A 51,438-nucleotide genomic window follows, 5' to 3' on the forward strand; every position below is an offset into this window, starting at 1 on the left:
TTAGATGTGCTTTTTCTTTACATTTCTCCCTCATTCTGGGTATAGAAACAAATTCAACTAGGACAGTGTTGCAAGACTTCAATACATTTTTCTTTAATAATTTTCACCATTAAATCTGACAACTGTGCTCCAAGAAAACAAAATAACTCTTCAGCTCTATATGGAGTGTTTAATACTCACAAATTAAACTCACAATGAAGTGTGAATGTAAAGGTTTGGTCTGGTGGTTTTACTTAACTATATCTCTGTACAGAATGACAGTGGAGGTGTAGCAAGAAACACAACACACGAATGTCAAGTCCAAAGTTCCCATGATCAGACTTTATTTTGCATTTCATCTATATATAGAATATATTCATTTTAATGTGCTTGAAACATCCATAAATTACAACAGAACAAGGTCAAGATGGGAGGTCTTCATGGCTCTGGAAAGGTTGTTTTCAGGTTTAGTTGTCATTATTTTCTGTGAACATGTTATGCATCTGCCTGTGCTAATGAAAGACTGTCTACAGCTACATTCACATTCACAGAACACTTTACAAGAAAAGAAGCAAAAAGTGAAGTGATCAGCTTCACCTCTGTCCGTGTCTTTCTGTTATCTTTCACACTGTATCAGAAACTGCACTGGACTGACAAACTGAAGGATTGAGCGGCCGGATCGTTTGATTCCTAAAGATTTTCTTTTCGCTGTAGTCTCGGCCTCCACTTCATCCTGTTAATTCAGTGTACATTATGCACATTGTCTCTCACACATTTGCACACACAAAACACACACACACACACACACACACACACACACACACACACACACACACACACACACACACACACACACACACACACACACACACACACACACACAACATACATTCAAACAGCTCTACTTTAAAGATTACAGAGATTACACAGGAATTACATGATCAAAGTCATTGAACCTGCATCCCCCCCCCCCCCCCACACACACACACACACACACACTCCTTGTTGCATGTGTACACTTACTAGCTTTGAAAGAGAGGGAGGGTGTGACTCAGTGTATGAGTGGTTGTGTGTGCCCTCTCTTTTCTCAGAGACCTGCAGGTTAATCTCCCCTCAGGCTGCACTGCCAAAGCGGCGCACTCTGCTGGCTGGGACAAGAACAGCACGAAAGGAATACAACAAAACACTCTGGAAAAAATCATGTTGTTTCGCTCAGGATTATTATCTGCTGTTAAAATGCATGTTGGAGGTAATGCATGGGTCGTAAACAGGTTGCAGTAGAACAAGTTGTTCCATTCTCAGCAGATATTTACTGTTGCCCAGAAACAAGTGAACTCGTGCTGTTTTCAGCGCAGTATGTGGTCAAGATATGCCAACAGCAACATGTATTGGCTGCTGTAACAGTCAGCACATGTCAATTGTAAATGTATATTGAGTTTACAGACACTATAACTCTAAAGAGACTGAGAAAGAAGTTGGGAACCACTATAGATTGAGGATCTGGTGAGAGAGGGATGAGGAGAAATGAGACACAATAGTTTCAAATAAATAAATGGACATATTATTTGCAATATATTCCAAACCAGTTTAATTGAATGACTTTGATTTGGTACCATTTTATTGTTTACGAGTTAAACATCAAATCTGTTACAGAAGCCTTGAAGATTGTAAATCTGAACTTGAATGGTTTTGGGATGATTGTAGTTAAAGGAAAATTACAGAAAGACAACAGGTAAACAGAAAAAACACACTCATTTAGTCCATATGTGTTCATGTTGCTGAATTCAGCCATTTGAGTTTAATACAAATGAATAAATAAAACAAACAAGCAAGTTTTTGATTCATCTGTTCACAGCCACTAGCTATATTTAATCAGTAGTAAAAATCACATTGTTTTAAATGTTCACCAGCCAAAGAATTAGGGAACCACAGAGTAAAATGTCTTAGTAGAGCTCTTGGTATAAATTTAGAAAGCAGTGTAGAATTGATAGATGATGTGTTAACGGTTCAGCGGAGGGAGCAGCTGCAGAAAGTCAGTATTTTTTTTTTTTTAAATGTCACATATCTATATGCAGGTTGTCTTAACAAAAAGCCAGACTTAGCAGTATTTGGAGTGTTGGTGCAGCTCTGTTACACCATCCATCCTACTTACTACAGCTTCCGGCTGTGGGAGTCCTTGTATTAGTAGACTTTCTTTAAAATCACAGCCACAATAGCTAACACTGCCAGATTCAACATGCTGTGGTGATGCATTAACATTTCATTTAAGTGAAAGGAACATTTGTATTGAATTTATACATATGTCAGTTTCCACTTCGAGCCTTTCACCCAAACTTTGACATCATCTGAAACTGGCTGCAGAGGGAATAAAGTTAAAAGGTCAAAGACCCACTTGACTCTTGGCATTGAGCTCAACATGCAGAGGAAAGCTTCTATTAGAGCCTGGAGCCATATCTAAAGTAATAACCAAGCGTGCATATTACCATTATTCTCCATTTTAACAGTGCCAAATGCTTAAATACATGTGAAACCCAGCAGACACACTTGAGAGACATCATGTATCCAAACAAACAGCCAAACAAAACCCAGAGGTGACTGATTCATTTATTCATTTAAAGCCATAAAAGTCAGATTTTTACTGCCTGTTGCATCTCATGTAGCAACAGGACTGAGAAGCTGCAGGAGCTTGAAAGAAGAAAAAACGTAGAGGAAGAGGAGGAAAAAGAAATGATGAAAATCTGAAGGTACATTTTGCTCTTTCCTCCCATCTGTGCATTACAAAAAACTGGATGGGAAATAGTCAAAAGACTTTTAGCTTTCGTGTGATCTTCAGGAGCACTTCAGAAACTCTTGAAAAGAGAAGTTAATGAACATCGATCCACGCGCGCGCGCGCGCGCGCGCACACACACACACACACACAAACACACACACAGACACTGATCCAACAGCTGCTCAACTTAAGTTTTAGAGATCAATTTTATAGCTTCGGTTAACCACGGCTGATGGCTGTAGAGCTGATCGTTTATTAAAAATACTGTTGATCATTCACCGTTAATTGATAGCCTGGAAGAAAAGAAACCGCCTTAGCAGACCGTCTTTTATTGCTGATGAACTACTTTATGTAGATTTTTCTCCTCTTGTTTCAATATATTGAAATAAAAAAAAATATTGGAGAGACTTTTGGTTGTTTTTGTAATTTAAAAAAACGTCAAATAACAGAGAAGACGTTATTTTTCATTTTTCGCAAAACCAGACAAATAGGAAAAAGCCATAGTATCAAAACGCCCACAGTAGTTGTTTTTAATTATTACTGCCTCGTCCAGGCCTCAGGATTATATCTGTCCAATATGTTGGTGAGGACTGTCCGTTGGCAGCAGATTGGCCTTTTCTTTAGTTTTACGCAGCAGCTGACACGTGTCTGACCCGGATTGAACTTGTGAGTTGACTTCAGGAGTAATTACAGCAACAACGAAACGCTGTAATAGTGGACACAAAGCGGCGCTGATACCCGTTGGCTGCTGCTTCTGACAGTAGCTGTGTCACTGCTGCATTCAGGGACTGCTTTTCTGAATGCTTCCTGGAGAGAGACGCAGGGTCCTTGAAGTAACAGTCCTACGGCTCTGGAGGGTGGAGGGTGTCACCCAGGGTCGGGAATAATTAATCTAATATATGCACTTGACAGGACCTGAATGTATTTTAAATTATATTTGTTTAAGTCCCTAATATGAAGCTTGGAAAAGTAGGGCATGATTCCAGATTTCTTGTGTGACCTTCATCCAGTCTGGACTCTTCCTCCCTGACTGTCCAGTTAACAGCGACCACCTGTTCCCTGCCTCCTCTCCTCACCTCACGCACTGCATGGCGAGAAATTAATTTGCAGCAAATCTTGAAGGCTTAAACAAGGCAGTGACGCCCCGGCCCCTCCCCTCCGCAAACCGACAAGTAAATCCCCACAATTAGCAGATCCATATTAGCATATTAACCTGTGCTTCCTTCCGAGGCGCTGCTTTATGTAGGTCACACAACATTTTCTTAATTGCTTTTGCTGCTGATGGAAGACAAACATGTTCTGGGCCGTTTGTTATGGTTGCCTTCATTATGTCAGACGTTATTTTGGTTTGGAAAGGTGCAGATTTACACACTACACACACACACACACACGCTGATCGAGGCTACGGGATCGAGTTAACGGACGCTCATGGCCATATGAGGTCGGTGTCTGACCGGAGCTGATTAAAACCCAAACAGACTCATAAACAAGGCCAACACATGTGCACATACACTGGAAACAGACAGCATTGTGATTTTTTAAATTGTGCTTTTCCCTTTAACTGCTCCAATTGCATACTGATTCAATCTATTCTAAGGTGTCCTTCCATTATAAATACAGAGAAATTAAAACTTTATATGTAGCTCGCCAAATGTTCAAGTGGAATAAACATCCAAGCCTATAGGCCATTTCCAACTCAGCATGGATCCCTACATCCACTAAATGCACCATCACTTGCTCTAAGTGTTAGAATCTGACACAATATACTTAAAGTAGTCTTAAAGCCTATAAGGGGATTACTGCTTACACTGGCAGCAACAGACCAAATGACTGCAGGCTATATAGTGATCTATTATGAATAAGTTGTGGCCCACTATTAAACCATTTAAACCAATCAGGTCTGATCCAGGAGGAGAGCAAGCAGAGAGGGCTGATATCCCACTCTGTAAGGCAGGGGATGTTTTCTTTTTCATATGAACTTTGTATTTTTGGAAAACTGAAACACAATATGAGGGAATAGAACTTGAACTGGAGTTGCTTTTTCAGACTGCACCATGAGAAACAATATATTTTGTGTCTTCAAATTTGCTAAAAACTGACAAATTTATTCTTTTAAAAATACATTTTTTTAAGAATTCAAAAGAATCAAGTGTCAGTTTTTTTTAAGTCATAAATAAATGGAAGTGTTTCCAAATTGAACTGAAGTTGGAGTTTAATTCAGTCAAGGCCCATGCCTTGATTATTTTGGATTTTCTCATGATGAATTTGTACAAATGTTGCTGCAGAATTACAACCTTTGGTCACATTATTAGTGACTGAGTCTATAAATTATGCCATCACAAGCACATGGCCCTCAGAGCTCAAGCCCTAATCTTGCCCCTCACCATGCTGTCTTACTTGCTGACACTTGCTCCAGAAATATGACAACAGGGATGCTGCTCTATAGGAGCAGCGGTCCGTCCAGAAGCCTTGGGGCTGATCTAAATTCTCGCCTCTGGGCTGTACTGTGCGGGGTTTCGGTGCCTTTCCCTGCCTCGTCAGGCGGCAGATGGACTGGCTCCTGTCCGGAGATCAGTGCGCATCTGGTGCGGCGCTCCCAGCCCCCGGTAAAGCGGGGCCACTCGTCGGCGTTAAGCCCTATTAGGACTGTCTACCGTGCAACTGGTGCCTCGGGTTGGCGGCGACGGTGGCTGCACAGCCTGCATGCACATATATCTACCAAAAAGCTCCTGACATGTGAATCGTGGGCTCAGTGATGTGTCAGGTCAATGTAATGCAATATTTTAAGGTTAACCTTTAATTTGCATAAGTTCTGAATGTAGCAAACGTATTTTATATGTTTTAAAGTCATTAAAAACACATTAGACAACCAGGTTTTTACATTTCACGCCAGATTGTTTGAGCATGAGCGTTTATCTCTTTTACGAAACCTACAGATCTACAGTCTATTTCTCTCTTTCCATCTAAATCTATATGATAGAGGAAACACTCTGAAGGCCTCTATGCCTTCAGAGTGATTTACTGCCCCCACTTTGATCAAGTTCCCCCTATCACTTTTACATATTAAAAAAAAAAACAAAAACAAGATTAAATCAAACCTCTCCTGGTGTGATTTTATGACTACCACTTTTTCTTCACGTTTGTTGCCCAAAATAAGACAAAATCAGGACATCCTGATCATATGATCATATTTAGAAACACTTAAGGGAACCTTAATTGACACCAAAGCTCTCTCTCCTGCTCTCTCTGCCCGGTGGCCTTCCCATTCATCCCTCCTCCTCCTCTCCCCTTGCCTCCCCCATCCACCTCCCTCCCTCCCTCTCTCCCTCTCTGTCTTTCGTTTTTTTTTTTTTTTTCTTAAATACCTGGCGTGCGACAACCGGCCTTCACCGGTCTCGTCGTGCAGAGGTTTCACGTCGAGCCTCGAGGCAAAACAATCGGTATCGGTTAATTAAAATATAAAAGGCCTTGAGAACTTTTTAAAAGAGGCTATTTGAGGCTGCCCCTGCACCGCCTGGGTCTCCGCCTGGAACGTTTGTGTTTCTTAGGAGGACGTCACAGATATGACTGCGAGACTATAGGCCAAATAGTGTTGATCAAGAGACAGAGGAAGATCTTGTAGAATATTTAAGCTTGTTGGGGGGTAATTTCTTTTAGCCATGGATAAAGAGGAAACTGTATTTTCAGTTGGAGAAATGGCACCATACATGTGAAGAAAAATCAATAAGAACTGCTATTAAAAAGCAAAGATGTCAAAATTCTCTGAAACATTATTATTATTATTATTATTATTATTACTATTATTATTATTATTATTATTATGCAGCCGATTAGGACAGAGACAGAGACGCATGCAGTAACAGATGGGAGGGAAAATAGTTGCTTAATTAAATTGCAGAGTCAATTTCGGCGTCCCGGCGTCAGCTCGGTCACAGTCTGCACTTTAATAATATCAAGGAGTCGCTTTGGTTACAGTTACAGCTGAGTAGGAGGGGGAAAAAAACATCCAAAACAAGGCTGATAAGTGCTGAGGCTATCTGTGCTCTGGGTTACAGCCACTGCTCCCTCTCTCTCTGTTGGTTGGTTTGTTTTGAATGGCAGTAAATCTGACAGACAGAATAACTCTCCTCCTTCAGTTTCCTCTCCTTTCTTTCCCTTTGCTTCTCTTCAGGCTGTGGCCACAAGCTTTGGCTTCTGCTGTTTTTTCTTATTATTATTTCTGCAGCTTCCCATGTGGCCTAAGGGCAAATCATCTCTAGATGCTGTGTTTCTGTACATTTAGACTCACTACAGACTGAGTTCAGACACAAGCCCTGTTACACCTGTTACTATTGTGCTGCTTTGTTACCCTAAAAACGATTAGATTAGGAAAAAGCAGAAAATTCACCAGATCATGCAATTTTTTTATTATTGCCCAATAAGCTTTTGAAATAGATGTAAACAAAAGCATCCTCCTCTGCCATTTTTTTTTTTACACCATTACGGCTCTGTTCAGCAGGGCAGGACCACCCCGGGGCGCGTGCTCAGGTGAGTTACAGAGAGAGGAAAGACAGAGAGAGAGAGAGAGAGAGAGAGAGAGAGAGAGAGAGAGAGAGAGAGAGAGAGAGAGAGAGAGAGAGAGAGGTCACGAGACTGACCGACTGACCGAAAAAATATCCCAGTTATTTTATATAATAATAATAATAATGATAATAACAACAACAATAATAATAATAATAATAATAATAATAATATAGGAATGAGCACACTGATAACAACAAAAGAAACCCTGGCCATCATCCATTCTTCGATCCAACGCCTCACACATATACAAAGCTGATATCAGAGGAGAAAAGGTCTCGAGTCGGTTATGCACAAAGGCAACACTCACTGTAACCCCCTCCCCCAAAGACAGGAAAAAAGAAAAAATGAAATAATCAAAAGCTGTTTACCATGCAATACTTAAAACAACAAAATGGAAAAAAGAAAATCGGAGCTGTCGATTAAATTGAGTCCATTTGCACAATAAAAATAGAAATAAAATAACTAAAGCCAGATTCATTTGAATTACTGTTAGATACTGCAAACTGGACTGTATTCTTTTATAAACTGTCCAACAGATTGTGTATAATCGAATCCTTTCTTCTTACATCGAATGAATATGTACTGAAAATGCGATACTTTCTTTTTGAAATCTACGTATTGAAACAATCTGAAAACAGAAAGAAAGAAAATTCATCTAAACACACGTGCTGCATGCAGAAAGCATCGAAAACCCGTTTCAGAATCAAAGCCCTCTCTCTAAATTCATTACAAGAAACTAAAGAAAATCCTATTCATTTTTAAGAATTCCGTTGGTAATTATCGAAATTACGTTTCAAATATTTCAAAGCAAACTTACATTTCTGTCGAAAATCCGCACATTTTTTGTAAAAACGACTTCAGCCGATGTGAATAAAAATAATAAGACGACGAAAGCGAGCAGGAGACCTTGTGAAAATACAAACGAGTCAAAAAGGAAAATGTCCACAAAAAGCGTCGAAAATGTTGAAAGAAGCACTTGGTTCCTTATTAAAGCGAAGATACAATATTTATTCCGTGTCTCCTGGGATGCTCCGCTCCGTCTATTGTCCTCCCATTCCTCAGTGCTGATGCTTAATTTTCAAAACTTCTATATTACCAAGGGACCTACGACATCAGCCGAGAAATACCCTGCAAGTACAAAATCCGTGCGCCAGCCCCGTCCGTGCAGAGGGGAGACGCTCGCGTTCCGCCAGCTTTCTACCGTTACCGAGAGCGCGCGAGGGGGGACTTTTCCATTTCTCTTGCTTTTTGGGGATTTTAAGGCATTTTTATTATTATTCGATCGGGCCAGAGAGGAGAGGAAAAAAACGGGTTACTTTGGAGAAAGCACAATGTCAGCGACCTTCCCCGGACTTGTCCACGACGCAGAGGTAGGCTCATTTATTTACTTAACAACAATGAATTTATCCAACTATAGCAGGAACAGCAGAATTAATAGAGTTTGCTTTAAAAGCATTTCGAGGTCTGCTCTGAGGAGCTGGGATAGAACGTATCGCATGGATAAAAAATAATATGCATGAAAGGAGAAATGCTTCTGAGTGGAGCTGCCGGTAAAACCGGGGCTTTTTATTAGTGTGTGGAAGCAAATCAGGCTCGGAAACAGTGTGATTAGAACATTTTAGGGCGGAACACTCTCCGCTGTGTCTCACTCTGCTTACCTCCCATCCAGTGTGAGCGAGAGAGCTGGGACAGTAAATTTGCCAGCAGCTCGGTAATAATAATAATATATAACAGCACGCTTTTAAAAACGCTGCGAGCAGAGTGACAGGCATGCCAAAGGGAGGAAAAAAAATACCGATGGCTCCTGTTGCCTCGTTTCGTTCCCCTCCCGGGCGTGTGGAAATGACATCTCCTTCAGGTGGTTTTAAGTGGAAAAACGCTTTGAGTGTGTGAGTTGTGTTTTTGAGTGTGTTTGGGAGGCAGAGAGAGGAGACACCGGCTGATACTAAATGACACGGCTCATATATTTCCCCGTCTCTTTATTATCTTGTAGATACGTCACGACGGATCAAACAGCTACCGGCTCATGCAGCTCGGCTGTCTGGAGTCCGTGGCCAACTCCTCGGTCGCCTACTCCTCCTCCTCCCCGCTCACCTACCCGGCTCCAGCGGGGACGGAGTTCGCCTCGCCCTATTTCTCGGCCAACCACCAGTACACTCCCCTGCACCACCAGTCCTTCCACTACGAGTTCCAACATTCTCACCCGGCCGTGGCCCCGGAGGCCTACGGGCTGAACTCGCTGCACTCGGGTCAGTATTACCAGCAGATCCACCACGGGGAGCCCGCTGACTTCATCAACCTGCACAACGCGCGCTCGGCCCTCAAGTCCTCGTGCCTGGACGAGCAGCAGCGGCGCGAGCTGGGCTGCCTCGACGCTTACCGGCGCCATGACCTGTCGCTGATGACGTCACACAGCTCGCAGGCCTACGGCGTCGGTATGCACCATCCGGACCAGAGGCTGCTGCCCGCCGCCGGCCTCGGCCTCCCTCCGGCCGCGGCGGACGACCTGCAGGTACCGGCGGCTTCCTTCTCTCCCCCATCCTACTCCCCAGGCCTCCCCCAGCCTCCCTCCGTTTATTACCGCTGCGGGTACAGGTGGTGCTAGCAGCACAATAGGCCGGAGCAGAACTGTTAGCTGTCACAGACACACTGCCCCAGTCTCCTGCCCCACTGGCCTACTATTGAGAAAGTTTCCCCCCTATTGTTGCAGCCACGCAGCAAATAGAAAAATATTGAACAGAAACACAGCGCCAGATGTCTGTCTGTCTGTCTGCTCCATGGTCTGTTGTCTCTAGAGCTGTATGTGGCTGTAGGTTAGCTCTGTCCATGCACTGGCCTACTTTGGGTTAAATCACACTGGATATCATCTTGAGATAATTTGGTTGCCAAAGCAAACGTGACTGTACACCAGACTGAGTAAATGTCAGCTCCAGCCGGCCCAGTCCTCTTTCTAAAGGTTAATTGACTGGCAGTCTATACAATCCTATTGTCAAATCCGCCCTTTATTTTCCCACAAACACACGTGACCCATATTTTACATAATTCTTTTCGGTGTAAAGAAATGGTCGAGATGAAAACAGAGTCGCACGGTTCTTGAGTGTGCGTGTGTGTGACTAACTGAGTGTGTGTGTCCGGCTGTCTGCTGGAGCAAAGAAAAGCCGCTGGTTGCTCTATTCTCCGGTAAAGGGCGGATTAACGGATCGTGGTTCAGGGCACAATGGGCAGCTCGAGCACCATAAAGCACCGTAGTTTATCCAATTACCGACTTAACGTCAATCAACTTTGTTACTTATGCAGCGACATCTGAGCTGGTTAAGACGCGGCTCTAGTTAAACACAATTTAACACAGTGACACATAATTTCAGTCACGTTAACTGTTTAACTCATCTTGATAAAGTGTGGCTTTTATCTATATTTTCTGATGTCACTATTGCTGCCAAATGTTTTTACTAAATGCACCAATAATAATAAGTCATGCTGTTTTTACATTTTAAAAATATGTAATGTTATTTTTTAATAAGCATATTTTTAATTTACTTGTAAATATAGCTTTATTATTAATTTATGTATTTCACCTTATTTAAAGGGTGTGTCAATGAAGCATAAGGGTAAAGATGTAAAATAAAAAAATACTTTTGTTATTTTTATTTTACATTTCTGTCACAGTTGACTTTTTTTTTTAAAATGTAATATTTCTGCAACGACAACAAAATTCAAGTATATACAATTTATTGTGCTCACTCACTGGTAACATTAATAGTAAATCATATATTTTTTTATTGTTATATTTTTCATTACATTTTAAAAAATTACAACTAAACATATTTTCTGTTTACTATATTTTTTATCGTAGCCTATTAGATTGACTTTATTTAAAGGGTGTGGGAATATAATCTGGGATGGTGACGTAAAATAAAAATAAGAGGAGTTATTTTTATCTTTAAAGTTGCTGCATCCATTGACTATTTATATTTTTTGATTTGTGATGTGATTCAACGAGTTCAACTTCATGATGATGACAGTTATGTACAGTTTACTCTATTTAACAGTATGATGTTGTAATTATGACTGATTGCAGAATTAAGAACGCCTTGCTAAATTTTTTTGGTTTAATTTATTTAGCTTAATTTTCTTTTTATTTGATATTGATGGTGATGTTGTTGATTGTTATTTTTTAGTAGATTTCTTTATCTGCCCATGGTGTATATTTGAATGTTTGAGGCAGCAGTCAGAGTAAATATTAGCATTGTGTGGGGGACATATAGAGCAGGTTGGAGCTTTTATTGAGGAGAAGAAAGAAAGGCTCGTGAACCTGAGCTTGCACGCGGCGGATGTATGAACGGAACAGATGCGCGCCGGTCTCGTGCAGCCCGGTCGCATCTTTGAGTCCGTTAAAGAGATTTTCATGGTGAACAAAAGCAGCTGCCACACCTTTCCCCGTCACTAAGCTAATTCATGCAAGACCTCTGCGTTTTGTATATTGATTTTATAATCACTTTAGCTCCGCAATAGAAGAAAAGAAACAGAGCAGGAGCTGGTTAAGAAAGAGCCGCAACAAGCTCCTTTTTCCAGTTGATTTTAATCAGGCGCTGCTGCCTGGGCCAGGCCTCGAGGCTCACACGGGGGATTAAGTGTTTTCTGAATAAAAAGCGCGTGTTCTCCTTTCTTGATGACATTGGTGATAGTGTGATCTGCACCAAAATGGCTTCCATACATGCAGCCCTGCATGTATGTTGCAGGACACAGTGATCCGCCAACAGGTTGCTGCTGCTGCTGCAACACTCCGGACACTTGGTGCTCATTTGTGAGTCTGGATGAGTTGTGCTGTCCTCAGTTATAGCCTGAAGCCTCTCAAATTAAGCTCGTTTCTGGGTGAGCCGTGAGCTGCATGATTTATTTTACTGTGCCCTCAATTTTACTCAAAGCCTGCTAAGTGATGTACACTTTCTAACAAAAAGGCTTCCACCACTAGAAAATTGCTCAGAGGGCATCCAGTGCAGGAGGGCCGGTGCTTGGACTTCAGGTGTCTTTTTTCTAACGTTGTTACTGCTGAACTTTACAAAGCTTCCAGGATGTTGTGGTGTCAAACATGTGGGCAGGGGCTCTCCAAAGAGATCGCTAGAGAAATGATTCATGATGGAAAGTATTAATATGCTTATATCTGTCGTCTTGATGATGATGCGTTAAGGTTTACATGGACACAGTGGAACTTCGTGTTGCGCGCAATTAGTCCTTTCATTTTATTCACCCCACGTTTTCGTTATTCTGATAGTGTCACCTTAGTGTGTGCTGGTGAAGAATGACTGCACCCACAAACAGAACAAACCCAAACAAACCATATTCCTTTCCTGTATGTGTCGTCTGGTAGCTGGTAAACTGTGCTGCAGCATTGTTTAAAAAACAGAAACTGCTCGTCCTAATGAGTGCGTGTCTCCACAGGGCTCCGTGGAAGCGCAGTGTGGGCTCGTGCTTAACGGCCAAGGGGGCGTCATCCGGAGAGGTAAGGCCCCGTTTCTTCTCTGTTGTTGCACCGGAGGCCGTGAACGCTCACGGCTCGACACGACAAGACAGCGAGCAGACAGACAAACAGGCGGAACACTCCTCTCTTGTCTGCTGTCAACGTGTTACAGCAGGAACGGCAAGATTTTCTCGCCTATTTAAACACTAACACACTGTACAAGCGCACAGACAGAGCTCCCCACTCCCACTGTCACTCACTCCTAGAGCAGTCACACTAAACTCTGCGAGTTGTGTGGAGACAATTAAAATGGCATGAATTAATATGGCACTGAAGTGACTGTGCAGGTCTGACACGATAAAACCACTTAAATGTGTATTTGACACATCCACAGCCTGTCATATACAAGCCTACCTGACAATGCACTCCTTCTTTTTGATGCAGTCACACTTTATTTGTGGTTCACTTTTCGTACAAACGCAGTGGAACACAAAGTGCTTCACAGAACAAAAGGAATATTTACAAAAAAGAGTGAAATCTATATTTTCAAAGTGCAATCGAACACGTTATTTTGAGATATAATCACGTTTGATTTTAGATAATAAATTCATTATTATCGCCTTACATTTTCTGTCAAAACAATAAAATTTAAGAAATAAACTAAGTGCAGTATGATAGAGTAAAAAAGCAATAATAATAATAATAATAATAATAATAATAATAATAATAATAATAATAACACCAGAAGTATATTATTTTGAATAGAAAAAGGTTGGGGTTAATATAACAAACCAATCTAACATTAAAGTAGCTAATTATATATTAAAATCTGCATAGATTTAATTTAGTTTAATTGTTTGATTAAATACACACGGATATAATAATTTTACTGATTATTCACCATGTAATAAGCTGCTTTTGAGAAAATTCTGACATTAAACATTGCTATTTGAGTGTGTTTATGGAGTAATGATGTACTTGCTGTTTATTACGACCCTGTGTTTGAATGAGAGCCGCTGTCTGAGGCTGCTGAGGCGGCTCAGGGCGGCTCTTCAAGGGAGGATGGATGGGCTCAGCCTGCAGCAGGGCTCCGCAGGCCGGCAGGCTTCCTCCGGCTTCCTTCGGCTCAAGCGCGCTGTGGATCTGCTCTTTTCTGCATCAAAGCTTGCTGCTGTTTTTAGCGGGACTGTGTGTAATTTTCCACACAGAGAGGAAGGCTATGTCTCGGGTTTAATTTTTCATCAACTCTGCCTAGGTGTTGGGGCTTTTCTCTCGGATTGACGCGGGAATCCCTTCGCTATCACTTTCGGTTAATGGTGCGCCGTATTTGGCCCTGAGCTCAGCCGCTGCAACCATCACAACCAATAATCTTTGCTTTACCTCCCGCTCCCGTATCGATAGCTTCTCTCGCCTCGGGCGCACGCTTTGATATGCTAATGCCGAGCGGGGCCCCGGATTCAGCCGAGATCATATTAATGTTGTTCTTTCTGACTGCGGCTTTGGCGGCATGAATATTCACATAACCTTTTTCAAAAGAAAATCACTCAAGAAATGCGGATCCTACTTAGGAGGAGTCGTCTGTGTTTTTAATCACCCTGCTCTCCCTCTTCCAGTTCAGCTCCAGCAGCAGCCGCACTGATCAAGCAGATCTGTCAGACGCGCGCCCCCGCTACTACACCCGGCGCACGCACATCTCTCTATTCTGTCAAGACATTGGCGGGCTTTTTGGAGCTATAAACATTGTTGTTAAAATATGAGGAGAATGGCATTTGGCCCTTGTCTCTTTTTCTTTAATTTTCGTGGCAAACTCGTAAAAGGCGCTTGATTCCGCGTGTGATCCCGCCCGCCGCTCGCGCCGCAGCCCGAGGCTACTCTCCGTTGCTTAAATACCGTTATCGCCTCTGGGCCCGCGCGCTCCACTGACTGCACTACCGGCAATAGCTCTTTTCGATTGCCCTTGGCAACATAAAATACAAACTACTTTGAATCAAAACATTTTTAGGGGAATTAATATGATGTGAACCCGCGGCTTTCACAGACGCGCGTCCCTGTCAGGGTGCGTGAGTCTGACAGACAGCTTTGCCCGGTTTGTGTCACATACAGACAGCCGGACTTGACGCGCGCACGCGCACGCGCACACGCACACGCAGGGGTTTAACCAATAGTATCAATCGATTCCCTTGACCTGCTCCGGTCCGTCTGACAGGCTGAGAGGAACACGGTCCGTCCGGAGGGAACAAAGCGGTGCCCGCCGGACTACAGCCGGCTTTTGTTTCCTCTCCGTCCCGGTGTTAGAGCTGCTGTGTGCGCAGAGCCGCTGTCCACGCTGCTGGACCTGGATGACAGCTCTGACTGCTTCCTGCGGCCACGAAATAATGCCAATCTAGCACATTTCTGCTGATTGTGAATAATAGATTCTGAAAGAAAAAAAGTAGGTTACAGCTTGTCATATGTAGGCCTTAGTTGGTGGCCAAAGTGATGCCCCAAAAAGACTGGTGTGTGCACTCACTCTTCTGTCGTTCAGTTCGGCCTAAATACCGTCTTTTTCCTTCATTTCATCATATCCAGCACGGCATAATAACAAAGCGACACACCCTGCTGTTAGATTTGATAATGAGGCAGATGAATAATAGAATATAGCCTACAGTACATCAGACAGAAACCTTGCGTTTCAGCTGCTTGGGACGTTAGTTCAAGTGAAAGTTTAATAATAATAGGCCTACTCAGAGCAGTCGATATATATTTCAGAAGGATCCAGTAACACACTGATTCAGATGCAATTAATAATGTGAAAGAGCCTTCACTATCACAACCACAATCATTTATTCACACATTCAGGAGCCTCAAGTACACAATGAAATCAACTTGGCGGTGGAAGGTGATTAAATGAAGGTTTTGTTTTCCCCTCTTGGGATAACAGCAAACACTTCTTACATACAGACAAATATTGAGCTGAAACTGGAATATAAATATATGTACATAGTTGAAATAAAACTACATGTAATATTTAGCTAGTGAAAAGGAGTGTGGTGAAGTGGGGAAAGGAACACATGATCATGGTGATAGAACATACTGAATGGTGAGTGGATTCATTTTAAGTTTAAATAATATTTAAACATATTGTGTTCACGGCTATAGAATGAGGAGTGTACACAGATGAGCTGTGAACTCAAAGATGTGACTGTCCTATGAAATTACCCACACTTTTTGGCATTTAAGAATTCTCCTGTTTCATTTGATAATAAAACTTCTAGTTTTTCTTTTTTGAAAAATAATAACTTCAGAAAAAATTATTATATTGTAGAGACACATGGTCAAAACAGACTGCTTCTTTAATGTATATTAGCCTTGAAGACAATTGTTGAGATAATATAAAGTCTAATAAAATATTTTAATGTCCTCACACAGGTGGAAAAGTTTGAATGGGGAAGCAGTTTTCCTCTACATTAACTTTCGAATTGAATCTTTACTAACTATCTGGGCTCAAACATTATTACATTATTGCACCAATAAATTGGAGAGGTTTTCTGACTGCTCTGCTCACAGCCACATATTGTAGTTTATTTTTATACTTTCTATCACGTCATGAACGATATGTAGCACTCTTTGAAACAAGAACCAAGGAGACCTCATGCAAAGTGTGTGTGCACAGCTAAAGCCACCCTCTATGAACAAAGGTGCAAAATAGTCTCAATGTCTGCACACTTTTCCCAGAGGTAGCATTCATGGAATCTTAGAAGTTTTACTCTGGAAGAAAAAAAAATGCATTTGTGTGTTTTATACAAAAGTAAATGTTTCTAACTGATATGTGAGCACCATGAATCCAACACCAGCAATATTACTGACGGATGCAGAGTTTGGGTTGAGGTTACATTTATACTTTCATGCATTCATTTTTATTTCCAGACCAAAATGTTCATGTATTTTTGGAGTGAAACCTTTTCAAGGTCTATATTGATTTTCATTGGATACATTCAGTATAGACCTGAAAGCATCTACATTAAAAGTACAGAAAAAGGTGTTGTTGCTCTTGTGATAAAAACAAATACAGCAGGCTTTCGTTGTTTGCAGGGTAATTGCAAATGAGGTGTCTGTCACATAGTACATATCAATCAATAACTGCTACCATTATTCATTTTACAGAACTTAATCAGTATTGTATATAATGTGATTGCAGTTAGTTCAGTGATGGAAGTTTATTCATGTTTAAATGGAGTGGAGTTTTGCAATTTTTGGTGGTACATTTCCTTTAGATTTATTTTTTCACCAGTATCGCTGATTAAGCTGCAGTTAAGGGCATAATGTATGAACACACAAACAACAACTCATGATAAATGTGTCCCCACAGCTTATTCTAAACCATTCAAACTGTACATTTCATCTGAAATAGTGCACATTATTGTGTTCTGCGTACTGGTAGCAAAAACTAGCACCATAGCAGAAGCCTGCTGCATTGCTGCTTGCTGGTGCATTATTTCGGTTTGTTAGCTATTTATGTTACACAGAAAAAACAAGATACATTGAAGAATTAGCTGCTATCAAAATGAAGATTGTGTAATTATGAGCGCAATCATATATCAGTGAAAATATACTGTAAAATTTGTATGTGCAAATAGATAGAATAGCTTCATTTTAGTGCTCTACGATGTACCAAAGTGGGAACAAAGTGCGGATAACAATACAGATTTTTTTAAATGAAGGGAACCAATAACTGATACTTGGACTTAATATATATTAACTGTGAAAACTGAAATAGTGGCGTACAAACAGAGAATAACACAAAGTCCAACAGAAAAGTTCATCAGCCTTTTTTAACTTGTATTTTACATATGTTTAAGTACAGGCAAACTTTTCATATTTATTCTTTAGAGTTTAAAACAGACTACTTGACTGGTAACCAGTTAACAGTGATATAGATGGAATGTTGTTTGAGACCACGGTGTGGCTGGAGATAGAGGGAAACAGCTGCATCAGAGTCAAAATAGCACATTTTTAAACACAATTATTTTAGAAGGAACTGATTTTTAAAAGTGATGATCAAGAAAATCAGAAAAATGATAAAAATTAACCAACAGTGGGTTGATCCCCAGTGGGAACATGTCATTTACAGTTTCATAAAACCCTTCAGAACACTTGTGTTATGTGCTATTCCATAATAATATTACTTCTTCTGCTAGCTGAATTAACTAGTTTGTGACCAGCTCAGAAAGCAGATGCTGTTCCATATGAGGACATAATCAACATCCTAACTCCACGCATCAAATGATGGCTGAATGAAAATATATTTTTTGGTCAACTATGGCTTCAAAATCTCAAACCTTTAGTGATGCTGCAGCTTGTCTACGTTGGACCTAACAGGTTTTGTTATGTCTGTGTGCAGGGGGAACGTGTGTGGTGAATCCTACAGATCTGTTCTGCTCAGTACCGGGCCGACTGTCACTGCTCAGCTCCACCTCAAAGTACAAAGTGACCATCGCTGAGGTGAAAAGACGACTGTCCCCGCCAGAGTGCCTCAATGCCTCCCTACTGGGGGGCATACTGCGCAGGTCAGTAGAGTGCACACAAAAGGCGCAAATCTGATGATATGAAGGAAAAACTAAAGATCGCTACAGCCTTTTTAGTGCCTATGAATACACCTGCAGAGATAGAAGGAAGTATTTATATACACTACTGTTCAAAAGTTTAGGGTCACTTAGAAATGTCCTTATTTTTGAAAGAAAAGCATTTTTTTTCAATGACAATAACATTAAATGATTCAGAAATACAGTCTAGACATTGGTAATGTGGTAAATGACTATTCTAGCTTAAAATGGCTGATTTGTAATGGAATATCTTCACAGGGGAGCAGAGGCCCATTTCCAACAATCGCCACTCCTGTGTTCTCATGGTACATTGTGTTAGCTAATCATGTTGAAAGGCTAATTGATGATTTAAAAACCCTTCTGCAATTATGTTAGCACATGACTAAAAGTGTGAGTTTACACGGAAAACATGAAATTGTCTGGGTGACCCCAATCTTTTGAACAGTAGTGTATGTTGGCTTAAAGACAAATTAACCTGTTTTTAAAGTTCTCTTCCTTGTGCAGACGCTTCCTGCAGCATTATGGGTCCATATGCTCTCATTTCATCTTGTTACAGAGAGCCTTTCTGACACAGCTGTTTACAGCTTTAGAGAAATATTTTAATATTTCAACTACAACTTACTCATTATGAGTCTAAGCCCAAAACATCCTCTCACATATCCTCTCGTAAATCACAAATCCACTGCGACTACTGGCCAGTACCTTAATGAGTTTAAAGCATGCAAGGCATTCAGGATCATCTCTGAGGGGAGAGACCCAAATCTCCAAAGCCCCTATAACAGCAGAAAGTTATATAAGACGTGTGCAAGTGTCATAGTAAATGGGTAGAAACAGTGGCAGGAACACCTGATGGTACGTAGCAATTTATTCAATCTTCAATCCACAACTAATTGTGGCACAAAATGACTCAATATCAAGGCTGCATTACTAGATATCATTAGATTATTGGAATGTTTCTGCTATTTTCTGTTTCATCTAACAGTAATATAATTTAGAACCAAGGAGTGGATGAGGAGGATTTGAACATAGCTTTTTTAAAGCGTAAATCTGGCTAGTGAGCATTGGAGAGTGCTGCCTGGGTCTTTGCAGTCCTCAGATGAAACAGAGGGTATATTGTATCGCCTACAAAGACTATTGTAGGCGAATGAGGGCCGGGGCTGCACGTGCCGCCATGCCCAGGGAGCCAGAGGGAGGCGAGACCAGGCCAAAGCATGCCAGGATCAGAGGAACCAGAGGAAAGCAAGAGTTGCCAGCGCTGTATTATTGATGAGGTGGAGAGAAAGGGAAGGGGGGAAGAGGAGAGAGCGAGCTCAGAGAATATGGCTGGTCCTACAAGATGAGGCATCAACAAAATACAAAAATATAAACTAATAGAGGCGTTGATCTTATTTAGAGTGAAGTAAATGACATAAATAACAAAGAGATGATGATCTGTAATATGCTGTCATTATATTTTTGTGCTCATGTTGTATCATTTGTAAAAGTCTCAACCACAATCGCCTTTGTCATGCTGCAAAAAAAGAACAAGCAGAAAGTTGTTCCATGTTCCAAAAAGAGCTTTAAAGTTTTAGGAAAGACGTGCATATGTTTTATATATTTCATATAACAGATTAATAAACCACAGGGATCGTTGTTCGTCTATTTTCCAAAATAGAACGTCTCACTTTGGGTATAGAAAGAGACGTGAAAAGGCACAGTGAACCTATCTGTGTATAAAGAAAGCCTATCTAATATATAATGAGTTGACATGTTTTAATTATTTTACTCTTTGATTTAGTGCTTAGCTCTATGGCTTTGTCATATCAAAGTAAATCTATATTCTTCCATCCTCACTTGCAAGGCTCAATTAAACATGGCTTTTTGTAGAATAAAGAGTCCACATGGTTTTATTTGCATTTTGGCTCTGAGGTTGATCAATGTTGCTGCTGATTATGATGATGATATGTGCTCTAGTTATTCAGTCTTTTGCTGTCTTGTAAAATGTGATTGTTTGATGATATGTGATCCAAAGTTACATTCTACTTGTCCCCAGAGCAAAGTCTAAAAATGGAGGCCGGTGTCTTCGGGAGAAATTAGACCGTCTGGGCCTCAACCTGCCTGCAGGACGGAGGAAAGCTGCCAACGTCACACTGCTCACCTCCCTGGTGGAAGGTTGGGATTGTAGCTTTACTTTTCAATTCACCCTGTGATAGGTATTCATTTCACATTCCAGTTTTTAAATTTAATTTTGTAAGAGACCACCTCATCAGTCCTTTCCCTGTGTCTGTGTTCAGGTGAGGCGCTCCACCTGGCGAGGGACTTTGGCTACACCTGTGAGACAGAGTTTCCCAGTAAGGCAGTGGGGGAACATTTGGCGAGGCAGCACAGCGAGCCAAAAGAAACCAGCGCACGCAAGAAAATGGTTCTGGCTACAAAGTATGAATACACACATACATACACACACATGGACAAACCATACACACCGACACATAAATACAATAGTGAGAGCTGAAACTTTTGTTTGGCAGGATACAGTCGGCTTTTTTGTCAAATTCTGCTTATGTGAATGTTTTCCCCTTTTGCCCATGAATGGATGTAGCAGATCAGAAGGGCCCGATTTAACTTAGTGTTTATCTATTTAAGTGAAAAAGACAATTAATGAAAGGGTTGCAAAAGGTCCAAAATTTTTCAATTTTAATTTTAAATTCAGTTTCCTAAATATTTTGCAAGTGACACATTATTTTGCCATTTATAGCAGTGACCAGTGACAGTCAGTTTTCATAGGGGCCGTGGTGAGACTTTACTCACACCAAATGATAAATGTGTGTGGCAGTCAATTTTTTAGTCAGTAATACAGATTCAATGTTTGTTGTGTCTTGGCCACCTGATTGTCACCACTACCATCTATGTTGAGGAAGTTATTTGACAGAGAAGTTCTTGCACAAACATTATTGAATACAAGAAAATTAAAGCTTTGAAACAGTGGAGGTGGAGGCTTGGTGAAATGTGAAAATGTAAACTCGCTGCTCAATAGGGAGAAATTGTTGTCAGCTCCTACACTGAACAACACATACAATTTCATGCACCGAGCATCTTTCTGCTGTATTTGAATTTTAAAATATTGTGCTCACAAATTTTTGGCTACAGGGCATGTGTATACCTAACAGTAGGAGCTGCATTTATTGTAAATTCTCACAAGTTGCACACTGAGTACTGAATGTGCTGAGGGGAAGCAGCTCCCACTCTTTTCCTCATACAGTAGGTTGATTTTTTTTCCAGTAAAGTTAGCCCACCAATGATTTCAGCACCGACTAAAATCCTAACAGACAGCTTGGACAAATGTTAAAAAACAAAACAAAACAAATTTGACTCTACATCTGCAGCATTGTTGGCATCATGCTGTGAATGTGTTTCACCTGGTTTTGAACAACACATGACCATGAACTTGTCTTGTTCCTGCATGTCCTTCAATTGTTTTCTGAGAGAAATAACTTGAAAATATGTGTGGGCTGATCCAAATTGATGAGGATGGGTGTTAGGGGGAAAAAAGACTCTGTTGCAATGGTTGTGTTGGAGACAGATGGTAAACCCTCAGTCCCTCCCTCCTTCTGTCTGTCAGGCAAATCTGTAAGGAATTCCAGGACTTGTTGAGCCAAGATCGTTCTCCTTTGGGCTCCTCCAGACCGACCCCCATCCTCGATCTGGACATCCAGAGACATCTCACACACTTCAGGTAACACACATGTTACATGAATTACAAAAATAATGATAAAAATAATCCAGAAGCATGTTGCCAATTGTGAGTCAATCTCCACACGTAAAACCACTGAGCGAAGACAATTTTCTTGCAGAGCAAGAGCTCTATGTCTTGTCACTGACCTATTTGGCATTTTGGAAAGATGCAGCTGTGCAGTTTGATTCTTGGCACAATTGATAGAGGAGGAGGGAACAGCGCCTTGTTAGCAGAAATGTCACATCTGTGGCGTCACCATTTGCAGAAAGTTTTATCAGACCTCTAAAGGAAAATGTACTGTGGACCGCTGGGCAGAGAAACAAGATGTGAGCTCAGTTGTATAAGAACGGTGGCAGATTGAACAACAGCATCTTTCTAGCAGCTTAAGGGTCTAGGCTGGGAGATGAGCAGGTATTTAGCTGGGGATGAACCTGCCTGGAGAGCTTGTAGTGCAGATATAACAGTATCATACACTATAACTGATTCTTTAAAACATTTATCTTTCTGTTGTCATCTAGCAAACTTATGGTGCTTTAACATTTTCAAAGGATTTGAAAAATGCCATGATGGGTTTCCTTAATTGAAAGGCCAAATAACTGCAGATTGACGGGAGAAATGGTTCTATGAATGTCAAATAAACATACTATGACTATTGATCACTACAAATACCCATACTGGATTTTGTAGATTCATACAGCTCCGGTAAGTGTCGTAGTAGTCACATAGGGTAATGGACTATGTCAAAGATTATTTGCATTGTTTTGTATTGTAATTTTCTAGTTAATACAATTTTAAAAAGTAGTGAAAAATTACCACAAGTTCTGAACTCTAAAAAAAGCAGCTAAAGTGAGACGGTAGAACTGGGAAATATTTGGGATTTGCATCAATACTTACTTAAACAGTCACTGATTATGATATTTGCTTTTTTGCTTGATCAATTCATTGATTACGCTGTAATCTGTATATTATTTGTGTAAATAGATAACATTCATGCCTAGTATTTGCTAAATCACACGTAGTCTCCAGTGTTAGCCTGTGAACTGTTGTGCAAACAGAGTGGAAGTAGTGTTCAGACCATCACAGGACATTAAAAGGCTTTTCTGACAGACTAAAGAAACTCTTTTAGCATTATTTGAAGCTCCATAATGCGTGAGGAAGGTTTCACTGCAGGTGTGAAAATCAGCATGACTTCAGCTATCAGTGTCACAAACCCTCACTGATATCTTTAACCTTCATGTCCTTTGCTTTGTCATTGTTCTGATCATTCTTTCCATCTCCTCCCTGACAGTCTGATTACTCACGGCTTCGGCACGCCGGCGGTATGTGCAGCTCTCAGCACCTTCCAGACAGTCCTGAGCGAGATGCTCAACTACCTGGACAAAAACACCAGCGGGAAAACAAGTGGGCCCACCGACCAACAGATCAACAACAGCTCAGAAAAGTCGCAGCTCCGGAAAACAGCTGAGCCCCAGAGCAAAGACGGAAAAACAGAAAAGACTGAGTAGCCCCCACCCACCTGGTCCCCGTGCCTTGGAGCGCTGCATTTAGGAGTGTGTGTGTGTGTGTGTGTGTGTGTGTGTGTGTGTGTGTGTGTGTGTGTGTGTGTGTGTGTGTGTGTGTGTGTGTGAGGATTTGTTTATTCCCACACATAACTTTATCTTCTTTGGGACAGTTCATATTTATTGTTATTTATTTATCTTATGTTGAAATGTAACACTAACCGAAGTGTCCCAAACAAGACATCTTCATTTGTGAGTGAAAATAAGTCCTCCAGTGTGAGTGAATGTGTCCTGACGAGGAGGAGCCTCGCCACGGAGACAGCTGTAACTCATCCAAGACTTTCTTTGTTTATTTATTAATTCAGAAAACATGAAGCAAATAACACAGTTTTCCAGGACAGGAAAGGTAACTGCCAACACAATGACACAAATTATACACACAAATTAGGTGTTGGGGGCAATTTGATGTCAATCCAGATAATTCAGGTGTGCATACTCTGCAAAAAACAAAGCGGAAACAGATTTGTTTCCCTCAAACTTGTTTTGCAATAAATTATTGAGATAAATTTCAAGCACAAAAGTGCCAGTTTTGCTTCAATTTTCAGCTGTCCAAAAATTGAAGACAACCCTGACATAGAACAACACACACACACACCCCTGTAGTCTTCAGAGCACTTGAGCCACATCAAGCATACATATTTTTATTTTTACGCCGTACAATCAGTGCCAACTTGTGTGTTTATCATGTGGATGACAGAGAAAAAGAGGCTGTTCCTGGAGGTGCGACTGATATCAGCCACTGCCTGGGGTAGGCTACACTGTGGTGTGTGTGTGTGTGTGTGTGCGCGCGCGCATGTGCGTGTGCGTGTGTGTGTGTGTGTGTGTGTGTGTGTGATAGATAAAGAGAATGAAAGCGAGAGAGAAGGGTCCAACTCAGCCATTTTGTAAAAGGTGACTTTGCGGTTGCCGTCGTTACTCTTCCCTGTGCATGTCTATCTTTGTACACTCCCCAGATCGCAAGTTTAGCTGACACGAGCTCTCTGACCCACTCATGAACATTTGTAAAGATATATATAAATATTTAAATTACTTTTCTTGTAGGCTTTCAACTATATATATGTTAAATCCCTACCTTCTAAAATGCTGGTGTTCAATAAAGACAGTTGCTACGTGTTCTACAATTTACTTTTTAAGATGTGCTGCACACACACACAGAAAAAGAGAGAGAGAGAAATGCACATTAAAACATACATACACTCATAAGGAGGCAGCAGAGCAAGCAGAGACTAAAGGCAGACAATACATATCAAAGCCGGCGTGTGTGAATTATCCATATGGGTTCACAGAGTTAAAATTATAAAAAGCCAGAGTTCCTCTCTAATGTTGTGAGAGAAGGCTCTACCTACAGAAAAGTTCAAAGCCTCCTTTATGTGCATGAGCATGTGTGTTTTCTTTCAGTTTGAGCGACTTCTGTCAGGTTTTCTGTTTATTTATATTTCAAAAAACAGAAAGAAATCTAATGATAAAACAGAGTGGAGCAGCTGCCTGCTGGCGTCTCCATCCGGGCTCTGCAGGTTCTGTTTACTCTTTAATATTCCAGTCATTTGAAAGGAGGTCACGATCACTGCATACAACACAAAACTACATAATCAGACAGGATGCATTTACAGTGATGCCTGCACTGGTTTGTCACCCCAAATCAGTGCAAGTAAAGCCTCAGGTGGAAAAGTAATGGCGGTAAAGAGAGATGTAAAGGAAGGCAGCGACACAGGTGCAGAATCCCAGTATATTCCCAGTCTAGCTGTTACTGTTTGGTCTGGTATTTGACAGATGGTGTTATCCTCCAAATACACACACATGCAGTCATTGTTTTCCCTTAGGTGTGCTATTTTTTTGGGTTTTTTTCTCACAGCAATGCATTATTTCAAAGCACCAACACTATGCTGTCTGCAGCCACTTATTGTAGCTTTCAGTAGTCTGGAGGTTTGAATGCTGAAACCAAATAAACTAAAAGACCACACGAATATTTTAACAAATTCTCCCATAACTGCCATCAAGCAATTATTACAACATTTTGCTTCGCTGCTAAAAGTTAATTATTTGATTGATCAACTGCCAATTAATTCTAAATTACTTTGATTAACGATATAGCTATAAACAGATAAAATATATTTCCAGCAACTTAAGCATGAAAATTTGCTGCTTAATCTATAAATGATACCAAATCTAGTGGTTAACCAATCCCGACTTGATGCTAAATTGAAGGTTCAATCACAAGAAGCAGAAGAGCAGCTTTCATGGATTCAGAGCTCTTTGCCAGTTTTTTTGCTTCAATGGATTCACATGTAAACAGTCACCGTGTTCCACTGGAATACTCACACATGCAAATATTCACCCATTTTTATACATTGTCAACAATTTTGAATAAAGTAAATAGCAAAGATTCTCACATTTCCAGCAACCCAATCATAAGAATTTGCTGCTTTTCTGACTGCATTCTTATCACTTTATATCAAAAACTAATAATTTTTGGAATGCTGACTAGACAAAACAAGCTATGTGAACATATCATCTCTGCTCTGCAGAACTATGCTGACTTCTCACCACACAACTTCCAAGAAACACAAAATTTTAAAGATTAAATTAATAAATTCAAACCTTATCCTGAGGTTAAGTGATAAGTATGAAGTTAGGTTTCTTTATAGTAAATATATTTTAACATTTCCATTTGATGCTACAATAAATGTCCAATCACTAGTAGTAGAGGAGCAGCTTTCAAGGCTACAGGATTCACGGACTCATGTAAGTTCCATTCAATTCCGTTTTATTTCTATAGCACCAATCCACAACATTACACTGTAGAGAGAATCCCAGTTTTTTGGTGACAGCGTGAAGGACAATCTTGTTTCTAAGAGGAAAAAACCTCCTGTAGAACCAGGTTCAGATATGGAAAACATCTGACTCAACCTCTTTTGGTGATGGTAACTTCATTACGCCAGATGGGAGACAATGGAGCCTGTCAAACATTCACACATGTCCCACTTTTTACCACCAAAAGGTTGATTTGAAGGTTGATCGGAACAGAGATCCTTGATTTAGGCTCAGCAGCATTTCTAGGTTAAACAAATTCAAGAGAGTAAAGTAGAATTAACTAACTTTTTAGGCATTTGATGAGCTACAGTATCACACAGACATGCATATCCTAACGTTTTGCTTTAGGAGTTACATGAATCATTTTAAGTCTGGTGGGAACATCAATCATATGTGTTGTTGATATGGAAGAATCAGCCTAATATATAATCAAACTTGTGTATTTCCACAGCTGTGTGTGAAGATGTTACAGAGTGATGTGTATAAAGCAAAGCAGCTTTCTAAATTGGCTCTTTGATGGTTGCTGCATCTCACTGGAGGCTACGAGCAGCAACAAATGAGCACAAACATACGTACTGTACACACTGCTACGCAAATGCAAACATACACTCAGAGAACATAACTTAATCACACTTTTGTTTGCATGATAAACATGTAATCCATGTGGAGGACATCCCTGCTGACCCCACATCAGAATAATAAACAGCTTGATCAAAATTAGCTGGAAAATGAAATCAATACATTGCCTCTACTTGAGTTTCTGTAAGCTGACAAACGGACAAGAATGAATCACAAGTTTGACAACAGCGATGCATAATGTGATGGGCAGGATGATGTATTATTCACACAGACTATTGATTGCATTACAATGCAACACTCACTTATCACTACATTAGGCATCAGAGAATATTTTCTCTTTCACTATTCTCCTCCTCAGCTTTCACCGTGCAATATTGTTTATGTCATGATTAAATCCAATTATATTTATGAATAATTTCATTGCAGCCAAGATCTTCTATGTGCAGCAAGGTTTAACATGCAGAACACACACTAAAAATGTACATCTTCAACTCAGAAATACATGCAATGAATACTGCCATTTATATAGAAGTGAATTAAACAGTCTGAGGTCTCACTGGGACCTTAACTCCAGCTGAGTGAGCCCCAAAGTCATGAATACCAAACTCTGCTAACTTCTAAGCCCCATCTCTCCTGTCTTTCTCCTCTGAAGCTATAACCCTCCTCCTCTTCCCCTGCTTCTCTGCTAAAATCTCTTCCTCCTCTGTCCTGATCCCATTCAGTCCCAAGAACATTCAAGGCCTTTTCTGCTCTGCTGCTGTCCTGGCCGCCCCCCCCCCCCCCCCCCTCTCTCTCTCACACACACACTCACACACACACACACACACACACACACACACACACACACACACACACACACACACACACACACACACACACAAACACACACACTGTGTATTCCTATCCTTGTGGGGATCTACCATTGACTCCCATTCATATCTAACCCCTAACCCTTACCCTAACCCTAACCTTAACCCAGACCAAAACAATGTCTAACCCTAAAGAAACGATTTTGCATTTTTACTTTTTTCAGTAACAACATCATGGCCAAGAACACATTGTTTCCCCTCATGGGGACCCAAATGAGGTCCCCACAAATGACATTTCTTTTGGTTTTCCTGTGGTTGTGAGGACATTAGGTCCCCACAACCCCTATAATTACCCGCCCACACACACACACACACACACACACACACACACACACACACACACACACACACACACACACACACACACTACAATTCATTCACACATACAGGACTCTGTATCCAAGAAGACAGAACAGCCTGTTCACCATTAAATGATGATCACCAGCTGCTGCTTGTATTTATTACATGAAGGTGTAAGGGAGTTTGGTTGACATGTTAGTGTGAACGTGAATCTTAGCTGCAGTGCTAGTGTTATGTTTTGGATGCAACATGTAGTTTTTGTCTCTTTTCCTTCTCTTTACACATCCAACTATTCCTCTATTTGTTTTCCTAAGAATTAACAAACTAAAACTCGTGTTGCCAGTAGCAAGTCTACCAAAGTGGAAGCACAGATGGATTAAAAAGCACATACTTTATTCAGGGTGTTCACTTACAGCATACAACAGAAGTGAGTAGACCTCAGTGCAATGTCTCTCTTATGTCAAATGATTGTAAATGGTATTACCTTACAGTAATTAAATTACATCTAAGTTGAACAATAAGGAATTTGCTCTGAGGTAAAATTGGTAAACATCACACCTGTAATCACTGTCACATAAGTTAAAAAACCGATGATCTCTGAAACCAAACTGAGTACAACTCTGATTTCCAATCAGCCTAATTAATTAAGCACATAATGATAGGCATGAATATGAAAACGTCCTTGGTTTTGGACCTGTGCTGTCTTATCTCCATGTCTGCATCATGGCTCCACAGAAAAAAAAAACATGCCAGAGGAAATGAAAAATCTAATTGTGAGGTATCTAAAAGATGGAAAATGATTCAGGAAAGCAACTCAAAATTACCGGTCTTGCACAGACAGTGCACTATTTTCACAATATAGCTCTGAAAAACAAACACAATCCCTTTTAGACTTTAGACAGGATTTCTTAGTGCAAATCAGAGCTTTTATGACAGCTCAGACTATCTGAAGGGTATTGTATACCATCAAACTGTGTGGACTGAGACATCTTTGGCACAAAACTGCGAAACTAACTTTGCTTAATAACATGAAAAAAAAATCTCTCTATGAATACTGGGAGCGCATTCTTCAGATGAGACCCAGAAAAATTTGTACAGCTTAAATGATGTCCAGTATGTTCAGCGTAAACTTGGCCAAGATCACTACAGTTAATGGATAGTTCTGACAGTGAAGCACAGAGGTGGGAGTGAGATCATATAGAGCTGCATAAGTGTTGTGGAAGTGACACGTATAGATGGCACCATGAATTTATGCTGTCTTACCCAAATACAATAGAACACCTTTGGATTGTTTAAAGTACAGAGAAAGTCAATTCCTCTAGCAAAGAGCAGCTGAAAAAATAGTACATGAAAAATGTCAGAACATTTTTCAATAAATTTGGTATGCTCCACAGTGAGGAGGATTGAGTCAGTCATCAGAAATGAAAGTGGACAGATGAAGTATTTAAAAAAAAAAACAGGAAATATCTTGTTCACCTCAGAAGTATTGCACTTACTGTAAGGTGGTACAGTTTTGGAGCATTTGTCTTTTAAGTGATCTGCACACGAATGTACTCACTACTGTTGTATACATAGTGTTTTATTGGTGGACGTCTTGAACCTGTAAATGTTTGTTCACTTAAACAGAAAGTGTATTTCAACAAGTGTTAATATGATGATATTTAGTTAGTGTAAAAATGCTTTGCTGTATTTTACCTCAAGCTATTCTTTAGTCCGCACTGACAGGCTTTGTGGTGTCAAATCAAAGCTGAACTCAGGTTTCCATTCTGCTGCTTCCTGCTTGGCGTCATCTCTGTTCTGTGGTGTCCTAGCGCGTCCTAGTGGTCATCAACTGAACTGCAACTGTAAGGACTGTTCACACTGGATCAGGTTTGGAAAGGAAGTCCAGATAATCACATAGAGAAATATATTATCTTAAGATGTTACAATACTTGTGGAAATAATCATTGCATTAGATCACTATTGATGTGTTATGAATACATAAACACACAAATAATCTCCTTTTTCTGATCAAAATTTGAGGATCCTTTGAGCATTTCATTATTGTTCATTATTGTTTTCATATACACCGTACTTAATAAACATTTTTTTAGAAAATGGTGTTACCATTGCACACATGGCTTTCTTCGCGAAAAAAACAAACTCGCCAAAGTGAGGATTAAAATGTATACATGTAACCTTTTTAAAATGTGATTAAGTGCATCTACTCTCACACGTGCATCGCTTTGCATATAAGTGCTTGTTAAATAACACTGTAGAACTGCAAATTGTAGGTGTGTCTGTGGATCTTTTGTTCTACTCTCAGTCACCACTTGTGAAATCATGAGTGAAATATTCCACTGTTTCTCTGCAATATGTCCACTTATTATCACACTCATCGCCTTACTTTCCCTTGAACAACAGCCTTAGCTGTGATATGGAGGAGAGATCCATCCATCTATCCATTCTCTATACACCGCTTTATCCTCACTAGGGTCACGGAGGGTGCTGGAGCCTATCTCAGCTGACTCGGGCAAAGGCAGGGGACACCCTGGACAGGTCGCCATTCTGTCGCAGGGCTACATATACAGACAGACAATCACCCACACATTTACACCTACAGGCAATTTAGAATAATCAATTAACCTCAGCATATTTTTGGACTGTGGGAGGAAGCTGGAGTACCCGGAGAAAACCCACGCATGCACAGGGAGAACATGCAAACTCCATGCAGAAAGATCCCAGGCCCAGGCTGGGATTTGAACCAGGATCTTCTTGCTGCAAGGCGAAAGTGCTAACCACTAGGCCACTGTGCAGCCCTGGAGGAGAGACACTAGGTGTAAAATGAAGTGTGAGCTTCATGAGTTTGTGTCAAGCTGTCAAGTGCAAGTCATGCCATATGTTTCCCACAATGATCCTGAGAAAATCTAAAGGTTGAAATTTCATTCATTCACAAACACACAACACAACACACCGTTGTGCAACCAAAAGGCCTAGGACAGGGGAATCAAACAGAACCATCAAAGAAATCTCACAGAAAGTGAAAGGGAGATGAATGTGACTATGTCTGCAAATGTGGGGAGCAGATAGAACAGCATTAGTGCATCATGTGTGTAATGTATGCTGATACATCATGTGTCAAAGCCCTGCAGGACAACAACCATAATCATGCCTCCAGACTTCCAGACTGTCAGGACATCTGTTATTGCTGACAGTCATATGTCCTGCCATGTGTGTCTTAGTGTTGTTATGGATGTATGTCTATGTGAAAGACAGAGAACCGGATGGGTGGATCTTTGGCAGCAGGTCATTGCAGAGAACATGGGAACAGCCGTGGTCCTGAAACATTCATGTTTGGTATCTTCATTGTCAGTTTCTTTATATAAAACATCAAAGGAGCTTAAAAATGGCAGCCATGTCATGGAAAAACTACAAATATAGACATGAACCAACTTGTAGACACATATACAGCTGGGACTGATAAATCAGAACACCTCCACAATGTTAGAACTACTAGCAAGTGTAGATGTTAAGGAAATTAAAAGGCAGATATCATACTAGAAGTTGGATTTTTTTTGTAAAATAAATATCAGTTTTCTGAGATAAATGTCAAATACTAATACATATAGTAGATGCAGATACATGATTCAAAGCCTTGAGTTGACAGCAGCCATCAACCTAATTAGACTAAAAAAAATCATCTTCTCTGTTTAAAAACGTTCAGATTTGCAACAGTAATGCATGTACAGATAGAAACAAAAAACTATGTAACAAAAATATATACCGTTTTTGGTTGAACATTGAGGGTCTTGTTGGGTGATTGCATGTATGGCCTAATGCCACTAGGGGGAGCAGTGTACATACACATAGACTGATCTCTTAAGTGCAGTACAGGCTGCATGTAAAGAAATTTAGCATCTATCAAGTGCATGTAACCTGTGTATTATTGATCCTGTAAAACTTTGACAAACACAGTGAATCTCTCATTTCTGCCTATTTGATTTTCCACTGATCAGTTCACACAAGAAAATGAAGAGAGAGTGTGAATACAGCATATCAAACATCTGGTGTATATCTATATGGGGCCACATAAAAATCTGTGCGACTCCAGCTGATTTTGTTTGTTTTATGTATCTGATTCATTTATGGAGAAAAGCTTACAGGGGTGAAAATTAAAAGGGCAAAAGCACAAAGCCTGAGATGATATAAAGTCTGTCTTGTGTTGTCAACACTCTACAAGTAGATGACTTCAAAGGGAATGTAAACTGTTTCCTATGTCTTCATGCTATTCCTGTTCTATGAAATTATGTGCTGCCATGTCGTGAAACAGGAGAGGTTGAGAATTTACTTTTCATCCTGCTTTATGATCATTTAGTGACAAAGAGATTTTGCATTTTATGGTTTTTATCATCAAGTCAAGAAAATAAAAACAAGTGATACACATTCCACACAGTGTGGAATTCTGAATACATAAATGAAAGGATCTTTACTTCTATGTGTATTCTGGGAAAACAACGCAGGATTCATCATGGACTCAAAATGTGTTAGCTGATGTCATAATCATTTATGAACACTGAGATCATACTGATACACTAGAACAATATTGACAACACTGTATTTTAGTTTTATTCAACAGCAATTTAATGATTAACCTAAAAATATTTGAGTGTTGATCCCTCAAATTTAATATTAACTCTAAACATTTTGTGAGAAATTTTGGTTTTATGGTAAGCATTGTGTGCATGTTACTTGTACATGTAAAGGCCCCCTGATAAAATGCCACAGCACGAACTTACCGTATTTCTGTTATTATTACACGTGTGTAACTCTTTCACTATTCGTCACAGATAAGTTTTCTTTCATTTTTATCCATTTTGGACAGTCAAGTGAGAGAGGAAACAAAGATCCAAAGAGAGAGAGAGAGAGAGTGACATGCATCAAAGATCTGCAGCTGTAGCTAAAACCATACAGAGACACTACATTTATGTGACATGTGTGGTAACCATTTGGCATAGCTGTATTTCTTTTATGTGTTTGTGTTAGAGATGCAGGGTTGGTTGCATATAGAACCCAAATATTACACATAAGTCAATGCCAAGGCAGCTTGTCGGTACATTATGACACCACACACCTGCCTTCTACAGTTATAAGAATCACAGATTAATTTAATTTGAATTTACCCTTTAATCATTTCATCTCATTCAAAGCTGCAAAACTTTGTTCTGATGTTTAATCTCTGCTCCTGCATTCTGTCCTGTTCTCTGTCAAAATGTGCAAACACAAATCTGACTTTTGTTACAGCTAAATTTTCATATAGTAGCCGTGATTGCCGTTGTTGCCATTTAATTACAGCATCATTACAATCCAAACAAATACACAGATAGGTGGAAAAAAAATAAAGGAAAACCCTAAATAGACGAGTGGAGGAAAAGATGCAGAGCACAGGGGTGTCACTGACTGGCTTTATGAATGTGAAAACAATGTGAATCAAATGTCTTCACAGTCACCATTTGAATTTGTACGGCAGATCTTGAAGGGATCCGTTTGGCAGCATCTCCACCACCAGCATCAGGAGTGAGTGTATTTGGGAAGAGTCCATTCAGCAGAGTTTGAAGATTTAGGAAATGCATGCCAACAGGACTATAACTGCTGTGGAAGCTTGGACTGTTCTCCTATCTCTAAAAAATAGATCAGACTTGGTCAGGGATAGAACATAAAGTCCTATACTAATCTGACAGACTTTACATTTTACTACTGATGCATTTTAAATTTATTTTATGTCGAATAGACAATTTTGTGTGCAATATTTCATTTCATATACAGCATTTCATTATCATGCACAATATTACTTTATTATTTTGTTATCATTGCCAGTATTACATTTTACATTTCCAATCTTGAATTATTTTAGCTTTTTTTTTAAAAAATGTACTGTATTTATTGATACTCTATTAAGCACTGCTGTAAGCTTGTACTCTCCATACACTACTCGTAATTTTGTTATTGTCATTTTTTCTTGAGCAATATCCGACACTATAGAATTTCCTTCTTTGATTTTAAAGTTCTATGTTATCTTATCTAATTCAAAGTCATGTATTTTTGAAGTGAAGAAAAACACTAAAAATGAATGCTTTAACTTGTTGCCAATGTGAACCTTGAAAACTATTAAATATATCATCAGTGTTGTATTATAATTTAATTACCCATTCAGTTATTTTTCCTTGAGTCAGGCTAACTTCACTTTATTTCCCTCCAAAATCAGATATCATAAGAAAAAATGTTCAACATAAAGCCCACACTGAGGACACTCATGTCTTCTAAATCAGGCTTTACAAAGTGTGTGGGCAGCACATGAAAGGCTTTTGTTTTAGCTGGTTGTGTTTTTGTGCATGGGTAGATATGCATGATAAATAAAACATGCATACTCTGGGTTTATTTGTTGCTCACCAGGCTCATACATGAAGCAGCCTGCTGCTGCCAGCCCGCCCTATAGCTCTGCTGCACAGTAGTGGAGTGCTTACAGGGGTTCCCCATTCACAAAGGCTGCCTGGAATTACAGAGAGTGGAAGGAGGGAGATAGGGGGGAGGGAGAGAGAGAGAGAGAGAGAGAGAGAGAGAGAGAGAGAGAGAGAGAGAGAGAGAGAGAGAGAGAGAGAGAGAGTTGAGACATCCCTTCCTCAGTTGGCTGCATTCGGTTTACCGACACCGGAGAAGCGACCATGCTGTGGAAACTAGTTGAGAATGTCAAGTATGAAGATATTTATGAGGTAACGTTACCGTCCAGCTGTTTGGGACTTGGGGAGGTAGACTAAATGGACTTATTAGACATGCTTTTGGAGATCAATTGTTTGACAGTTGTTAAGTGAAGTGTTTTCCAAGAGGCTTTAGGCCTTCTGTTTTAATTGCAGTGACTGTGAGAATGAATTGGACATTTAGTATAGGACAGTTTGGTTTTGGTAGAAATTTGCTTCATTTGCGCTCAGATGTTTTGTTTTAACTGCTCACCTTATTTTATGTTGTGTTTGTGGCTATGGTGCAGGTCCAGTCATTTTAGGAAAAAACTCTAGGAAAAATTCTAAATATATCACACTGTATAAAGACTGTAGGTATTTTTTATTATTATTTTCTTCTCAAATTTCTAAACACTCAATGTATTTTAAATGTGGCACATAACTTTTGGAGCAAATCCGTGTTGAAAATAACCGAAACTGTAACATCATTCAGCAAATATGAGGTTTAAAATGTGTAGAGGCTGCTCAAAACTAAATCAAGCATCACTTTAATAAAAAATAGTCCCGTGAAAAATGTTGTATTCTAAAAATTACAGCCAAATCGAGCTTAGTTGGAGGAGCGCTGGGTCAGAGAGGGTGAAGATGTGTATGAGGTATGTAAATGATTTGGCTTTGATCCCAGAACAATAATTTTTAAGAACCAGTGAGGGAAGGAGGGGAAGGCAGAAGAAAGGGGGAGAGACACGGCGCGCTCGGGGGCGAACCGCTGCTCCGGCTCGCGCTCAATGGGCTCGAGCACAAAGCGCAGGAAGAAAAGGGCAGAGCGCGAGGCCCCACGGTGGGAAGCCTCGTCTCGTGCCGCACATGGCTTTTCTCCCACGACGCAAGGGAGGGCTGGCTGCTCTGCGGTGGAACTGGTGATCCAGGAGTACACGGAGCGGCCGCACGGGCTGCCAACTTTACCCGCCGCTTTCACTCCTGATACCGTCCACACCAGCCCTCATGTCCCCGTGGGGGCTCAACAAAAGGCAGCGGCAACACAACTTGACCCGCTTTGTGTTTTAGAAGAGTTAGGTTAGGGACAATCTCTATGAGAGGGTGAAGATAAATCTCAAACTGACCATTGCGCATCTTGCCCCGTGTGTTTGTGTCTGTTTAAACTGCTGTGGTCCAGCATTCCCATGTTAACCTGCATTGGCTCAAACTAAACCTCTGACCCTGCTGGTGTAGCTAAGTGCCTCAGTTGGTCCAACAGCTCTGCTTTACAATCTCATGCAGTATACTGCTTTATATTACGCCAAAGTCTGGTTGCGCAAAAAAATGTTTGTGTCAAAATGTCTCCACCGGCACGAAAGCGCGCTTTACTTCGTCAGGTTTTGCCCATAAAAGGCCCTCAAAGCGCTATTTCTGTGGTGGGGAATTGCTCGTGGGTATCTGGACAGGCTGCCCTGTCCGCTCCCTCCTGCCACAGACACTTCTCTTTCTATCTCCTGCTGTTCGCGCGTCGTTTCGGCTCTCCACGGAATTTAAACGTCACTCACGGTTGCGCGAAAGACTTCACGCTCCATGTGTCGCCAGTCCCCTGCCTCGCGCACATTAATATTCCTGTAAGTCTCAGTCATGAATAACAATTACACCGTATACCGGGGTAGAGGCGGGAGCTCGGTGCTCACACTCAGAGCGGCGGCAGCTCCGGGCGGAGGAAGGTTCTGTATGGAGCTGTAGACCTGGCCGAGCCTGCAGATACTGAAGCGCTGCTTTTACCTGGAATGTGTTTGGCTGTTTCGGCTCAACACGGTCTGTAGCATCCTGCTGTTTTACCGTAAGCTCGCTTCTGGTACCGGGGAGGCTTTACAGATGTTAGTGCATTCCTACTCCACTGCGGTGAGTTTTCTTCTCTCACAGTGTATTTCAGAATTGCGCAAGTGGTAAATCCGTAGATAGGTTTGAGTTGTGAGGCAGTTTAAATGAAACCGTAACATTTCTCCTCCAGGCTCTTATGTGTTTTTGTTCAGGAGTTTCAATGCCAGTTGGGCTGCTTTGGCTACATCACCAGAGGCAATGTAATAAAAAACATCCTGATCCGAGGCCTCCATGTAGTTTCTTTTCGGAAAAATGTGGTTCCGAGTCCACCAGGTTCTGATTTTTCTCTTCTTCTTGATGCAGGATCGGCATGACGGCGTCTCGAGCCACAGCTCGCGCCTGTCCCAGCTGGGTTCGGTGTCTCATGCGGGGCCATACTCCAGCGCGCCGCCGCTGTCTCATGCGCCTTCTTCGGACTTCCAGCCGCCATACTTTCCTCCGCCGTACCAGCCGCTGGCTCACTACCAGAGTCAGGACCCCTACTCCCACGTCAGCGATCCCTACTCTCTGAACTCCCTGCACCAGAGCCAGCAGGGCGCATGGGGTGCTCGCCAGCGGCAGGACGCCGCCGGGGACCGGATGGAGAGCTCGGCTTTGCTGGCTCAGCCCCGGGCCTCGCTGCCTCAGCTGTCCGGGCTGGACCCGCGGCGGGAATACGGTGGTGTGCGGCGGCCTGATGTGCTGCTGCACTCCGCTCACCCGGGACTGGAACCCGGTATGGGAGACGGACTGCTGCACGGGCTGCACGGTATGGAGGATGTTCAGGTAAGTGACAGTTGACAGTTGAGATTTACAGCGCTTAAAGTGCACCCTGCATGTTATTTCACTGTTAGAATTATGATGATGCTTTCTATTTCTATTTTTATTTTTTTGAGAATTTTCTCGTCCATAACAGTAAAACTGCAGATCGGGGCCACCGAACAAAACAGCGAATATCTCACTGTGTGTTGAATATTATTCTCAGTAGAAGATATAAACAGCACACCTAATCATCTCAAATGTAACCATTCCCTTTATTCATATTTTAACTTACTATAATAATTGGAATCGATATGAAACAGACTTTTTTTTCCAAAAACAAATTGAAAGTAAATAAATAAGAAATATTGTTTTCCAGTGGCAGAAACAGATTGCTAACAGCTCACAGTGGTCTTCATGTTTGTCGTGTGTTCAGAGTTAAGGTCAGTGAACTTGGAGCTGCTCCCTCAGGGCTGGACGCTCCCAGCAGCTGGAGCCTGAACCTAAATGGCCTTCAGCTGGAGCCGAGACATCATGTTTAGAATGAGAACATGCTGGATGTGCCATAAGACTGGCTGCAAAATACTGCTGCATGAAGCTTAAATTTCCTCATACGAATATATATAATTCAACCGTACTGACATCTAATAATTATTACATATTTAAAAGTAGAAAAGCTTTAAAACGACGCTGCAATGCTGCAGAATGTATAATAAATAGTAATAGATCATTGGGGTTTTAAGACCGTCGGTTATTTTCTAAACTTGTGTTTCATTATTATTATTATTATTATTATTATTATTATTGTTATTATTATTATTATTATTATTATTATTAGTAGTAGTAGTAGTAGTAGTAGTATTAGTATTAGTATTAGTAATATTATATTATTTATTTATTTATTCATTCATTTTTGCTGGAATTTAAAGGCGCACATCCTCTCTTTATAGAGACTCGTTTTCAGAAAATACCATTATCATTTTGTGAGCAGTATTTTGTTGCTTCGGTTTTAAATGTCCAAAGCAACCTAACAAAGACTTGGGGAGGCAGGCTTTATAGTCATCTGTGGAGGATTCCATCTTCCCCTCGTCTCCCCTCAGGGCGCAGACATCATGAACTGTTTGCCATTTAAACTCCACCATAGATTCTCCTCTCTGGCTTTGCGTATTTGTGTTATGCATTATTAACCCCGTGCAGATTGTTTTTAGATCAGTATATATATATATATATATATATATATATATATATATATATATATATATATATATAGACATATTTATCTATGTATTTATTTTATTACAAATGTGAAGCATTGACGACAACACTAGCCCTATTTGTTTGTCAAGATGAATGGATGACATTGATGAATGATGCTTTAAATCTGTGAGAAATACTTCTTGTGACCTGATCCTCAGGAATCAAACACTGTCTAGAAACATACTATTTAAAATGTATTTTCCTAGTTTGGGAGACGTAAAAATTAGTTTTACAGTAATCTTATTTTCTTTTTCCTTTCCTTTTCTTTCTTTTTTGAATGTGTGACTGAATTGAGCTTTGTGCTGAGTCAAACACTAAAATAACTTTACTATGCTTGTCAAGTAAAGCATGTCTAATTTTGTACAAAGCAGGTTATAATGATTTGTATTTTTCTTGGTTCTAACAGACCATTGAAGACACCAACGGAACGAATATATTGGATCAATCTGTAATTAAGAAAGGTACACACAGACGCACACACATATAAGAGCACCTTCATTTTAATTTAAATATATATATATATATATATATATATATATATATATATATATATATATATATATATATATATATATATATAAACATATATATATATTACATGACCAGCCTAAATGTTACCTGATATTTTGATTTGCAGTATGTGCGCTGTTGTCTATAGCTGACACTTTTTTGTGTGGTTTCTTTATTCCTTTTATCGCTATGTAATTTCTTCTCTTCTGTGCTATGAATTGTAATGATTGATGGGATGTAGAGGTGGGAACCTCCTGGCCCAGTCGCTCATTAAAGGTTATTATCAGTGTGATAACCACCTAAACTGGGCAGAGGCTCTCAGGTCAGGGCGGGTCCACGCAGGCAGATGCCCTGTTTTGGGGTACAGGATGAGCAGTGAGAGTCCGGTTTAACGACGCTGCTGTGCAAAGTATCTGGCAGTGTGTCGCTGACAGGCCGCCATGCTGCCGCTCTGATGATGTGCGCTGATTTAGTTACGGGATGTTGAGTGACTGAGCTCCCCGCGGGGCATTTAAGCCGCTGATGTAATAAATGGCACCGCTCACGGAGATCTCGTGAGCTCGTTTAGAGCTAATCTGCAGTATTATCCCCCGTGGAGCCATCAAACCCCTCACACTGGCCCCTACACACGCATCCACGAGGCTGGCTGCTTCTCTTTGACGCCATTAACGCGCGCATTAACGCACGGGATGAACGAGCATCCAGTGCTGCCGGTGGGAGTTAAACCGGCCGTGGAGGGAACAGGGAGGTGGTTAATGCGATCTGAGAACGAGAGCCAATCAACAATCGATAACACTGTAATGAGAATGTCGCGCGACATTAAATAACAGCAAATGCCTGGCACGTGGGCGCTTCATTAGGCCGGGCCGCCCCCTGAGCAAAGAGGGTTGAGAGGCTACAGAGAGCCAAGCTCGGTACAGAAGCAGGTTATCCATGAGACACATGAGCATCAGGACAGGGTCTCCTGGTGTCTTGCCCCCTCTTACCCCCTTAACTTCTCTTGCAGTCCCTATGCCTCCCAAGAACATGGGCTCCCTGATGCTCGGGAAGGACGGCCTGATCGGAGGAGTGACCGTGAACATAAACGAGGTGTTCTGCTCGGTACCGGGCCGCCTGTCGCTGCTCAGCTCCACCTCCAAGTACAAAGTGACCGTAGGGGAGGTGCAGAGGAGACTGTCCCCGCCTGAGTGCCTCAACGCCTCCTTGTTGGGAGGCGTGTTGAGAAGGTATGACTGAAGCCTCAGAGCATGCTGACGCACATTGTGGTGTTCTTCCAAACATGGAGAGACTTTGTCATTAAATGCACAGGAGCAACTGTTAATTACACTGTGAACCGTTTAGAAGCTCTCAGGATCTGTGTAATTTACCTCCCACATTAACTTAAACTAAATCTCTGGAGAAAGTAGGTAGTATTAGCCTACTCCATCCTTTACAAACTAGACCTTGACGATCCCAAATAAATAGAATATTCTCTGACTGAAGTGATTTTTTTTTTACATTCTAAACCCTTTTGTAATATTTAAACAATACTCTATGTGGAATTTCATATGCTTTCCTTTGTTGTGTAGAGCGAAGTCTAAAAACGGTGGGAAATGTCTGAGGGAAAAGCTGGAGAAGATCGGGCTGAATCTACCCGCTGGAAGACGCAAAGCTGCCAATGTCACGTTACTAACGTCTCTAGTAGAAGGTGACTGACTCATTATATTATTTTAAACTTTATACACACACACACACACACACACACACACACACACACACACACACACACACACACACACACACACACACACAGTATCCGGCCCCTTTCTCTTCAAAACTGACACAACTCCTACGGAAGTGAGCGGACTGTAAAGGTCACGACCTCACAGGCTCCACAGTGTTCCTGTATTTATAGAATGGGTGTAAGAATTCAACCAGGAAAACAGAAATATTCATCGTTGAGTAATTATGATTGTAAGGTTGTAAATGAACAGATTACAGGCTGAACCTTGGGCCTACCAAATTAAAGGCTCGTATAGCTTATTATACATTTCCTCCTATAACGTGGCCTCCTGTGTTATTCGGTTTAAATTACCCTAGAATATCTTTAAACGAATAACTTCTCAGAAAAAGTAATATTTTGTGACTTTTGTGATTTTTTTCATGTTTGGTACTGGTACTTTTAGGTGTTTAAATCTGTCGAATGTGGTCACTACTGTCGGCAATAAAGAGCTCCTTCTTTTTTTAAAAAAGGGGATTAAAGTAATTGGCATTTATATTTAATTTTCACAATAAAACTGATTTTTTTCAGGTGTTCTGTGTCAGATTAGAGAACAACTGGTGCGGTAGGTGAGGATTCAGTGACATTAACGAGCATCCAGATTTAAAAATAAAAAATAATATATATATTTTAGAAAGGCATCTCATAAGTCATTGGTTTTTAGAATTTACGCGATGTTAGTAAGCAGTGGAAGCTACGTAGTGAAATATTTGCATCGTCGTGTACTTACTGTCTCTCCGCTGACTGTGCGTCCTGAATCGGCTCCAGGTGAGGCAGTCCACCTGGCCCGGGACTTCGGTTACATCTGTGAGACGGAGTTTCCCACCAAAGCTGTGAGTGAGTACCTCAATCGGCAGCACGCCGACCCCAACGAGCTGCACACGAGGAAAAACATGCTGCTGGCGACAAAGTGAGTTGATGGACTGTTTGATCAGAGACTGTTCCTTTATGGGTGCTCTCCTATAAACTGTTTTCCCTCGAACATATGACTAATGAGATTCAACTAAGGGATTCTATTGATGGATCATAATTTAGATAAATAATTGAGGAATTTAGACACATTCCAACAACAGAATGCTAAGAAAGGAGTCCAAACAGCAGGACTATCAAATAGCTGCTTTCAGCACAACAGAAGAAGGGTAAAAATTCAAGAGAAACCCAACCAAATGTTTGATAAAATATATTTTAGGTTGATGCAACAGATCATCACAGATCCAACAGACACACACCTGAGTTTAGATTAAAAAGATATTAAAAAAGGTGTATGGTTCAGTTGTGCCCTTGGGTAACATTTTTGTTGTTTTGGATTTAAATTACAAAACACGTGCACATAAAATGGGACGTTTGTCTTCTGAAAATTACTATTGTGAGATTAAGCCTACCCTGTCATTTTCCTGGGGGCCTCTATGGCCCATTTTAAAGACCCCCAGAGGGTGTAAAGCCCTTCTATAAGGTGTGCTTTGCTCTATATCACACACAGTCCACTCTGCTAGTGAACATGGCATTAACATTTGGGAAAGAAAGGGAGATTTTCTTAATGAAACCCACTGAACTCCATATGGATCTAACCTGGAATTAAATGGTTGACTGATAAATTGCCAAACACTGACATGAGAGCAGTTCATTTGAATCCAGGCATTTAGGAAAAAACAGAAATCTACATTAAAGCAAGCAATTTTATTTTAAACAAAACAGGTAAGACATTGATTTTCACATTTTAAATGTAATTTAAAAAATGTTTTTAAATATCTGGAGAGTTTGTGAGATGCAGGCAATGCGGTTCTATTCAGTGGCTCAACCAATAGACTTTTCTGAAATACACATGAATCCTAATGGATATGGAGCACTTTAATGTGAATTGTAGAGCTTCCAGACATAAAAACACAAACTCTCAAGTTTTTATTGTATGTTTGATCTCTGATTCTGGTGTCAGAAATGATCTATTTTATTGGTCCTTCTTGTAAAGTTACTTATATTGATCCTTTTTTATGGCTGTTTAACTGTGGAGTTGAATCCAGGATATTGATTACCTTCAAAAAATCAGAAAGAGATTTTAGATGTGACGTGGATTTCTTAATGTGGATTAAGTCAAAAATGTTTAAGATATTTTAGTAGTTAACAAAAACTGTTTCCATCATGAAATCATTCCCTTCCACGTCCATTCATTTCCCTGAATTTGGGCTTTCTAAACATAAAGGCTGTCAGCCACAGTCAGCTAACAAAGATCTCTTCAGGAAGCTTGTATTTTTAGGTTGCATAAATAGTGCTGTCTGCTGACCTGCACTGTATAAACCTCCTGCCTGTGTGTGTGTGTGTGTGTGTGTGTGTGTGTGTGTGTGTGTGTGTGTGTGTGTGTGTGTGTGTGTGTGTGGTGGTACTCAGTATGTATGGTGTGTTCGGTGCTGGATGTTTGATGCTCAGATTCAAACCTGTTCCAATACTGTGCGCTGGTGCTGCCTGTTAGAAATTCATTATTTAGCAGTGAAGTGTTTCAAGTCGTCAGAAAACAACAGCGAGAGCCTTGAGTGTAGCCCGGGGTGGCGGCTTCTCCTCTCTACTCCCATAACCCCAGCTGGGCTCGGCCTGCACAGCCTGTCACTCATTTACTGGAGCTCTGCCCTAAGGCCGCTTACAGGGTGTGTGTGTGCAGGGGGTGTGCAAGTGAATCTGAGAGGGGAAAGAGGGAGAAGGAGGTCTCTTGAATATAGAATGTGGGCCTAAAACCAGAGGATGATTTGCTGAAATTTAACAAGGAGAACAGGGGGAAGAGGTGAATTTCTTTTACCACTGCACTTTAGCATGAAATCCAGCTTAAAATGAAGAGCCGTTTGATTACCTACTGTTGCAAATATAAACATTTAAAGCATTGTTCTTTTTATGAGGGTCTCAAAAATGTATTGCTCTGACATTATTTTCTCTGAAGAGTATTTTGCTAATTTTTCAAATTTGTGCAGTTTGCACTCACTCTATTTCTGGGTTGTGGTGTTTGGCTGAAAGTATTTTTCCCGTTCCCAAAAAAGGTCTGTCAAACAACAACAAAATAACACATTATTTAATTTTGAGCAGGAGTTTGAATATAATGAGTCGGACAGTCAGGCAAAAAATTATTCTCTTAATTAGAACATCAGCAAAGGAACATGCTACAGAAAAAAGCACAAGCATCAATGTAAAATCTTAAAGAACCAGATATTTCACAGACAGTAGCTCAGTGTGTGAGTTTTCAAAAGGACTCTCATGGTGTCCAGGTAGAAATCACAGCTGGTGTCACATTTGCGCTTTTTTGCTTTTTCTTCTGGGAATCATTAAATGAAACTGCGGTCAACAAAGAGGAGCTACAGGAAAATATACAAAAAAAGCCTTGGGCTAAAATGAACAACTATCAGTGCACTGATAGGCAGAGCTGTAGTGATTAATCAATTAGTAGTCAACTATTACATTAAATGCCAGCTATTTTGCAAATCTATTTGATTACTTCTGAAGAAAAGGAAGTCTCAATTTTCTGAGCCCATTTTCTTAAATGTAAATATTTTTCTGGGCTTCCTTTCTTCTCTGTGACAGTAAGCTGAATATCTTTGAGTTGTGGACAGAAAAGACATTTGTTATTTTGGGCTTTGAGAAACACTCGATGACAATTTTCAGTATATTCTGATATTTTATGGACCAGACAACTAACTGATTTAATAAAGTAAAAAAACAGAATAATCAACATTGAAAAGAGTAATTAACTGCAGTCCTGCTTAAAGAGTTAAAATCAAAAACTTTAAAGTGGAAATTTATTAAGGTGTAAAAATAGATTATGCCATCCAGGCTGATTAACAGAAGACAGACTTGTTTTTGCATCCAAACTTTAAACACTGAAGACCAAATCCTAATTTTTGTCATACCACAGGGCAGGCAGTTCTCCCTATTTGACAGACATTTTTTTTAACGAACTGGTTTTTAGGCTAGCAGTAATGAACAGAGTAGCGATGCAGTAAGCTTCAGTATAGAGTTTCTTTTCCTTCTGGAGCGGTGGGTGGAGTCGTGTGCCTTCTGGAGCTGCTGAACTACCTGCAAGAATTTCATCAGTCTGCGTTACAGGGCTGCTCTGAATGCTGTTTTAAGCCATCTTCAAGCTTGTCGACTGTACAGTTCCCTTTATGATGTTACCAATGATCCACCAAACCACTGGAAATGTAATTTCCTACGTGTGCATTCAGAAATCTGTCAAGTGTAATTTTTGTGGCGCTATCTTTTGAGGGATGGCATTTAGTAGATAAAACTACATTATTTCCTACAATAACAATGCACCGTAACATTGATTTGATATATGCCATGTTGAACTGTGTTTTCACAAGATATGAAATTGCAGAAATGAGAGATAAATGTCTATTAAGGTGAATGTGCTTTTTTTTCTCTATTCAAAAAAGTAAAGCAGTAAACTGTGAGATTTTAACATAAGATTTGCTGCTCTGTAGGATTGTTCCATAGTTTCAAGGAGTGTGGCAGGAAAATCTGCAATTAATGCTATTAAATCCTCTTACTGTCACCCTTTGACATGGATTACCCATTAATGCATCTCAGTATGATGTTCACAGTGGCTGATGTGTGTGCATTTACTGAGGTTTGAGGAGAGACACGGCTGACAATTTCTGTGTGCTGGTTTGCTAACAGGGCAAAATTGTCCTCTGATTTGATGCAAATTAAGACTGAACTCAGAAACTCTCAAGTTAGTTGACATAGCACCACAGGCTTGAAAATTCCTATAAGAAACTCTAATAGTCAAACACAAATCAAATTATGTGTAACCCCAAGGAAACCCTGGGCCCTGAGGGATGTCACCCATCTCGACTGGTTGTAGAATCCTACATTTTCTGTCAGTCTTGCCATTAATAGTATTAGAGAAACACTGAATAAACCATTTATCCTTAAATTTAATGACCAAACTGGAAGTTAATCACAGAATCAGCTTTTCAAAAGCCATTTTGGGGAAACACTAGGATGAGGCAGAGTTTCCTCCTGACATCTACTTGTGTCTTCTCCCCTGCAGACAGCTGTGTAAGGAGTTCACAGACCTGCTGGCCCAGGACAGGACTCCCCTGGGCAACTCAAGGCCCAGCCCCATCCTGGAGCCTGGCATCCAGAGCTGCCTCTCCCACTTCTCCTTCATCACGCATGGCTTTGGCTCGCCCGCCATCTGCGCTGCACTCACCGCCCTGCAGAACTACCTCACCGAGGCTCTCAAAGGACTCGACAAGATGTTTCTCAACAACCCACCCAACAACCGGCACGGGGACGCTGGCAACAAGGCCGGCGACAAAGAGGAGAAGCAGCGGAAATGAAGCAGGCAAAGGAGGGGAGTGATGATGGAGAGCCAAGAGGGAGGCAGACACACAGACAGCGGCGTTACACCGTTACTTCTAGCTTTACACCACTGCGACTGACCTGCCACACACAGGGCTGAGGTGGAGGAGGAGGAAGGGGAAGGCTCAGTGGAGAGAAAAAGGCAGAGGAAGACACCCGTGGGCCAGTGTCAGAGAGCACGGAGGGATTTTTCATCTGTGTTACGTTCTTTTCATTCCCCTGAGGACATGGTGGTTACTGTGTTACATCCATTTCGCTCCCCCTGCCTGCATCCTGTGAGACTGAGATGCTGTGAGCAGCCAACAAATAACATTGTGTCTGTGTGCCTGAATGAGTGCTTGTGTTTGTCTTCACACGGAAAAAGCATTGTGGGTTCAGAGATTGGGTGACGAGCATTCTATCTGTGAAAGAGGTTTGTGTGGTTATTTAACACAGGTAAGAGGAGGGAGGTTTTTAATTTATGTGTGTAAATATTTATTTATATTAATTTAAATGGATGGTGGTGTAAATAGGTGCGCCAGCTATTTTGGAGTAGGCCTATTTATCTGTGATTTGACCTTTGTGAGCCGGTGGGGGGACAGGACTCATCCAGTGTTTTTCTGTTCTTATAGAGCTGTTGTCATGGTGCTGATGATGGGTAGACATGCTTCTAATTGTCCAGTGATTTCATTTCTATCATATTGATAATAAACCATGTGTTTTATTATGCGAGGTGTGCAGCTTGCGCCTTTTCTCCAGGGAAATTCTGACCAGAGGTTGGGGGTCAGCTCGCATTCAGTTCAGTATATTCAGAATTAGTTATATCATGAAATATTAATGAATACCTGTAAGTGAAATAGTTTAAATTTGGGGGATTCAAAAGAAAATGCAAGTTTTTGAATGACCACAACATTTCAGATGACCCTTAATGCTGCATTTTAATTTATTGTCAATAGCAACAATGAAAAAAATCAATAATTACGAAAAAAAAACATTAAACACTGTTTTTCCTGGCATGGAGGAAAAGGTAAACTAGCCTCTTCTTAATCTGGAAGCTGTCAGAAACTGAACCAAATGTAAATGAAAGGGGAACCTCATCACTTCAATTCAAAGGCATGATTGGAGTCACTCACACTAAGTTTAAAACAAGTGCACAAATCTAATAATGTTTCTTGAGTGAAGCAAGGCTTTATTTCAATAATGACCAGTATTTCATATATGTAAAAAAGGTCTATTAGCCTGTACACCTTACTATACTTGTGGTTTATGGCCATGGAATTAATAATAGCGTCGATCAGCAAGTATTTTAACACTGGAGAATTTATTATTATTGCTATTATTGTTGTTGTTGTTTCAAGCATGCGAGGTTGAAAGTGTCCATATATTGCAACGCCTGAACACACACACACTACATGATGGATACTGTATTATTCCTGAGAGATAATTGGCTGGATCTTCAGCCAGTGAGGCCCACTTTCAGAGAGACTTTTCGCGCGCAGGGGGAACAGAGTCGTGCCTTGCGGGCCGCTTCTGCAGAGGAGATCTAGCGTGTGCTAATGACAAGAGCGCGAGACAGCCAGAGAGAGAGAGACAGGAAGTTAATGAGAAGAGAGAGAGAGAGAGAGAGAGAGAGAGAGAGAGAGAGAGAGAGAGAGAGAGAGAGAGAGAGAGAATGTCTCGCGGGCTCAGTGTGACCCATGGAGTGGAACGCCGCGTGACGCAGGTGCAGAGTTCAGCACCCGCGTGTCCGCGAGCGATTCCCACTCAACAAAGGCAGCGCTTCAGAGCTTCAGCGACCACAAGAACGACAGGTTGGCTACATTAACAAACATACAGGCCGAACAAACACGAGCAAAAACATGGCGTTGGAGCAAATTAAGTCCACACGTGACGTTAAACAATAAAAGCAGTCACTCTACAACACTTTAATAATGTCGGTTTGATGTGAGCCAACATGTGTCTGTTGTGGATCAATCACAGAGAGTGCCATGCTTCAGAAAGTCGACTGAAGACAGGGCTTTGCTATCGTTATGCTTTTCTGGGTTCTGGAATTAAAACCAACAATATCCAGCAGTAATAGGCTACAATTTTAAAGCCCCTTGGTCTGTAAACAACACATAAATCCCTGGTACTGAACCGCAAAGACTGATAAACTGCTAAAAAAAAAAAAAAAACGCAGGGGTTACATGTATACATGAGCAAAAATTGGAATCTGAAAAAAATCAGCACAAAAATAGGCACTCTGGAAATTGACTGGACTCAAATAAATGACAAAGTAAAATCTGAAAAAAAAAATTGAAACATCACTAAATCTCAGTGAAAATCCTCCTTGACTGCTCAGCTACCTTTTGTATTTCTTTTTAAAATGAAAACTGACATCATCATTTGGTTGGGGGTTTTCCTCATCCTCTGGTTTTGTGTATTGAACCTGAGGCCTGTTGAAAATGCTCAATTGTGGACTCAAGGCTCTCTCTATACAGGACCTATGCTGCTCATATTGTCTGCAGGTCATGCAAATGTCATAAGTTACACCAGTCTTTGAGTTTTGCCAGGTTGTTCAACACTTTCATACACAATTAAAATTTAATTTCACTGGTAGATTACTTAAAGGTGTCATGCACACTGTGTTTTTTTCAAATAGACAAAATATTGCATAATTTAGGGATTAGGATATAACGAGAAATCTGTTTAAATAATTACAGAGGAATGTATTTAAGGTTAAGATTTCTTGGACCTTTTACTTAGACTGTGCAGGCAACATTATTTAAAGACAAGATTTTATAAAAAACACTAAGATCACTTAACTCAGAGTTTAGAATATACCCTTGAAGATGCCAATGGAGTGCCAGTCAGCTGTCAACACTTCACATCACTGTAACTACTACATGGCTGGGAGGTTAAATTCTTTCCAAACATCATTTGTTGTGCATTTTCAACATCATGCTTTACTGTTCACTCTAAAATGATATTTAGTCACATACAATATCTGACACAGACATCCCAAGCTGGTGAAAAATTTCATCAGTTCAGATCACTTGTGCTTCACAGCTTTTTCCTGTTTTAAAAGAGCTGTAGATAGTGTGGGATGTATCCCAGATTTAAAATGATTATTATTCCCATTTGTGACTGTGGAATTTGTGATCACCGATTCAATGTTTTATTTACCTAAAAATATAAAACACAAAAATGTAAAAAAGAAAAAAAATAGGCAGCTGTTAATGGATGCTGTTTTCAGAAATCAGTGTAAGCTATGTAAAGTTCCAAACCTCACCTAAAAGAAAAGACACGTCTTCAGCAACACTGACTACACTGCTGAGGAATATTTGATCTGCCATCACACAATTCTGCGAACTACCATTTTGAAGTTAATATGAATACAAAGTTTAACTGAAAATATCAAAATACAGGATAATACTGGAATCAGTGGAGCTTTCTAATGTAATTATGCAATTCCCCTTCCTATTTCTATTCCAATAACAAGGCAGTAATTAATTTACCGCCTTCTGTGAGCTTTTCATGAGGAGAATTTGCAACTTTTCCAACTACAAAATATCAGTATTATTGAAAGCTGCACAATTAAATAGAGCTTGGACCTAAATCCAGCACAGAGAAATCCACTGTCTGGGTGAGCATAGGTGGTAAAGGTAAAGGTGGGTCAACTTCTTAAATTACTACTGGATCTTTATTCTGCTCCATTCTGTGACTCACCTCCAAGTAACTTTCAGTAGGTTTGATGTGGCTGCTGCTGATCATGGGAAAGATCCACAAGCTGCTGAGAGTTTAAAACAGCAACCATGCATTCAGTAGCTAGAACATATGAATCACTTATGGTTGATGAATTGGTGATAAGGAAGCAAAATTTATTTTTATGAAAATGTCACAGGCTGTTACTTTAATGAGAGGACCAGGGGAAAGTAATCCTGTTATGAACATCGACTGAGCTCATGAAGACAATAAGAACATTTGATAAATGCAAAGTATGAAAACATTACCGACAGTCTTCTCTATATGCAGTTATGTCTGTATGTCTGCATCTGTCTGTCGTTTTGCCAGGAAGTGAGAGAGCAGGCCCCCATCAGCAAAGCCCCTTGGCGTTCTGTCACGCAATGGGCTGTAAAAATGCTTATCCAACACACACACACACACACACACACACACACACACACACACACACACACACACACACACACACACACACACACACACACACACACACACACAGGTTATCCAGCATGCAGACAGCCGAGTGCTGGTCGGGAGTAATTCCTGCTCGGGGCACTGTGCTCCAGGCAAGGCAGGCGCGTGCTGGATATTTCATTATTCATTAATTTACTGTTTAACAAATCCTGTCATTACTGAGTCCGAGCACAGTTCACACACACACACACACACACACACACACACACACACACACACACACACACACACACACACACACACACACACACACGCACACACACACACACACACACACACTTGCAGCAGCAGGGGTGTCAGGCGTGGCAAATCTGCCTGTTTGATCCCGGCCTCCTCAACAAACGGGGAGAGAGCCATGAATAATAAGAAACGCGAAGCCTCGCCGGAACGAGGGAGCGTGACACTGTCTCACAAAAAGCCCTTTAGCGTGGAGCAAAGCTCCGCCGGGGCCTCACCCAGGGCCCTGAGTTCATCATATGAAAAGACAAAACAAACAGTTGGCACAGCCATGATCGATATAAAAGGCAAAGCTCCCACACACACAAAAGACGAAAGTGAATCAGTCATGTTTGACAAAAGATGCTGCACTGTTTCCTTTCTGCACATGGAGGAGTCTAGTATGGATGGTGTTTACTGTTTTCATCACTGACTCCACTAATGGGATAAGGATTAAAGCTGTGAATGTGGTTTTGGCTCAAACATCCTTGTTTTTGGCTTATATCCCTACAAAAACAAAAGGGATGTCTTCTCAAGTTTCTCATGAAACATTTGAACATATACAGAATGATGAACTCATACACTAGAATAATGACTTTTGCTTTCCCTTTTCAGTCTAGTTCACTTAATTAATTAACAGAGGAAACCTCGAGGCTACAAATATTCATTATTTCACAGGAAGA

At 40.7% G+C, this 51,438-nt stretch overlaps 2 protein-coding genes across 3 annotated transcripts; both read left to right on the forward strand.

Annotated features, from left to right (window-relative positions):
* Positions 1-8,303: 8,303 nt before the first annotated feature.
* On the forward strand, positions 8,304-24,745 carry tfap2d (transcription factor AP-2 delta (activating enhancer binding protein 2 delta)). The gene is made up of 8 exons (XM_022201359.2): positions 8,304-8,683; positions 9,307-9,825; positions 12,753-12,813; positions 18,152-18,317; positions 20,386-20,504; positions 20,627-20,768; positions 21,952-22,065; positions 23,354-24,745. Exons 1-8 carry the CDS (start codon positions 8,381-8,383, stop codon positions 23,568-23,570), a joined length of 1,641 nt encoding a protein of 546 aa, XP_022057051.2. The 5' UTR covers positions 8,304-8,380; the 3' UTR covers positions 23,571-24,745.
* A 10,048-nt stretch (positions 24,746-34,793) lies between these two features.
* On the forward strand, positions 34,794-47,071 carry tfap2b (transcription factor AP-2 beta). Of its 2 annotated transcripts, none has more exons than XM_022201361.2 (7): positions 34,794-34,929; positions 37,060-37,521; positions 39,158-39,212; positions 40,268-40,487; positions 40,830-40,948; positions 41,789-41,930; positions 46,050-47,071. In XM_022201361.2, the coding sequence occupies exons 1-7, from the start codon at positions 34,882-34,884 to the stop codon at positions 46,339-46,341; spliced, it is 1,338 nt and encodes a 445-aa protein (XP_022057053.1). In that variant the 5' UTR covers positions 34,794-34,881; the 3' UTR covers positions 46,342-47,071. The 2 variants fall into 2 exon arrangements, with proteins under 2 accessions (XP_022057053.1, XP_022057052.1); XM_022201360.2 differs by lacking the exon at positions 34,794-34,929 and adding an exon at positions 35,625-36,777.
* Positions 47,072-51,438: the final 4,367 nt, after the last annotated feature.

Source organism: Acanthochromis polyacanthus, chromosome 16 (assembly GCF_021347895.1).
Source record: "Acanthochromis polyacanthus isolate Apoly-LR-REF ecotype Palm Island chromosome 16, KAUST_Apoly_ChrSc, whole genome shotgun sequence".
NCBI lineage: Eukaryota > Metazoa > Chordata > Actinopteri > Pomacentridae > Acanthochromis > Acanthochromis polyacanthus.

Coding starts and splice junctions, on each gene's coding strand:
- tfap2d (XM_022201359.2), top strand. CDS start 8,381: ATGCTTAATTTTCAAAACTTCTATATTACCAAGGGACCTACGACATCA. Junction 9,826..12,752: donor CCGCGGCGGACGACCTGCAG/GTACCGGCGGCT, acceptor GTGTCTCCACAG/GGCTCCGTGGAAGCGCAGTG. Junction 22,066..23,353: donor AGACATCTCACACACTTCAG/GTAACACACATG, acceptor CCTCCCTGACAG/TCTGATTACTCACGGCTTCG.
- tfap2b (XM_022201361.2), top strand. CDS start 34,882: ATGCTGTGGAAACTAGTTGAGAATGTCAAGTATGAAGATATTTATGAG. Junction 34,930..37,059: donor AGTATGAAGATATTTATGAG/GTAACGTTACCG, acceptor TTCTTGATGCAG/GATCGGCATGACGGCGTCTC. Junction 37,522..39,157: donor ACGGTATGGAGGATGTTCAG/GTAAGTGACAGT, acceptor TGGTTCTAACAG/ACCATTGAAGACACCAACGG.